The 72,089-nt window shown below is 34.5% G+C and overlaps 1 protein-coding gene across 1 annotated transcript; it reads right to left on the bottom strand.

Annotated features, from left to right (window-relative positions):
• Positions 1-40,354: 40,354 nt before the first annotated feature.
• On the bottom strand, positions 40,355-70,842 carry LOC124366147 (MAU2 chromatid cohesion factor homolog). The gene is made up of 11 exons (XM_046822470.1): positions 70,612-70,842; positions 65,545-65,724; positions 64,075-64,197; positions 58,357-58,485; positions 57,178-57,286; positions 55,329-55,493; positions 52,698-52,945; positions 48,724-48,929; positions 46,109-46,311; positions 45,308-45,508; positions 40,355-44,392 (listed from the first exon to the last, which is right to left on the bottom strand). The coding sequence occupies exons 1-10, from the start codon at positions 70,834-70,836 to the stop codon at positions 45,315-45,317; spliced, it is 1,782 nt and encodes a 593-aa protein (XP_046678426.1). The 5' UTR covers positions 70,837-70,842; the 3' UTR covers positions 40,355-44,392; positions 45,308-45,314.
• Positions 70,843-72,089: the final 1,247 nt, after the last annotated feature.

The following is a 72,089-nucleotide window of genomic DNA, read 5'->3' as shown; positions in this document are numbered from 1 at the left end:
ATACGTACGTCCTACGTGATAGGGAATACACAGCGCGAGGATGTATACTTGACACGGAGTTGTATCCCCCAGTATAATGGTGTATACCCAGCGTGAATACGTACGTCCTACGTGATAGCGAATACACAGCGCGAGGATGTATACTTGACACGGAGTTGTATCCCCCAGTATAATGGTGTATACCCAGCGTGAATACGTACGTCCTACTTGATAGCGAATACACAGCGCGAGGATGTATACTTGACACGGAGTTGTATCCCCCAGTATAATGGTGTATACCCAGCGTGAATACGTACGTCCTACGTGATAGCGAATACACAGCGCGAGGATGTATACTTGACACGGAGTTGTATCCCCCAGTATAATGGTGTATACCCAGCGTGAATACGTACGTCCTACGTGATAGCGAATACACAGCGCGAGGATGTATACTTGACACGGAGTTGTATCCCCCAGTATAATGGTGTATACCCAGCGTGAATACGTACGTCCTACGTGATAGCGAATACACAGCGCGAGGATGTATACTTGACACGGAGTTGTATCCCCCAGTATAATGGTGTATACCCAGCGTGAAGACGTACGTCCTACTTGATAGCGAATACACAGCGCGAGGATGTATACTTGACACGGAGTTGTATCCCCCAGTATAATGGTGTATACCCAGCGTGAATACGTACGTCCTACGTGATAGGGAATACACAGCGCGAGGATGTATACTTGACACGGAGTTGTATCCCCCAGTATAATGGTGTATACCCAGCGTGAATACGTACGTCCTACGTGATAGCGAATACACAGCGCGAGGATGTATACTTGACACGGAGTTGTATCCCCCAGTATAATGGTGTATACCCAGCGTGAATACGTACGTCCTACGTGATAGCGAATACACAGCGCGAGGATGTATACTTGACACGGAGTTGTATCTCCCAGTATAATGGTGTATACCCAGCGTGAATACGCATGTCCTGCACGATGACAAATACTCAGCGCAAGGATGTATACCTGTCATTAATTTGTATGCCTAGTATGAGGTTATATCAGAGCGTGGGTTTCTCCATAGTCGTCCAACTACGCCAAACCTGCTTGTCTTTCAGGAATCTATTATGTCAGCCTCTGTTAATAATCACTAAGTATATTGTCTTTATCTTGGTTTCTCAAAGGTATTTGAAGGGGATCACCATCATTTACTAATTACCAAATTAGCTGGTTTTAGGCTTTACGGTTCTGTGCTTTGCTGGGTGGATATTTACCTACATTGACTTGATTTTTATATGAGATGTGGACTTCCCAGAGCCTTTTCAAGTCATTTAAGGTGTTCCCAAAGGATCACATTTGGGTCCCCTGCTCTTTAATATATTTCAGGTTGGCCGATGATTAAAAGATCTCCTCTACGGTTCGCAAAGTTGAGGATATAGATGTCCTCCAAAGTTCTCTGGCTAATATAGTGGAATAGTGTAGTTCTAACCAGTGCCGCATTTCCCTATAGGCCCACTAGGCCCAGGCCTAGGGCGCAAAATTTTAGGGGGCGCATAAATTTTAAAGTACACAAAAGAAAAAAGTTGCGGCGGCGGGTGGTGTTGGCGCTCGGCGGGGCGGGGCCAAGGTCAACTAGGTCCGGGGTGCGACGTTGACTCATTCATTGGTTCATTGCTTTTATTTATTCAAAACACTCCTATATATGTATATATATATATATATATATATATATATATATATATATATATACTATTGTAATTATCTTTCATCAAAATTACGTAATTAAGAAATTTACTGGATTTCTACGTCAGTTTAATCAGAGTCCTCTGGGGGGGGGGGGGCGCGCTCTTTGGTCTGTAGGCCTAGGGGCGCCGAATTTGTAAATGCGGCCCTGGTTCTAACTCTATGGACCTCAACTGGACAGTGAAGTGTCAAGTTATATCCTTCGGGAGTGGCGATATTACACTACTCTTCAACTACAATACAGATGGAACGTCCCTAAAGAGAGCGTTTAATATGAAGGATCTGGGAGTTATCATAATTCCTACACTCAGCCCACATGAAAACTTCACCCATGTTGTTTCCAGAGCAAGTTACCTCATGGGCTTCATTTTCCGTGCACTGATTTTTCTCTTTAGGTCCTTAGTTTTACCTGTGCTAGACCATGCTTCAACCATATGGTGCCCTTACCAAATTGGTTACATCAACATGCTCGATGAAAACCATGTACGTTTTACGGTGGGCTGTAGACTGGTTATGGGTATCTCGAGACCCTGTCGCTGTTTTAGAGTTGAGGCGCAGGGTCTCTGATCTCGGCCTGCTCTCTAAACTGGAGAACGGCCTCATTAACAGCCTTACGTTGCTGTACAGTATTCACTTTGCGGTCTTTGTAGTACGAGAGCCAAATCCATCTTTCGCTGAAGATGCCTGCCTACAAGCCACAGCTATAATAGCGGTCTGTAGAGATTGATGAGTGAGGGAAGTCTGGTGTTTTCTGAGCTGGACTTCTTCGGTGTTTCCCTTGCCTCATTCAAGTTCGTGCAGTGTTAGTGAAGTGAGATTCAATTCATATGGACCCTTTTTTTTAGTGTAAAGCTGTGCTTGGCCTGTGTTAAATCCAATACTTCTGCCACCATCAAAATTATTTTCTGTTGTGTGTGTTCTTTTAATACAATCAGTTAAGTTTTTATGACAAATTATCTAATTATTTGTTATTTGGTTCATATCGATCGGTATTTATTTTTTATACTAGCAGTTACCAATTACTAGCCACGCACGCAATTTCTTAATTATTCACCTATGGTTCGAGTGAAATTTCCGACGCCAATGTTGAGATTGTCTTCTTCTCACGATCAAGAAAATGTGTTATAAAGTGTTTATATCTATGGCCATGTAAAGTGTCAGAAAAATTGGTAAAATGGTTCTTGCGGCTTTGCCTGCAATTTCTGTGCAACATTTCGTGTATTTAATCGAATAGTTCCCACGATTTCAGTAACACTAGACCTGTTTTAGACAAATGTAGAGGAACGCGAAAGTCAAAGTTCATAACTTTCTTAGTGAAAGCACTTTTGATGTAATACGATAGGATCCTACGGGGGTATTTTCTTAAATGAAATTAATCATATATCGTTAAAATATCGTCATCAGGTACCTATTTTTCAGCGTTCACGATTAAGAAGATCATAGGTTAAGCAAAATTGCCACTAATTAATTACATTACAAACGCAAAATTAAAGTTTGCTATTTTTGCTTTAGAAACAATATATATATACCAATATAATTTTGTAATTAGGTTGGGTTGAAAACAATACAGTTTTATAAATTGTATGGATATAGATATAGTTATTAAAACACATTTCAACACTAAATTGACAGTTGTCATACATATTTAAAGATAATGCACGGTACAATAATGTTATTGCTTCCCAATCCATGTTCGCTGTATCATACTATTTCCTCGGTCCAGTCTAGGAATTATATCAATAATTATATAACTAATCAGTATCGTATACCTCTTCAGTGAGAAAAGGATGCGATGACCCCTCGAAGATTTGCTGTCATAAATATTGTCTCGTGTATTGCTTTGTGATTCCACTTTCTATAATCACGGACTCACTGCGCTCGCTTGTTTCCTCAAATTGTAGTAACGGAATGCAGTCACCACTCATGTACATGCGATCATTCATCAGAAGCGTGAAGAAGGATGCCTGACTGACCCCTAGCTTCCGAAACAAGTAGTTTTGATAAGACACACGGACCAAGCAACCGGGCAAGATGTCATCCGAAAGGGTTCCGGCCTGGGCCCTCCGTGGACCGTAGGGGGTTTAGTGGGTAGTCCGCAAGGGAGTCCCACACTCCGTGCGCAAATGCATTCCCCACACGTAATAGAGAAAAAAAAACTAGGTACTGTTCAGTCCCTCCATTTTTGTTCCTTTACTGTAAATATTTCGTCCCACAATGTCTAAGAAAGCCGGATTCAATACATTACATAATTTTTTTCTGTTTTTCATTAAGAAAAAACATTGGTTTACCTTGTTGCCACGATGTTGGAATAAAATTTGTTGTTACTATGAAACTTACTTTATGCTTTCACTCTATAAATGTAAACAAATTGAAAATATTGGTTTAATTCGTTAAAAATTTGGTCGTGCTATTACATTAAAATGTATACACGGACCAGTTGATTAAATTTAACAGGCTCTTTCATTTCATATTTCGCAAATTAAGAGACCAAGATGGTATTTTTAACTGTTTAAGAAACCGGGAGGGATTTTCAAAATAATAATAGGCATATATTCATCCGTGTACCCTAAGAATAACCATGTAAAATTTCAGTCCAATCGATTGCATAGTTTATGCATGAAAGCAAAGCAAAGAAACAGAGACATTTTCGCATTTATAGCATTATTAGGATTAGGATTGTTATACATTTATCAATTTGTTACTGGTTCTAATATCTATCTTGTTATCAGTGTATAGTTACCTTTTTATTATGTTGTAATTAATGGTGTTGCCGTGAAAGGAAATAAATAAATAAGAGACAAATATCAGTATTTTTGCTTATTGTTTTATATCTCTTTAGTGTCATGATAAGTTTTGAAAGTCAAATTGTGCGATATATCAGAGTTCTAAGAATCAAAAAGTAAAATTGAATAAGGTTGGGTCAAAACTGGACTTTTCAGGTAGTTTATAAAGTTATGTATTCATAATTCATATAACTATTCATGTTACGGTCAAGATCGGCACAAAACTGCGATTCGAGAAGTATGCGATAGTATATCAGCAATGCGCCGGAACATGATCTGAATATGGTGAGAAAGTAATTAAATGGTTATTTTTTACGGTAATTACTTCGTAGTTTCTTTAACCATTCAATACAACTTCTACAAATATTCGCCATTTATTTATGAAAAACTTGTATCTAGATCATTACGGGGTCCTCACTTCCTCCCCTACATAGACACAATTTAAAACTTTAGGATATCTTTAAATACTTTTATTTATGCGTACGCAATCGTCAACAGTTTTAAGTCTATTTACACGAGTTCATCCACACATTCACACAACCTCACACTCACAATTCTTACAATCATTCAGGTCACAATCGCATTGACCTCAGATTCAGCAATCTCAAATATCCCAGCGGCTTGACATGAATTCATCAACACAGTAGAAAGCCTTGGACTCCAAAAGGAGTTTGAGACGCGTTTTAAAATTGATTTTGATTATTGGAAATATCATCTTAACATCTTTAAATACTATTGTTTATGCTTACGGCTTTCCTCCAATGTTTTGAGAATATACAGGGCCGTTCCTAGAGTTATTGGCGCCCGGAGCAATTTTAGCGTCCAACAAAAACATACAAAGTCAGATTTATTTAGTTATCTAACATAAAACCCAGAGACAATGTCTGCTTCCTGCTTCAGGTGTCCTCACCCCACCCCCCTACGTGTAAAACGACCCTAGGAATATATAACATAACATAAATACAAATAAATCTTTTAATTATTACAGTAATTCCTAACTAATTCAACATTCGGAGGTAATAATTAATTACGCGTTTATCATATTGGCTCCACATAATAACAATGATTAAGATCCATATATTGAAGTCTTTAAATTATATCATACTTTTTGAATGTCTAAACTTATTCTGAGGTGTTTTGTATCATTTTACAATAGATTGAAAGGACGAAAATTGTGGGTATAGTACAAGTGATCAAACCTTTAAAAAATAGTACTTATGTTTGAAATATATTTGTATTTATCCTACAGAAATACAGTTATCCAAAAGCTGCGTTATAGTCCAATAAAGATGTGGTAAAAATGTATTAATGTACCTGTAAATTTTGCAGGCATATAAGAACATTTTATGTGAAATAAATCAACGTGTAAACGTTTCGGGAAAAGGGTTTTCAAGACCACATTACTCTAAAGCGTTTCCGTTGCTTAGTTTTCCATCTGTCGGTCTGTATGTTTTTCTAAATAAAAAACCTTATATCTTAAAAACTAATAAATTAAATTATACCAAATTTGGCTCAAATATTTCTAATAACTAGGCCAGTTAATGAAAATTTATAATGCAATTATCTGTACTATTTTAAAAATGGCGGCCATTAAAACTTTGAATATCTTAAAAAACTAACATTGTTTTCAAAACTTGCAAGAATAACACTTTTTGGAGGATTTTATCACAAATCTAATGACACCAAAAGTATTTAAATCTAATAATAAATAACTGATTTAGAGCAGATTTACTGTGACAAGACATGACCCAAATTAAGAGCTGCCGTTTATTCAGTTTTTGTATTGTTGGCTATTCACTGAGAAGCTCAAAATGGAGTACAATAACTGTGTAATATTTGGAGGAATATCTAGTGCACAAGTGCGCTTGTTCTCGTCTTTAAAACCATCGCCATGCAAACATTACTTGTTCCAGTCCGTGCTTACATGGAAATTTGTATATATTGACTAAAAAGTCAACCATTTCAAATAGAAAACTCAGTTTTACGTCGTATTATATGTAATATTCTTTATGAATTAAGCTAGCGAAGAAGGAAATGCCGAGGCGTATGTTTAACATACTGTAAATCTGCATGGCACAGGCATGTAAGGTTAGCATATAGATTACATTAGTGTATTAGGGCTTCGTTTGTGGACGGAGGTAAGATCGCCGAGCGTTGAAAGATCCCTCCCCCCCTCCCCGACTTTTTACTTACAATGTCTAGCCCTTCCTTATTCTAGTACAACAGTGGAGTCAGAAAAAATGTATATACATGTACAAAGATATACATATATATCTATATATGTCCCAAAAGTCCCACCCCCCCTTCTAACTTTTGAACAGAATTAAACAAACCAATATCCTTTGGGGGGTAGTTATGTAATGACAAGTGATGATTTTTGCGCTACATGAGAACTCGGCCCCTCAACCCAAAATGGGGGGTTGGGAGGTCAAGTCGAAATTTTTAAATGCAAACCCCCTCAAATGACACTTCAGTTTAAAGGTCTTTATAAAAGAAGAACAATGTTAGCTGTTGGATCACTTTAAAAAACGCACCCGGTATATGTGCCTGTGTGTGTGTGTGTGTGTGTGTGTGTGTGTGTGTGTGTGTGTGTGTGTGTGTGTGTGTGTGTGTGTGTGTGTGTGTGTGGGCGCGCGCGCGCTAATTAATCTCTTTATTTCATTACATGGATTTATTTCTTGTGATATGACTTTTTAATATTATTTTAGCGTTAATTATTTAATGTTAATTATTATGAAGTGTACTAGAATACTTGTATCTTTTATAATGATTAGATACCCAAATGCTACATTTGTTATCCCTTTCAATACAAAGATTTACTTGTCTTTCATTTTTTTGTGGAAATAAACGTGATTTTATTTGATTTGGATAGCCTGGATAGATGGTAGGTTTTATAGATTACACAGAAAATTCATAGAAGATATTTTATTGAGTAAAAAAGTCAATGATGTTTTTACACAGATTGACCATTTGATCGATTGGGCACCAGTGCAGGTCGTCGTCCCGTCGTTCTGAGACTTGGCGCAGAAGAATCAGGAGGAACATCTCCATTCTTGAAAGGTTGACCCTTTTCGTGGGGTTCTAGGAGATACTCTGGCTGAAGCTTCGAAACTAAAAAGGCTCTCCTGCTAGCGAACGAAAAAGTGATGTATCTTCCCAGAAACTTTTTTCTTCTTTTCGTCAGTCACTTGACAATCCTTCGGTGTCTTCTAGTTGAATCAAAGGCACTTACTTTAAGGAGATACTCTGGCTGATGTGTGTCGAAACTAAAAAGGCTCTCCTGCTGGGGAACGAAAAAGTGATGTATCTTCCCTGAAACTTCTTTCTTCTTTTCGTCAGTCACTTGACAATCCTTCGGTGTCTTCTAGTTGAATCAAAGGCACTTACTTTAAGGAGATACTCTGGCTGATGTGTGTAAAAACTAAAAAGGCTCTCCTGCTGGGGAACGAAAAAGTGATGTATCTTCCCTGAAACTTCTTTCTTCTTTTCGTCAGTCACTTGACAATCCTTCGGTGTCTTCTAGTTGAATCAAAGGCACTTACTTTAAGGAGATACTCTGGCTGATGTGTGTCGAAACTAAAAAGGCTCTCCTGCTGGGGAACGAAAAAGTGATGTATCTTCCCTGAAACTTCTTTCTTCTTTTCGTCAGTCACTTGACAATCCTTCGGTGTCTTCTAGTTGAATCAAAGACACTTACTTTAAGGAGATACTCTGGCTGATGTGTGTCGAAACTAAAAAGGCTCTCCTGCTGGGGAACGAAAAAGTGATGTATCTTCCCTGAAACTTCTTTCTTCTTTTCGTCAGTCACTTGACAATCCTTCGGTGTCTTCTAGTTGAATCAAAGGCACTTACTTTAAGGAGATACTCTGGCTGATGTGTGTCGAAACTAAAAAGGCTCTCCTGCTGGGGAACGAAAAAGTGATGTATCTTCCCTGAAACTTCTTTCTTCTTTTCGTCAGTCACTTGACAATCATTCGGTGTCTTCTAGTTGAATCAAAGACACTTACTTTAAGGAGATACTCTGGCTGATGTGTGTCGAAACTAAAAAGGCTCTCCTGCTGGGGAACGAAAAAGTGATGTATCTTCCCTGAAACTTCTTTCTTCTTTTCGTCAGTCACTTGACAATCATTCGGTGTCTTCTAGTTGAATCAAAGACACTTACTTTAAGGAGATACTCTGGCTGATGTGTGTCGAAACTAAAAAGGCTCTCCTGCTGGGGAACGAAAAAGTGATGTATCTTCCCTGAAACTTCTTTCTTCTTTTCGTCAGTCACTTGACAATCCTTCGGTGTCTTCTAGTTGAATCAAAGACAATTACTTTCGAAAGTAGTTTTTTGTGTTTGTAAATTCTCCTAAATCTCTTCGCAGAAAATCGACTAACTCGCGCCAAAGTCCAGCTAAAAGACAATCGTATCTTTGGAAATAAATTTTTTTAAAGACAACAAATATTTTATAATTAATCTTCATTAGTTTCTATGGATTTTGCTGATTGTAGAGTGAACACACAAAATTTGGGGTCCACAAGATGAAAAACCTAATAATGTCTTAATGCTATTGTAATTTTTAAGACCACTGCTTGAATAATTCACATATTAAGAGGGTTCTAAACACTGAGAAAAAATACCAGTGGAGTGTTAAACTTGCATTTCTTTGTTTTTGTTATAAACGAGGATGGATACACTGTTTTGCCTGGCTGTGTTACGTACTACTAACATTTAGTTTTGAAGCAGAAAGTAATGAAGTTTCAGAAAGCATTTTACCAATTTTACCGTATACAACAAAGCCTGAAATAGAAACTCAATCCTTCCAAGAACCTATTTCGGCGCCCTCCCACCGACCATTCTGCTACCCGGCCATTCTTTATTTATGATCCCCCCATCCTATTAACTTATTTTTTAATGTAATGTATTAACACCTTTAAGTGTTTTACGCATGTTTTTTTTTAATATAAATATGGTTCAATCGTTTAACTGAGGAATAGAGTAGTTTCTTGAAATGTGTCTAGTTATACACCGAAATATATCAAACCACGCCTTCTGACATTATTTGCTAGTAAATTTGCATTTACTCATCACATTAAAAAAGCAGTAGTGGAATTGAAGATAATCTATATAGAAGTAGCAATAGCTGTCGTTGTGTGGGACAAGCCGCAGTTTTCCTTACAATACCGATAATGGCCTCATGTGGTATTGCTTATGCTGGCATTCTGTTTATAAAACCTAGAAGTAGTACAGTGTTGTAAGGTAAGATACTGCATTTTCTTCCTGGTGTAAACAGCGCGTTCAAAGTTTGCCAAATCAGTGTAATATAAATACATTATTTCATTATTTTTACATGTAGATTTAATAAACTAGGTAGCTGATATTTGCTGCTAATGTTACTAACCACTATAAATAGTCAATGTGAAATTAAACCAATTAAACCAACTTCCTGATTTTTCTGCTGAATTTTTACTTTACTTTTAAAATCTTTGTACCACTACCATTTGGTAGGAGATAAAGCTTTTGAAGTGTGGTTTGCGGCATATTTCTTTGCTTGAACAGCACTTTAAAATGATGAGAATACCAAGCTATGCTTACATTAAAAAATTGGCTCCTCAGGGACCGTTCCATAGAAGAATAATAGGACACTGAATACATCTTAAAAACGGTGTTCGTGTACAGTAACCACGTGTGAAGGCTTGTAGCTTCATCTTATATGGTTAAAATAAAATTAGGCCTTTCTTGTTTAGGTCTAATCTTTTGAGGTCTAATTTTCTGCATGATGTTCTACTAACTATGACCTCTAAAATGGTATGCAATCGACCTATGCTTACATTTAAGATTTTCTACCGACTCCTAACGGGCCATCCCCCTGAGGTAGTGAAGAGCTACTGATCGCATCAAAAAGTTCAAATTTATGCCCTATGTCACTGTAACTGTAGAACATTAATTTATGTTTGTACGTTTACGAGTACAAAAGTTATTAAAAGACTTTTCAGCACCTATGTATATAACATAGTAAATTTACAATCAATTTAAATTAATATTAAAGTTTTAGTGTTGAAAAGAGTCAGTTTACTGTTTGATTACCAAATTTTCAGTTTTACGTGATTGATTTCAGTGATTATCAAGCCATTTTCTCTCTTTGTTATATTATTTGGTTGTGTATAATTGTGCATTCGGTACGAGTTTCAGTAAATTAATTAGAACTTATGTGAACTAATTAAGTAGCAGTGTTTTTTAATTTATGTTTACTAGACTTAACTAGTAAATTTATTTGAACGTGATAAATTAACCTCTTAACCTTAAATTGAAAGTTTTTACTACTTACTTTAACACTGAAATCTTAGTAAATACGGAATTGCGGTCACCAATTATTTTGATTTCAAAAATGTGTAGCGTATATTATCATTCAAAGTAGAGGAGATATTCCGGCCTTTTTACATTGATATAAAAGTACATTCGATATTCCTAATTATAGGGATAGACATTATTCTCTGTATCTACATTGCTGTGGGTCTGGGAAGTGTATAAGTAACTTAAAATGCATTATACATTCTGAACAATGCTTTTGGTCATGGTTCAACAAAAATCGGGTGAAGAGGTCTCTACAGCATATACCTACAGCACGATGCTAAATATGACCACCAAGAGTTTTATTTATTTATTTCAACGGTAAACCATTTTGTACAACATAACTTATAACAAAGGTGGCAGCTATCCATAACCAAGCATTTTACTTAATATTAATCAAAACAACAAAATCAAAACACAATCAGAGAAAAATAACAATAATAACTTAAAGGATTATGGTGAGTTAAAATAAGGTTTATAATGACTGTAATGATATCCATGGAATCTGAACAACAATAATTATTGCAAGTTAACAACAATAATAATACGTAAAGAGTCTGGGCGAGATAATAATAAAAGTAGCAGCTAAATAACAAAAATTATATAACAATAATACACGTACAGAATCTGAACACAATAATAAAAACAACGGAAACAGCTAACAACAAAAGTTATATAATAATAATGGCGAGTTACATTATGGTCTATAGTGAGATGATATTTATATAATCTGAACAACAGTAATAACACATATAAATCTGAACACAATAATAATAACAACAGAAACAGCTAAACAACAAAAATTATATAATAAAAATAATAATGGTGGGTTACTTTAGGGTCAATAGTGTTATGATATATATATAGGAATCTGGACAACAATAATAACACGTATATAATATGAACACAATAATAATAACAGTAAACAGCTAAACAACAACAACAAATTATGAAATAACACAGTTGCCCGTCATAGTAGCTTCCCCAAGCACGATCGAAATGACTGATAAGAGGATCCAAAAAATTCCACACCACCTGAAACCTCATTACCTCCTCTCATAAGTCTGGGAATACAGCTGTGGTAGCTGTAAAGAGAAGGAAGTGCCCTCTTGAAAAAGATGTCCCCGGAACGAGTGGATGTCGGAATTCGAAACTCGAGAAGAGAGAGAAGACGAGGGCAGACTAGAGCACCGTTAACCATCTTATGAAGAATCAAGATGTCCGCCATCCTTCTTCTAGTCGCCAAATGTGGAAGGCCAAGGGAGATCCTCAAACAGACAACAGGCGTCTCCAGGAACTGATAGCCAAGACGCAGTCCGATGAGCCTCAAGAATCTGATCTGCACCCGCTCAAGAGTATCAATGTGCCCTGTCAGGTAGGGACACCAAACAATAGATGAAAATTCTAGGATCGGACGCACTAAGGTTTTGAACAGTGTTGTCAATGTAGTTGGGGATTGAAAGTCTTTCAGTGTTCTGCATAGGAATCCCATTAGTGAATTGGCCTTGCTGCATATGCGTGAGATATGATTCCACGGACTGAGATCATGAGACATAACGACCCCAAAGTCCTTAAAACTGCAGACTTTATTTAGTGAGGAGCCGAAGAGAGTGTAGTTGAATACAGTGGGTGAGTCCAGCCGGGAGTACGTGAGTACAGCACTTTTATCAGCATTCAGGTCCAGCCCATTCCGCTGACACCAGGCCACGATATGATCTAAAGTATCCTGTAGTCGCTGACAGTCCTCAGGAGAGTTCACTTCGACAAATATCTTGATTTCATCAGCGAACATGAGACAACCCGTAGAGATAACTTCGCAAATATCATTAATGAAAAGACTTTTGAAAAGAGTTTTGTAGGAGTTTCAGTTTCATGCACGATACACACTGTATCATTTCCTGCAAGAGCATCTAACACCTTCCTCTTGCCCACACATAGAGGAACCCTGTATTGGGGATCTAAAAGAAGTGTAATCTCTACTACAGCATGGTCAAGTTTTTCCAGTCCTTATCGACTTCAGTCATTCTGATGGTAGAGGACTGTAGCTCTTGACGTTTTCCCAAGCTGATAAGGTGGTGTAATCGCCTTTGAGGTTGGAAAATGTTTTCGTAGCTTACATTCATAGCTCTTTAAAGCATCTTCAGGAGAAAATATTCAAGAAATGTCAATGTCTTAATTAATAAAATGTGATACACCTACGACCTTGCATTACTAGGCGCTGTAAGACGAATATCACCTACAGATAAGGTAACACAATAATCAATTAATTATAACCATATTTATCACAAGGAATTCTCGTTGAAGATCAAATAGGAAATAAACAAACGAGTGTTTTAATAAAATGTTAACTTCTTTCTACGTATTTTTATTATTTCATGAACGTGATTGGTATACAAGACAACGGTACAAGCCTTGGTTAACACGATATGTTGAATACAATCTTGATCTCGTAACCACTTTAGTTTTTACAGAGACAGTTGCTAAGTAATTATTTACATGAAGTTCTATTAAATAATTAACCAGTAAGAACATTAAAGTCTCATTTTACAAAATAATGCAATTCAGACGTTCCAGGTTGTCAAATTATTTCGTGTATACAAAACGATAATATTTAAAAAAAATATTGTATTTAATACAATTATTTTTATTTTTCATTTTTCAATGAATGAATGATGGTGGAGGAATTTGATACTCTGTTCGTGAAATCTTTTCGTGAGAAATACCATAAAAAAGTGGCAAGGCGGATATTTTAAACCTTTGCAAATGTCTTGTTATGTGTTACAAATTCCGTATATTATACAAACATAATTTATGTTTGTATAATATACAAACATAAATATAATATAATATAATCTCAAATTAGTTATTTTGGTGTGCAAAGGAAGGGGAAACATTTAAACATAGAAATTGTATTCCTTTTTTTTCTGTACATATAATCTTAACGATACTGGAGAAATTCCAATTTACTAGGCTATACTACCGGGTGAGTTTTTTAAAGTGATCCAACAGCTAACTTTTTAATTACACGACTTAGCACCACACTTTAAATTTGGAACTTGCTCAATTTTAAGTTTCACTCAGGAATACACTTTCAAATTTTTTGAAGATGGCCGCCATTTTCCAATATGGTGGCCAACTTTAAAATCTTTTATGGAATACCCTGTATTTTATGTTGTTTTTAGATTCTACTCTAAAAAATAAGAGATTTTTGCTTTTGAGTTTTTCAATATCTCTAATGGTTCAGGAGCTACGTGGACTGGAAATTTTCATCGTCAGTGGCATGAACTCTTAAAGCATGTTTAATCAATGTTAGTTTTATGTGTTGTTAGTGTTTTGTTATGTGTGTAGTTTGCATGTGTTTTGATATTAGACATATTTTACGCTGAGCATTAATCATTTTGCTTTGATATTCATTTAACTTTTCGTCTAAATGTTTAGTAAAAAAAAGATTTGAGATAAAAAAGATTTCAGAAGCAGCGACTTAGATAGATCGCAGTTAAACAAACACATTTAAAGAATACACATTTTATTGAACACATTTAAAAATTATATAAAAAATGATTATTGTAATAGCAATACCAAAACAAAGGACCAGTTCTAATAGCTTAGTAACTTTAAAAGTTCAAATCAAATGTTCGAAGTGCCGCCCTTCTGTCTCAATTCACTTTCTGAGTCGTTGCACATGCACTCTTTGTACCCTGATTAAAACGTCTTCGCCAATTAATTGAGCTGCACTCGTTGCGTATCCTTTCACGCATGTCTTCGGGAGTTGTAGGGGGCGTGCGGTACACCTTATCCTTTATGGCTTCCCACAAAAAAATCCAAGAAGGGATTTTGAAAAACTGATGATGAAAACTTCCAGTTCACATAGCTCCTGAACAATTAGAGATATTGAAAAACTCAAAAGCAAAAATGTCTTATTTTTTAGAGTAGAATCTAAAAACAACATAAAATACAGGGTGTTCCATAAAATATTTTAAAGTTCGCCATCATATTGGAAAATGGCGGCCATCTTTCAAAAAATTTGAAAGTGTATTCCTGAGTGAAACAATGGAGCAAGTTCCAAATTTAAAGTGTGGTGCTAAGTCGTGTAATTAAAAAGTTAGCTATTGGATCACTTTAAAAAACTCACTCGGTATATCTTCAATATCAAGAGTGAATAATCATTTGTGTACAAAATTCTTTATATTTAACCAATATGCATATAAAATATAATAAACGCAACAAAAACCATATGTAATAAAAATGACTCTGATGACAAAGTGTATTTAAACTTTCAGATTGTTCACGGAATACTATATTTACTAAAATATTCAGCAAGCTAATAATTATGTTTAGCATATGTTCCAATGTTTATAAACTAACCATCTGAATTCTTACTTAGTTTTTAGAACCCTCTGATGCGCTATTTCCAGATGATTAACTTTAATCATATGTGGATTTTAATTACTTTTATGTATTTTAAAGAAAAACATTGTCCTCCTCCGTAGACTAGTGGATATAGTCACGGCTCTCTGAGAGATCACGGGTTCAAATCCTGGGGAAGTCCATCATGACAAAAATAATAGTCCCAGTAAATTATACAAGCCAGCATAGCCTGAGAGCTGAGGCTTAAAAGAGAGAGAAACAAATATTCTTCAAATTTCTGTATTGGTCCATTGCATAACCCGAAATAGAATTAGATTTTACTTTACGTTCGCTGCAATCCATGTTCATTCTAATGTACAATGGTGTGTGTATTAAATAAAATGTGTACTTTGAAAAGCCTTCGAATCACTATATACGTAATAAAACGGTCTTCGGTGCAGAATGTTAAAAAAATTATGAAACTAGCTTAATTACTTCTTAAGGAAACTCTAAGATCTCTTCCACCTAAAAAAAGCTTTAAATTTATTTTCCCTGTTAGTACAGTTATAGATTTATAAAATGTACTTCAATTGTTAAGTCAAATTCCAATCAAATCTGGCACAGCAGTACTGCATTATACAACATTTTGTATCTGTAATCTATCGTAACAAATCTATTTAGTTGAGAAAAAATTCATTGATGTTCGTTAAAGAAAAACATCGTAAAAATACAGTTATAAGATATCCCTTTTGCGTAAATTATTGCACCTTGAAACTAGGCCATATAAATAAATAACTTTTATGTATCGTTTTAACCAAGAAACAAATTGTACCCCTCCAAGAAAGCACAACACTTTTCTAACATTAATGTTCAATTTATTTTCTCGACCCTACTCATCTTTTGGAGATTAATGTTTCATTTACTATAAAGTACTGTGATATGTTTTATAATGAGATATGGAAACTGCCTAAATTAATGAAGAAAATATTAAATAATTTCATTAAGGCGCTTGAAATAATTTTAAGGAATGCAAAATTAAATATTCTGTATATTTAACACTGTCACAGTTAACTTCAATATTTCCTTGTAGTCTCTAAAATAAAATGCCGTGTCCGGTAGTGCGATGAACATCGTGCACGATTATTTGTTACGGGAATTTGACAAGTTTGACCCTAAATTACGGCTAGAGCTATAGCGGTTAGTTATGTAAATCTCTCCTGCGTATGGGAATCTATCATTTTAAACAGGAATAGGTATTGTTGGATATCGAGCTCATCCTACAATTCCTCTCCTTTCCTATTTGTTAAGGATCCAACAGGTCCTACTTAAAATCTTTATACTTAATATCTCTTTGTTTGTGCCACAACTCTTGATAGAAAGGTCCTAGACACATGAAATTTGACACATAGATTTTTCTTAGTTCAAGGAAGAACTCTGTTCATTTTGGGGTCAATAGGTCAAAGGACAGCATAGTTTTTCACAAAAAAGGTCAAAGGGCTATGCGCCTAGTTGGTATGCAATGTACGCAGTACAGCAGACAGGTGGTGTTGTGGGCGCCGGAAAGAAGGCGCTCGTAATTGTTCCCTTACGTTATGTCGAGCCCTTCAATACACTGTTGTATCGGTTTATATCTTTACACATCCTTATTTTCAGTTGTGTGTATGATAATGTTACAACATTTCCAAACGTATCTAAGATCAATATCGATTATTTCGGGAAATTCCCGTCACCGCATTCATTCCCACTCTCCAAAGGTTTTGGAGAATCTTGAAGCTCTAAGAGGAACATTCTTGGACAACCTATTTCCAATCTTCCCTGAGGTCAGTGGGTTCTTTTAAACAACTTATTCCTTTTGTGACCAAAGACATTTGAAGTCTGTAAGGTTGGGTGGATTTCGTGCAGAGAAACGCGGAGGGGATTTGGACATTTAGATTTTTCCAAACGATACCTGGAAATCCAAGTAAGTGATTGTGCCTTTTGGACTTATTTAAAGGTATATTACACTTGTTTAATGGTGAGGTGACATCATGAGTTTGTGTACTGTGTACACGGGACGAGGTAGAAATGTGGAATATTGTTTTATCGGCTTGTTATTGTCGTTGACACTAGAATAGTGGTACGTGAAAGGCTTTTGCATTATCAAAATAAAGGCATACTGAAACTGACGCAATATGCTGAATATTTTATTTCAAATGCTTTAATAAAATTATTTCATATGCCTTAAGAATACATGAAATTATTTCGTATATTCTTCATTAATACAGCTTTGAGCTTATATACACGAGACTTCAATAATGAAACTTGTCAAATTCCCGTAACAATTAATCGTGCACGATGATTATACTACCGAACTCGGAATTTTATTTTAGAGACTGAGCCAATTATGTCATATGATTGGTTAATACTGTACTGAACACTTTCTCCTTCGCATCATTCACCACAAAAACCTCCCTCTATTAATATCGGGGGAAATAATAGTTCATTCACCTTCAATTACATTGTGACTCTATAGGTTGTGTTAACTGCCTATGTTAGCTAATGTTTTACTCCACCCACAAGCTGGTTTTTTCCACGATCTTGGTTCTTCTCATCTTAAGGATCTGAGTTTTCCAAATGTTTGTGGCCAAAGATATGGTAACTAGACTCTTCGGATCCCAACAGGCAAAGTAACTCTAGATATCAAGATACCACTATGGTTTTCTGGCATATTTATCATTGGAGACTATTCCTGTTTCAGCCTGTAAGACAACACTCCTTAACAGATGAAAATCTTCAGCCATAGTCTTCCGTAAACCTTAACAGATTATTCTGATACATTTCTCGGTCTCAAATGTTTCGTTAATTGTTATAGGCTGGTGTAGATTTACTGATTAATTATCTGATTGTTGCATTTTTGGCTATTGATTATTTTGTGTTAAGATATATTTTTTATTTGTATATTACTCACGTTTTTACTATATTGAATTATATTTCCTCACTTCACACACGCGCGCGCACACACACACACACACACACACACACACACACACACACACACACACACACACACACACACACACACACACACACACACACACACACAACTGTAATCATTTTTCGGAAATCCGGAAGCTCTACGAATTGTTAATTAGGTGAAAATCTATACTTGCTTCTCTAGGATTATTCATGATTTCTTACCTTGTACAAAGGCAAATTGACCGTATTTTATTGTTAAAATATTTTTAACTTAACATAATTAGTAATACTTCAAAGTAATTCAGTGCGTTTGTATAAAAAGGTCACAAACCAGTTAAAAGTAAAATCTAGGTTTAAAAATACCGGATTATGCCTTGGCGTCTAGTGATGTAGACATAATATAATGTATTAAGTACTCGTATGTATCATAGCCAACCGATGCTCCTGCACAAGCAGTTGAAGCTTTGTATTGATAATTAATAAATTTGTTTGTATAAACTTGGTTGAAACTTGAAATACCCCATATTCCATAATACAAATGTACTAGTATTGAATTCAGTTGAAGCTAAACGTTACAGCCTTAATTTATATAGTGTTTTAACCACTAGTGAAATTTCAACTACGATTCCCATTTTTTATTGAAGAGAAGTCCAAACATACAACGGCACTAGTCGATGATATGAGTACAGCAGTGTGCTGCGGTTCTTGCGTACATGGATTGAAGGCTGGCCACTTAGGCACTACGTGTTCCAGGCAATTTACGAATTTAAATTGTGTACAAAATATGGGTTTGGCGGAAATCTTTCCACAACTCAATTAAACTGTAAATTTAAATTTAAATAGTTGAAATTGGTGTTTATTTATTGAGCGACCTGAACCTCGGTAGTAATCTTAGAAACGTGATATTGGTGACATTGGTCTTCAAAAACAAAATTTATGTATTTTTCTCCTGTGTTTTAAATGTATTTTTTACAGAAAGAAGATATTAAAAAGAAGTAAAAGGTACAACATATTATGCACACTTTACTAATCTTATCCTACATATCGCTAAGGATACTCACAATTCCGACTGTTTGTAGAGTTACTACATGAAGCCAAGGATTGGTATCTAAATAATCGTAATTTATACATATTTAATGTAAATAATTAACTATACGAGAGAGCCTTTCTAAAATCATGTCAATTTCTATTCGTTTATGCAATAATTCTTAATAGAAGATCTTTGAAACTTGAAACATAGGTACATAGGTTTATTTTGACACAAAGAAGGCTATATTGATTTTGGTGGCTAAAGCTATTCCGTACGTTTATCTGCATGTCCGTACGTGCGATAACTCTTGATAGAAACGTCTTGGAGACTTGAAACTTGGTACATAGCTTATTTTTGGTCCCAGGAAGCCTATATTGATTTTGGGGTCGAAAGGCACTCCGTACGTTTATCTTTCTGTTCGTCTGAACGATCGCTCTTGATAGAAAGGTCTTCGAGACTTGAAACTTGGTACACAGCTTCCTTTTGGTCCCAGGAAGCCTATATTGATTTTGGGGTCGAAAGGCACTCCGTACGTTTATCTTTCTGTCCGTCTGAACGATCGCTCTTGATAGAAAGGTCTTCGAGACTTGAAACTTGGTACACAGCTTCCTTTTGGTCCCAGGAAGCCTATATTCTCCGTACGTTTATCTTTCTGTTCGTCTGAACGATCGCTCTTGATAGAAAGGTCTTCGAGACTTGAAACTTGGTACACAGCTTCCTTTTGGTCCCAGGAAGCCTATATTGATTTTGGGGTCGAAAGGCACTCCGTACGTTTATCTTTCTGTTCGTCTGAACGATCGCTCTTGATAGAAAGGTCTTCGAGACTTGAAACTTGGTACATAGCTTTTTTGGTCCCAGGAAGCCTATATTGATTTTAGGGTCGAAAGGCACTCTGTACGTTTATCTTTCTGTTCGTCTGAACGATCGCTCTTGATAGAAAGGTCTTCGAGACTTGAAACTTGGTACACAGCTTCCTTTTGGTCCAGGAAGCCTATATTGATTCGAAAGGCACTCTGTACGTTTATCTTTCTGGAACGAGCGCTCTTGATAGAAAGGTCTTCGACACTTGAAACTTGGTACACAGCTTCCTTTTGGTCCCAGGAAGCCTATATTGATTTTGGGGTCGAAAGGCACTCCGTACGTTTATCTTTAAAAATTAAAAGAAAAAAAGTAAGGATGTCTACCAAGCGAAGTTAGGACTAGGAAAGCCCTCTCTAACACTTAACCTGGGGACCAACGGCTTAAAGGTGACTTCCGAACCACCACCAATGGTCGGGCAGGCGGGCTGCTTGCAAGGACAGGAAGCGCTCAGCGGTCACCCATCCAAGCAGCAGCCACGCTCGACGTTGCTTGATCCGGTAATCTTGCGATAACCGTTGTACCCGCTACTTTGGCAAAATCTTTCGGTCCGTATGAACGATAACTCTTGATAGAAAGGTCTTCGAGACTTGAAACTTGGTACACAGTTTCCTTTTGGTCCCAGGAAGCCTATATTGATTTTAGGGTCGAAAGGCACTCTGTACGTTTATCTTTCTGTTCGTCTGAACGATCGCTCTTGATAGAAAGGTCTTCGAGACTTGAAACTTGGTACACAGCTTCCTTTTGGTCCCAGGAAGCCTATATTGATTTTGGGGTCGAAAGGCACTCTGTACGTTTATCTTTCTGTTCCTCTGAACGAGCGCTCTTGATAGAAAGGTCTTCGACACTTGAAACTTGGTACACAGCTTCCTTTTGGTCCCAGGAAGCCTATATTGATTTTGGGGTCGAAAGGCACTCCGTACGTTTATCTTTAAAAATTAAAAGAAAAAAAGTAAGGATGTCTTATTTTACCAAGCGAAGTTAGGACTAGGAAGCCCTCTCTAACACTTAACCTGGGGACCAACGGCTTAAAGGTGACTTCCGAACCACCACCAATGGTCGGGCAGGCGGGCTGCTTGCAAGGACAGGAGCGCTCAGCGGTCACCCATCCAAGCAGCAGCCACGCTCGACGTTGCTTGATCCGGTAATCTTGCGATAACCGTTGTACCCGCTACACAGCGCCATTGGCAAAATCTTTCGGTCCGTATGAACGATAACTCTTGATAGAAAGGTCTTCGAGACTTGAAACTTGGTACACAGTTTCCTTTTGGTCCCAGGAAGCCTATATTGATTTTAGGGTCGAAAGGCACTCTGTACGTTTATCTTTCTGTTCGTCTGAACGATCGCTCTTGATAGAAAGGTCTTCGACACTTGAAACTTGGTACACAGCTTCCTTTTGGTCCCAGGAAGCCTATATTGATTTTGGGGTCGAAAGGCACTCTGTACGTTTATCTTTCTGTTCCTCTGAACGAGCGCTCTTGATAGAAAGGTCTTCGACACTTGAAACTTGGTACACAGCTTCCTTTTGGTCCCAGGAAGCCTATATTGATTTTGGGGTCGAAAGGCACTCCGTACGTTTATCTTTAAAAATTAAAAGAAAAAAAAAGTAAGGATGTCTTATTTTACCAAGCGAAGTTAGGGCTAGGAAGCCCTCTCTAACACTTAACCTGGGGACCAACGGCTTAAAGGTGACTTCCGAACCACCACCAATGGTCGGGCAGGCGGGCTGCTTGCAAGGACAGGATCGCTCAGCGGTCACCCATCCAAGCAGCAGCCACGCTCGACGTTGCTTGATCCGGTAATCTTGCGATAACCGTTGTACCCGCTACACAGCGCCATTGGCAAAATCTTTCGGTCCGTATGAACGATAACTCTTGATAGAAAGGTCTTCGAGACTTGAAACTTGGTACACAGTTTCCTTTTGGTCCCAGGAAGCCTAAATTGATTTTGGGATCGACAGGCACTCCGTACGTTTATCTGTCTGTCCGACTGTACGATAACTCTTGAAAGAAATATCTTGGACACTTGAAACTCGGTACATAACTTCCTTTTGGTCCAAGGAAGACTATATTGATTTTGGGGTCTTAAGGCACTCCGTACGTTTATCTATCTGTCCGTCTGCGTTATAATTCTTGTTAGAAGAGCCTTAAGACGAAACTTGGTATATAGCATCATATTCTTCCAACGAAATCTGTATTGGTTTTAAGGTCAAAAGTTCAAGCCTGCCAGTCTATATGTACTACAACACTTGGCAGAAGGTCCTTTAAACTTATTATATTTCCTTTTGGGTCCAAGGAAGATCTACATTGATCTTGGAGTTAAGAATTCAAAGGGTAGACAGTCGGTTTTTGCAATAACTCATGGAAGAAAATTCTTATGAGCGTGATGTATACCTTTATCTTTGTCCAGGGAAGAACACTACTAATTTTGGGGTCGAAAAGTCAAAAGGCAGCCTATATGTAGTAGCTTTTTATACGTTTTATCAGTTCTTTCGATTCTCTATCGTTTCGGTTTATTTGCTAGTTCGAACGCAAAATCTACTTCCAAAACCGAGATTCGAACCTGCGTCGCTCGAGTGATAAGCTAAGACACTAATCATAGCTTCCACAGCTTCCAGGGATGACGAGCTTGCGTAATAAGACTGTGCACGTGAAAATGATAAATATTGTGTTTAGTATTCCAAAATACAAACTCAAATTTAATCTTTGAATTCGCTGACCCATAGTTCCCATGTGAATTAAACGCAATAGAATACGCCAAGCCAACAGTAATTTCTTATTATTAGAAATGTCGCTAAAAAAATACTTTCATAGCTAACACTGTGGAATGAAATCCACTTTATTGCCGCCAACATGCGGGACGTCAGATATCGTTTAAATGCATTGGTGTAAATAATGAATCCTCCCATCCCCTGTCAGTTTAGTCTGCCGGGCGAGGAAAGGTCAAAGGCCTCGGTCCTTAGTAGGAGCCTTGCAAGTGACGTCAGAAACACAAACTGCAAAATTCTTGCTTCGTCAAGTGACTTACTTGCTCCGTAATTTTAATTTATTTTGTCAAAGTTGGCTGACCGTTAACGAAGATTGTCGCTATGAGAGCTGAAAAATTTTAATTTTTTTCTTGTTTGTCGGCACAATGCCTCGTGCACGAACTCATCTATAGACTTGAAATATTACTTGCAGTTTCTTTTCTACATAGACAAGAATGAGTTCTTAAGTTCCATCGATGATGGCTGAACTTCAATGAAGCCTATCTATCGCTCAATAGGCTGGCACAAGTTAGTTTTTGTGTGTCAGGGGATGTAGAAATTCCGTTGTGCAAGAGTGTCTGTCTGTCTGCCCGTAGGACATAGCAAGAATTAAATGAGTTATATACTTGAAATTTGGCATATAACCTCAGCGAAGCCTGTCATGTGACACGTGATGTGGCGTACTCCTACCTTGTAGTAATTTCTAGCACTAGGAGCAAAAGTGATTGCTCTCTATGGCAATCGTGTTTTAGAAGCAAGGCGAAGCCGAGTTCTAAAATACGATTAAGCGCCTACAGACAGTTTTGCTCCGCGTGATGAAAAACGTTTTCGTCATACGGAAAACATTCAAACTTACACGTTTTATTTAATTTTTATTACGTAATTACTAAATAAAGTCCTACTGTTAATTTTACGTGTAAAAACTGTTTTTATTTACGTGTACTGAAACATTAACAAAGTTTGAGGTTGACGTACTGCAGAAACTTAAAAAAATTGTGTGAAAGCTGCTGATTTAGATCCTTAGTACAAAATATTTTAAAGAATATTGTTGAATTATCTCTCTTGATTTCGTAATGGCGGCTAAAAACGTGTAGATATTTGTATTTTTCTTTGTTTTTCTGTAACAACCAAACCAATTATTGCATCAAAACACAATAATTCCATGGTTTGTAATCGTAAAACAAAATGTTAAGCAATACCATACATAGTCATATTTTAAAATATCTTGACCACTCCAAAACATGTTATTTTCAGGACATAAACTAACTCAAAATTCTTAAATAGTAAAGTGTGTCATTGTATACACCGTAAAAATGTTCTTGTTAAACCAAACAAGTTTTCCAATTATAGTATTGTTCTATCACAAACTGTTTAAAAATATTCACAAACAGAACTTCCCTAAAATTTTAAGGTCACTTACTAATTGACTTATATAACGTTATAATGCAATGTTATGAAAAATTTGTCTTTTATGAATAAATATATCATACATACCCATGCGGCATTTCGGATACTAATGTATGTCTCTTTTGATGCAAGGGCCACTATATTAGGGAACGCGGATGTACTAATACGACCTACGGTTTCAATTACTCGTAATCAACCAACAGCCGTATGCATTTACTTATGTCTAGCAGGGCAACATAGTTGAACAGTACTTTTAGATGTCGTGGACCCTATCTTTGGAAGAAAAATACGAAGTCCTACCATTTCATAGACAATACAAAAGATTAAAAAAAACTATAGATTAAAACACCTCCAGATTGTGTGCTTGTACAATATAACGTACACACTATTTCTCGGCTCCTAGACGAATACTATATACAATGCACATCACTATAAAGTATCCACAGAAAGATGTTTTATCTTGGTATAATGTGCCATGTGATTATATTAACAAGCTGCGTTACGTCGGGTAGAAATGATTGTGAGCGTCCACGGTATGGATTATGACAATAAGCAATCCGTTTACTGCCGAGGCTCGCCGAGGAACACGTTTTTACCGAATAAGGACCGAAATACAGCAAGTAGTGTAAAATCTATGGCACAGTCCTATTACACTTAGCCTACGTAGTAGATATTGTAAATGCAACGTGTGTTGAAAAGTCGTTTGCCCATGTGGCTTCAATTGTAAGCTAGTAAAAAATCGAAATTCGGTCTTTTACGATGAGAACTATTTCAATAATGTGGATTCTATCGGCAAGTCATATAATGACCTACTCATTTTGTAGCTTAAATACAGACTATTGGGAATAAACTCTGTTTAAAAAATAATATTTTTACTAAAATAATTCGATTTTTAGGTTGCCTAGAGTTGTAATTTACTCAGCATTGAAGTGCTAACAATTAAATATAATAGTTTGTTATTCTATTAAATATATTATTGTTGCTCCAATTCCGTTACAAAAATAGTGACTGAATGGAAGCAAGATCTGGTTTAACCCTATGAAGGCTGTCAGTCTGTGTTAGGATTCGTTGTCGCAATTAATCAATTCCTGCGAATTTTGACATGAACGTTAAACGTAGATAGTGTGACCTGTGTGCAAGATGTATACATTTTAACTTAACATTAATCTAAAATCCTGTTTCTGTCAAAAAGTGTAAATTTTGTAAAAAGATATAACGACTTTGATTTCAATCTTCTGAATTTCTTTAACCATTACAGAAAACCCTTAGATGCCAGACAGAAAACAACGATAATCGAAGAAACGTCGCTGTTCTAAAGCTGAGAAAGACAAAGCTAAGGGAAAATGTTAATAACCGAAATGGTACCATTTTGACTACATTTTTCACATAGGAATAGTCTGCAGAGGTTCACTGTTCAGACAGCTGGGGCTTCGAACTGTCATACTTCGGTCTGGTTAGTTTTCAATTAAAGCCATTAAGAAACGCTACCCGACAACCATAAATTCGCCGGAATACGACACCTGATACCGACCCCCGTACCATTACGACGCCAACTCCGTCGTAAACCCGAAGAATTAAAAAGCGTGATATGGTGTTATGAGACAACAACAGATGGTTATAGACACCGATTGTAAATAATAATTAGGTGTTGTGGATGAGAGGTGGGGCGGGAAGGGGTGGCGAGGGGGGTTGCGGAGCAGCCCACGCCGTGACCCAAACTGGGCGTAGCAAGGGGTGGGGGTGGGGCATGAATGAACCCAGTGCTGCTCCACGCGGCCGATCGTCGCACTACAAGCAGCGCGCCAACTCAAACTCGTCTAACATCATTTCTCCCTACGACCGCGGAAAATTTTACTGGATCCGTTATTGTTTTAGCTGGCGACTTATTCCTGCATTTATAATTCAATTTTTTATTAATAATTTATTTGTTTCAATTCAAACTGTTGGATGTTTAAAACGCTAATTAATCTATGCTTATCAACATATATCAGCTTTATCACTTTGTGAAAGTAAAAACTACAAATCTATAAAACCTACACGAGATAGTAAATTGTGCGTCTTTGTTTATTTTCAAGTACGGAGAGTGTACTGAATCTGCAGAGCCATCTAAAATTCAGTGCCTACTCCTTTCGTTTATAGACAGTTTGAACAATAAAAATAAAAATTTAGGGGTCTCTGTAGGTTAAGAAGGTTTACTTTTTGGAGTTTTCAAAAAATGTTAGTGACGCCCCCCCCCCCACGGAGATCCCACCCTAACTGATAATTTTCAGATAGCAACACACCACATGTGACACATCGTTGGCAAGGAAATAAAAAAGAAACATTTTGGTGCAAACCGGAAGTCGCTATAAATTACCAAGATGGCGGCAGCTAAATGACGGAAATGGGGGTTTCAGCTAATTACAAACAGATTTACACGAAACTTGGTTTGTGAGGTTTTTCGTGTAAGAAACGCGTACATAATATTATTTTTTACAAATTACCGATTTATTTTCAAGACGGCGACTTCAAACAAGGGGAAATGGGAGTAACCCTTTGTCCCCAAATCATTTTTGACGGATTCGAATAAAAATTTGTATCTGGGACGTTTTCAAGTCGAGAAGCACGAATTTGAAATCTGTTTTCAAGAATACTAACATGTTTCCAATGTGGTGGCGTCAAAATTGGGGGAAATGAGGCGATGAGGCACGTGTGAAGGAAAAAACACGTCTTCTGCAAGCATAAAACAAACTGAAAAGCATCTCAAAAGTGACACTTTAAGTTACACAAAAATAAAATGGCTCAACTCAATAAGTGGGCCACGCCAGCCTGCAACGTCGCAGCCATAACATTAAACGCATTCCTTTCATTTGTACAGAAGGATACCGTTGACGCAATTATTTCATCGCTAATTCGTGGTGATTGCCATTGGCCTTTAAACAATCCGTCGCAAAAGAAACTTGCATATAAAAAACAACAACAAGAACATAAGTAAAAAATGTTAAAAATTGAAGAGAAAACAAAAGAATTTCTACTTTACAAAGTTTAGAAAAAAAAATATATTTCGTCAAAACCAACATTTCGTACTCTATAATCGTAGCCTATTATTTTTGACGCAGTTCAGCTATATAACGCGGAGGGGTTGTGTACACCACGGTCTTTAGATGCCCTCTCGAAAAGAAAATTCAATGGATTAAGGTGATCTTGCTGGCCAGATCTGATGAGGGAATAATACTTGATCCAGCAACATTCCAACATCTCTTGCGTAATGCCGCGGGGATTAAAATTCCTGTTCTGTTGGCACCAAGGATCAAAATCTTCCTCCGAGTTTTCAATAACTTCATTATTTTAGGTACAATTAATTCTTCAAGCATACTCGAGTAAAGCTCACTAGTTGGGAGTGACGATGGCCGAGCGGTCTAAAGGCGTTGAACTTTAAGTCTAAGTTAGAGACAGCGCAGGTTCTAATCCTGTCGTGACCCTTGCCTTTTTATTGCTTGGTATTACACTTGCTTTGATCTTTAATATCAGCCCATCGGTAGTACCATCGACCTTGTACTGTATTGACACTCCCCTTCATTTTGTTTGATAAGATCCTCGCATAGGCCAGTGACCCATGAAGACGGGCAGAATAAGGATTAAAAGGAAAAAATACACTGCCGTTGATAAAAAGTGGGTCGATAATGCGATACCCGAAGTTACCACACCACACGTTTATCCATTCAAGAAATTGTGGGTGACCAGAAACGACAGTTATGCCTGTTGAATTCAAATCTAATAATAAATGAGGATTCATCCCTAAAGCACATTTATTAACAAACACGGATCTGCAGTAATCAGCTTCTCCGCCTGCTCAAAAAATTATATATGGCGATCAAAATAGTCCTAGTTGAGCTCATGAATTAGTTTAATCTTGTATGGTATATATTTATACCGTTTCAGTAACCGCTGTGTACTTGTGGCTGAGACTACTGTTGCTCAGCTACTTCAACAATCGATTGGCGAGAATTTTCGATGAAGTCAGTCAATAAGTCGATTTCCTGGTCCTTTGGACAAACTGAACTAGGCGCATTTTTTGCACAGAACGTGTTTTTCCGATTAACTTATCAACATAACTATGCGAAATTGGGCTTACAGTAGTTAGCAGTACGTTAAATGTATGAGAGGTTGCGCGATACATCTATTTCACGCACCAAACAATTTCCTCGTTTGCGCAGACCGAAAACACGAAAAAAAAATATATATCGAGCAAACAAAACTTTTAGACGGTCCATGGTCAGGGCCGTAATCAGCTTTAGCGAGCCCAGGAAAAGTCCCGCCCCCATAAGCGTGTGGTGGGGTTCGGTCCGTGCCCTCTTGAGGGTCCGGGCCCCGGTAAAATTGTCCGAAAAGCCGGTCTGAGAACGTACCTGTCCATAGTTAATGCTACGAAAAATTGAACAGACTTTTTCCATAAAAGAAAGTAAGTCGGAAAGAAAAGGCTGTTTATGGCAGGTAATGCGAGCTAATTTAAGCGTGCATCTAATAGCAAAAGTTTTGAGCTGTAAGAATTACCACAGATTCTCAAAAGACAATCTTTCTAAAAGTGAATACAGTAAAAAATACTCGTAATGCTCACTCTGGAATATAAGCGAGTACTAGAGCAACAGCTAGCTACAAATGAGACGATACCACTACTTATTCTAGAGAGCCCCTAATCACTGAAATCCAAATGCTTATCATTATTGTACAGTTCAAAGCAATATCTACCAGGTTAAGTTAGTACCTGGCTGAGCCTGTGTTATGAAGATTACATCAAGGAATAACAGAGTGGAATAACCTACTTATTCTAGAGAGCCCCTAATCACTGAAATCCAAATGTTTATCATTATTGTACAGTTCAAAGCAATATCTACCAGGTTAAGTTAGTACCTGGCTGAGCCTGTGTTATGAAGATTACATCAAGGAATAACAGAGTGCGTTATCAGTAAGATAATTGAGGCAGCAGGTGCAGGACCCATTGAAACGCGTTTGTCCGAAGGTCGTTTTGTTATCACGTGTCTTAAGATAGTGAAGGAGTATTTTTTTGAATTGTTCTGTTGAATGAACACACGAGTACAGAATGTGTGTTTTGGTTAAATGATTCGTTTACATTTCTTTTAACGGAAGGAGGACAATATTATTTACTGTCAGTTTAATTTTGTATTTGTAATATCTTCTGAGTTTTTGGTCGTAAATTTCGCTTTTTATTTTCGTTTTCAATTTTCCACACAACGACACGAATCGTTTTGAGACCTGGTAGCCACGACCGCGCCACACAGAGAAGTGAAATCTGATCCCAACAATAATGCTATTCTAGTCATTATGTGGGGAATGAACAATACTTGGGCATTACATACACCGTGTTTCAGTAAATGTAAAATCAGCAAAATATGCGGGAAATAAATTTACTTTCGAATAAGGTAATTTATATATGCGATCCTGAAAGAATTTTGTTCCAACAGTGGCGATACCATAAATAACAAATCAATAAAACCAATGGCAGATTTTTATTTATACTTTAACGAAAAATAAATTTATTAAAACAATCAAAAATTCCTGGATACAGGAAGAAAATTAAAAAAAAAAAAAACGGAATTCACCTCTACGAACTGGGCAAAGACGTTCTTGTATAAAGAAAAATAACGCTGCCATTATTGACACAGCAACCTTGGAAACACGACGGTATTCTTAAAAGCAGATGTCAAATTCGTACTTCTTGACCTGGAAACCCCCCAGATCTCGTTTCATTCAAATACGCCGATATATTACCGGGCCGCCGAAAGAAAACCTCTTTCCTCCTTATTTCATGCCGCCGTTTTGAAAAACAGTGGGTAATTTATAAATCTGACATCAAATCCGCCAAAAAATGACCGGACCGCCAAAATGATTCTTTTTAATTCCCTTGTCACATAAGGTTGGGGGGAGGGAGTTACCATTTGTAAATGTAGAACTGCCACTAAAAAAAAATACACAAATTTGTACAGCAAAAGATGGATTGATACGTACATTCTCAAGAATGTACACCATTGGACTTTTTGTTTGCGGACAAATCATCAACAAAGAGTATACACCCAGTTCTCAAATTCTTTACAAAACATTAACATAAAACGTCTTAGTTACTTAATTGGTTGCTAACATTATGGCTGCTACACATTACCACTGTAGCAGGCTTCAGTACTGTTGCTAGCTGTACTGACAAAACGAGCAAATGTATTTTGAAAGTACTAAAAGGGAATGGAAAACTTTTATCTGCTATTGGATGCACAGCAAAAGCAGCAGTTCTACATCTAAAGCGTACTGCTCACCTAGTTTTAATTTTTTCCCAGCTTAATGGTATTTTATTGAACTACCATCTAAAGAAGCAAAATAACACTGTAAATGCTTTGTAATATTTTTTAAAAAGCTTCAACAATGCAAGAATGTCTTAAGCTAAGTAATGTTATAATTACTTACTTAAGAAACTATACAAGTTAGTAAACTTACTGTGGCTTAGATACACATTTTGGATGTGGGAAGATTAGTCACACTTAATTTAAGTTGCCTTGGAACAACTCTTTCAAATATTAACAGTTAATATTAATTTCCATTATTTTAAAATTAAACCATTACTTTTCCTGAAGCTTAAAAATCCTAAGACTCTCTGAAGCAATTAGGTATGTTGGTATTATCCAGAGGTCACTATTTTTTGAAGAGTTTTTCTTACCTTAGGATGTAAAGAAACTACATTAGAAAAAAAAGACTTTTTTGCTAACTGTGAAAATTATATGTCGTTATGACGATTGGTTTTTGTTTTTAGCCTTTTAAAAGAAACGATGTAGGCGACAAGGAAGTCTCAGATCATCCAATTTTTCCGATGTTAATCACAAAGGCACATGATCTGAGGTAGGGAAAGTACCGATCAGAAATACCCCTGGCCACCATTGCCGTGTTTTGGAACCCTGCACTTATGGAGATAAAAGAAAATCATCTATCGAGATACTTCCCAAACTCAAGCTCAGATCATATTAGCGCTGTTAACTTTTTAAATTTAGAGCCTAATAAATAATAGTAGATGGGATCAAATGGCCTCATTATCGCCGAGATTGCTTCCTTTTGCGAGACAGACAACAAGAACTGTCATGACATGTCATTTTAACAGTAAGTCAAATAAACTCTGTTCTTTCTAATAATGCAGGTCCTTCTGTAAGAAATAAACTTCTAAAAATATTTGCCTCCAGATAATACTAAAGTACCAGCTATTATTAGTAATAAGTATTGTCAGTAGTTCTTTGTTTGAAGTTTGTTTTTTAAAATGGAAGGACTGAAGGAAACTGGATTTTCCATACATTTGCCATTATTAAGTTATACAAGGAAATTAGTAACACTACGTTCAAAGATTTGTAATCTGACCTCTCCCTCAGATGATGTTTGAATTCCTAACGCATACACTACAATCTAGGTTACAATAAACAAATCATACCAGAACTTTGCGACACGAATAAGTCAGGTACAACATGCCACTAAACCAAGCTCTTAATAAAAACAAAACACTGATTATTACCACTGAAAACCAACCACAAAGAACTGACCAGAGACAAATCGTTAATGGCGATCGTCACGGCAGAAACAAGGTGGTGGCAAGAAAGGAAACAGGAGTGGGCCTTTTTCTATTATTGGTTCATTCTAGATAGCATACTAATTATAAATCATGCAATAAAAAAAATAAAAAAAACCCTAATTATAATCGGGCAATTTGTATCAAAAGATTAAAAAAAGTTTTCAATGAAGACTTTCTTCATCTTTTCTACTCACACTTGACATAGTTGAAGTATATTGTTAAATTTAGAATCAAATCAACTTATAGTAACTTGATTTTGTAAATTCAACACAAAGCAACTAGCCTACAGGGATGGTCACAAAACTGTGTAATTAATTCTGTGTCTTCTCCAGAAAAAAATCTGTCCATATCAACTAACTAAAAAGAGCTCATTACAGCACTTCGATTCCACTTATTAAAACAGTAAAGTCTAACTCTAAATACTTACTGGCAATCCATAGAAAAGACAAAGGTTTATTAAAACAACAGTATTAAAAATTTATTAACATCGATTTTATTCACAATATAATAAAATATACATACTATTTATTTTCTATGTATACAATGTACAATAGTTTGTGTTTTACTGGTAATTTTACAAACAAACACAAACCAACAACTTTTATAACTAACAACTGTTTTAAAGTTAGAACCGTTAAATTAAATTTTGAATTTTCAAATACACCTGAGATATATTAAACAATTTTAAAATTTCCTGACTTATTCACCTCAATAATGATGTCTATGCACATGCTTTAAATGTATACAGTGAAATCTGCTCTCCATAATAAATTTTAAGCAAGGCACAAAATTTTACCATCTAAACATTTAAAACAAGTGTTAATAAATATCTTAAAAACAATACAAATAAAAATGGTTGATAAGAATGTGATCAATGAATTAATAAAATGTTCTTACATGTATGTATAAAAGATTGGAAAATTGCCCAACTTTCAGAGTGATCCAAAATTATTGTTTACAATTGAATAAATCGATCAATACATAATAAAGTCTTGATAATGAGCGGATACATGATCATGAAAAGTCTGCCCCTGTTTTAATTTTTAATATTAGATATGTAATTTATTATTAGAAAAGGTCAAGACAATTTAAATAAACCCTTAATTGATTAATTTTTTGGGGGAATAAAACCTCTACAATATAAAACTGGCGATAGCAAATTGGTCTACTCAAATCCTGTCTGTATCCATGGCACTTTTTATCAGTACCACTAACCTTGAACTTTATCATCTCTCTTCATTATTCTGTTTGATAAGATCCACACAGGCCAGTGACCAACTCATGAGGATGTGAAACATAAAGCTAAAAAGATAAGCCAAACACAAAATTGATGATTTCTCGCATGTCAAAGAAGACAATCAGCATTGTTTTGATGCAAATGCACACCTTTTTTGGGTTTGGGAGAAGATTTTGTGAACCACCTTCCACTTTGAGATCTCAAAATGCATTCCTCTTCAAAGGCCTTTTGAAGCATTTGATAAGTTACCGTTGCATTCTTCCCAAACCCCACAAACACTACATCGCATACCGCAGTTCCAGTGAGCGCTTTATCACGCCGTGACACAATAAAAAAACCGACTTCGTGCAAAGACACGTCCTACCACTCTTACAGCTTGGAGTGAACTGAGACTGGGGGCGTTTGAAAGGGCAGGGCCCCTATCACATTATACGACAGATCCTAGCGCGCTGCGATAAACGGTCACGTCACAATAAAATAACATGCATTACTTTCATAATGCACCCTCTATATACGGTTAGAGAATTCATATTCATTCTAAATTAAACAATTTTGACATAAAATACAAATCTAACAGTGACCAATAAACCCTTAATTTTAAGATGTAACTCAATAATCTTTCCATTTAAATTTTTTAAATGCCTCCACTCCTATCCTCCTCACACTTCACAGGTGTTGAAACCTTGAAATTCTTCAAAAAGAAACTTCATAAAATGCTATAAACCTATAAAAATATTGTAAAATATTCATCCCAGAATTAAAAGAGAAAACGAAATGAATTTTTGATCACTCTGCACCAAACATAAAAATTAACATGTCAATTTCAACATAAGTTATCCCAAAGTTACATTTCATGGATCTAAGTTTTTTTTTTCGAACAGAACAGCTGTTGTAAAATGGGCCTACCATGCAGACTTTTGTATTTAAATCAGTATATTATCATCACTATTGTTTGTAATTTTTAACACATTCACTGATGCTGGCAAGTGGCTTATAAGGCATGCAGTGATACATCATTGCTTATCATTGCAAATTAATTTTTAGTTTTCAGTATAAACCAGCAAACATGAGACAGGATCACTCTGTATTATCTTTAATTTGCAGCATTCAATTATATAGTTAGTTTTTATATGAAAACGTTTCATAATACCCATACAAGACACAGTTTTTTATATGACTTGAACCAAGGACATAGCCAGCAAAGGGGTCCAAACCTCCCCCAAATATTTAATTACTTTTTTAGCAAACAATTATTATTATTTAAATCATTCAGTATTACTGACATGTACTGCTGAAAGATTTTTCTCATCATTGAAACTGGTCAAGAACTTTTGAAGGAACAAAATGGGGAATAAGTCGATTGACTACACTTGCTTTACTTTCTGCCCACTACAGGAAAATATCAGTCTTCTTGACCCCCCCCCCCTCCAAATTACTTTCTGGCCATGTTCTTGACTTGAACTTAATCAGCAACTATATTTAAAACCATGCGGTCACCTTAAAATAACATAACAAAACCTAATCTTTTAGTTTTTGTACACTTAACTAAAACAAACTACACAATTTTAACATGTTGGCAATTACTAGTTAATTGTTACTTTCCTTCCCAACAGTTAATATTGGAGAAGGATGTAAAAAGAAGTAAACTTCACTGCAATATGAAGCCTCTGTACTGTCCACTTAAACAATTACAAGAGCTGTCCAAAATGTAACCCCTGTGTTGAATACAAGCTAACAGAATTTTCCACACAAGTTTTACCCACATAAAATCACTTATCACAATGGTAGACTAACTTTTGTATTCAAACATAAAAATTGTTTAGAAACGTTTGGCTGCAGAAAACACAAAACAGCGCCAAATAATCAAAATGTAAATAACAGGACCATTAATCTTATTGGAGCCAGAACATTTTTTCATATATTAGTAAGACATGCTAGTGGTAATAAGAGGTATACCCAAAATTGCTACACCATTTTCAAACAAAAATAAACCAAACAACACTTTTCAACTTGTTTAAAAACTTTTATTAAATAACCTCTAAAAGAAAATATAGCTTCCAAAGTAGTCACTTTCATTTTTTTATGTAATTAGGTACTGGCTAATTTTGTGGTCCTTTTTCATCACTGCTTGTGTGATTCATCAAATGCCCTGCTTTATATTGAACAAAAACATGCAAATCCTAATATAAAACATGTGTGAAAATATAACAATTTCTACTTTAATTAAAGCGTCCGGTCCGGTTAACTGAGAGGTTGGCACGAGAGAGTTAACCCATTAACATGCTATGTATGAAAAGCATAACCTGCTAAAAATAGTGGTACCAAAATCTGACTACATAGTTGTGATAATGTCTACTAGATAGCAGCACAGAACAGGTTGTGAACTCATTCCTAATCTTATCCATGATACATGTTTCTGATTGGCATAACTGAGTAAAATATTACTTATACTTTTATTGCAACCAGTTGATGTTTTTTTTCCTCCCATTTAATTCTCAGTGTCTTAGCTATGCCGGCTTCGATGTTCACTGGTTTTTATTGTCAAAGTACATGATTGGACCTCCCCGGGACTTGAACCGGTGATCTCTCGGTTAGAGAGCCGAGACTATGACCATTAGTCTACGAAGGAGGACCAGCTGATGTTTGTTTTTGTTTTAATGATTTCGAGGACACTCACAGCTGTAGCTGGTGTAGTGTAAAATAATTGTTTCCATAGCTAATGCAGTCTTAACCCATTGCCTACCAATTAAAATTTAAATATTTTTACCCTTAAGTACCGAAAAAGTGTTCGTATTGCAATGGAAATCATTGTGTGGAATCATAATCAATATTATATTAAATACCAAATAAATCAACAACTGGATTTATACCAGATCTAACAATAAGAATAAAATTATGTGGACCATTCGCTTGCCTAGCCATTTTTAAGTTTGAAGGTTAGGCCTTGAATTTTAATTTTCCTAAATTTCTCATCAAAGTTACCATACTTTCATTGAACTTGTTCTCCACAAAGTTACTAAAACTTTTAGATAAGAATGGCGTCATTTCAGACGGCAACTAATCAAAACAATTAACAAACAACACAACACTCGATTTCAAGAAAGTCGACCAACTTAAAAATCAAACATGTTATATTTTAACAGACCATTGATATAATAGTATACACAGATGCCAAAATAAGCTATATCAGGAACATTTTTCGATTTCAAAATTATGAACTTAGCGTGACAGGCAATATATGTCAATTGTAGCCAATGGGTTAGTATTGTTAATCCACAATAGTTAATGTTACATTTACAATAGTAAAAATAATACTATTTCTCAAAAATGTTTTCAATATGACGTACTATACTTTACACATTCAAATGAACCTATATAATATTTATGAATGTATAAATATTATGTAATAGTAAACATAATGTATAATTAATTTAACTGTAATTTAGTGAAGTTTCATAACTATACCTCCTATAAAACTCAAGCTGGTGCAATTTATTTGTAAAAGCGGCCAAACCATGAATAAATATCAATTAGGAATTGCTAAAACGCCCTTAAAAATTAGCATACAATGGCGTACTTAATTTTATGACGATAGACGTTGTATTATATATTTTGTAACATATAACGATGGCAAATGTCCGAAATCATGATGCCAATGGGTTAAAACCGGTCAGTTTTATTAATGACCAGTTCTGCTAAATGAAATACAATGATCACAGCCAATGAGCCACACAAACTCTGAGATGGGTCATGACAACAATCACCCTCACTACTCCAACCACTAGATGAAAACAGAAGTTACTTTTTGTACAGCACTTGTAGTTTTAATAAAATAACATATTTTTGCCAACATGAAAAATCACATCATTTTGGTGTTGTAAACATTGCTGATTCAACTTATCGCAGTATAAATCGCAAAGCAAACAAAACATATAAAAAAATAATTTTTTAAGTAAAAATGCTAAATTTCAAACAATCATCTTACTTCCATCTTCCACACTTGATTTGTAAATAAACTATAAACACAATAACAAACAATAACTTGTCCATCGAGCTTAATTTTAAACTCAACATTTATCACCTCCAATATGAAAACTAAAGTAAATTACACTAATACAGATCATGCATGACAAACTTTGGCTTTTCAATGGATTTAAAAACAACAGTTTATTGATTAAATGAACTAAACATGTTTTTCTCCTCAAAGGTTTTTGTGTTTTTGGAAATGTACAGCATAACAATAAACATGTATTTTAGAACAATACAAATTTAATTCGATTGATTGGCGGGAAAAAATTAAAATAAGATGCCAAAAATTTTTTTTTAGATTTAAGTGTTTATATTTTCAAGTTCAGTTTCAAAAGAAAATTAATAATGGCTTTGATACAACTAATGGATTTGAGTTGATTTCACTCTTTATACCTTGTTGCTAACACAATAATTCCTGTATTATAAAAGCGAAAGAACTCAACAAGAACAAAAAATCTCGTTAGAAATTTAATAAGCAAAGTATAGAGTAATTATTCTAAAAACTTCCTTTAGTCGAATAAAGGCATACATTTATATAGTTGTGAGGAAATTTTGTATCCTATTGTTTAAGGACGAGACTACTCCCTACATTATTGCAATTGCAAGGCATTGTAATTGAGAAATTCTTATAAAACCGCTGTAAGTTTATTTGTTAAAATAAACTTCTGCTAAAGAAAATACAACACCCCACTCACCTAATGTCATGGATATAACAAAAAGGTTCTGAGGGCTACCACCAACTAAAGTTACACATTAATAAGCACTTGGTATCAGAGATTTGTAAATAAAAAACAAACTTAAATAGGATATTCTACAGGTCAGTCTATACTGAACATCGTTATTTGAACACTATATTTTATTGAATTTTATTATAAACATTAATTTCTTTATTACGGTGATCACCGTAATAAAATTATGAACAACTGTGCAGATAAAATGTTTAAAATTTACAAAACCCAAGAACCACCAAAAACAACTTGGTAAACAAACCGTTCTTTACACAAAACAGGCATACAAAGTTATTAATATGTACATAACTAATGATTTAACGTTTCACTTAAAAAGACGTACAATGTTGGGTTGTTTATATACAATAATTACAAAAATTGATTGCTTTCAGTCAACATTAAAACTACTAATAAATCTAAGAGATTTTGGAGAGGTACGATACCAGAAATTTTTTAAACTGATGATTCCCACATGGGTAAAAAGTTTGCTACAGAATCTATGTATAATCTTACAATCATTTCTGCGATCAAAATAAGAATGTTCTATAATGGATACTTACTTGTCAATGTAAAATATATTTTCCTTCTCATTTTCAATTAACACTTTGGGAGAAAACGTTACTTATGTTTATTTTTTTTACAACCATATATGAAAGTTTACAAAATTTAACGATCTTAATTATCTATATATATAAAAATGAAACTGTTCGTGTGTAACAGCATCACTCACAAACGGCTGGACGGATTCGCCTAATTTTTTTTTTAATTTGTTCGTCTTGATCTGTAGAAGGTTATAGGATACTTTTTATCCCTTTCCCGATTCAGGATTCCGCCCCACTGGTTACAGAAATACCCGTAAGAAATGCATTGCAGCAAACATATGTTATTAAGTGAAAGAGTCTTTTCAAATTTTTAATCAGCTGTTCTTTGTAAACATATATAATGCGACAAAAAATTGTTGTTATTTTTGACAGTAACTAAGTAAACATAAATATTTTTGACGTTTCTATGTAAACAAACATTTTTTGACATTTACAACGTGTCACAAATGTCAAATTTTTGATAAACGTGATTTGATATATTTTTTACAATTTCCAAGAACAGTGTTATTTTCCATCAGTAAAAGATTTAAAAAAATAGGCAAGTATTTTTGTTTTCTCATGTAAATATTCTTTGAAGAATGTTTTTCTCAACATTTTTTTTTACAGAATTCCTTTGAGCAGTTTTTTGACGAATTTTATTGGAAAATAACATAATGCTGCCAAGAAAAAAAAGTGCTTTAAGCCGTCACAGCGCACGTGCGATAGCAACAAAACGAATTCGTAATAATCAAAGCAACGACCAGCGCGCAAAGGTAAACGAATTGAATCGAATACGAACATCAGCATCAAGAATGATGCTGTCGCAAGAAGAAAGAGCCGCATGTGTCACTACTCTCTACTGCCACGCGAGCGGAGCCGCGGGTTTAGGCTAGTTTTCATATATTTTTATTATATATGTAAAACAAAACTATTTAGTCATTTGCGTAATGAAGTTCAAAGTTCAGACAAAATTTCAGCATCTCCCAAAATCCTTGAATCGATTCTTTTATGCTGATGGATGTTTTTTCCTAATGTATGAATAGTAATATATTTAAAATATTATACAATTTTAACAATAAGTAAAATACAAATGTATGAGGGCTATCCAGAAAATAGATTACGCTTCGTTTTGAAGCCGATAGGGGTGCACAATACTTATTTTACTGGCAAAATCTCAAAATTCAAACTATCCCAATTGTAATTTTACTTACGGTTTCATGTAAAGAATAACCTGTGGCACTAAAATACAATGTAGAAATGTATGGAGAGGTATTAGTATACATACAACATTTCCCCACCTGATGAAGAGGATAGATTCCAATCCTCAAAATGTTGTGTTATACCTTTTGTAACCATAACGATGGCAAATGTCTGAAATCCTGTTATACTATTAAAAACTGTTTTAAACATATTTACACATTAATTATAGTCATTTAAATGTGGTTACTTGTGTTTGAACAAATTATTCTTGTTAAATAAAACTTAAATACCAAGCAAGTATTACACCATTATTTTGGTGACTGAGGTATTTGCCAAAAGAGCCCCACTGTGGGGCTGGACCATTCTGATGTCAGCTTGTTTCTCTATTCAGTGGCTATCCAGCCATGCCAGTGAGAGGTTACTGTCGCTCTTTGTTGTTTTACAACAACAGTATAAAATGTGTGGCACAACTGAACATTCCACGAATGTGATGGTTTTTGTTTGCTAAGCGCAAAATTAACCAATTGAGATTTATCGCCAACTTCGTGAAGTTTATGGGAATGATGTGATTTGCATCAGTGGTGCATTAGGTTTAAAAATGGTCAAGCTAACGTGCACGATAACGACAGAAGTAAACGGCCAAGCATTGTGACCGATGTAATTGTCTCTTAACCCTTTAAGGAGTATGGATGTCATATGACGTCTTCTTTTGATAGGCTAAAATGAGTAATGGATGAAATAAAAAAATTACCAAAAGGAGTAAAAAATTTAAATCTTTAAAATCACTTAAATAAACTTTTATTTACATTTGATAGCTTAATAAAAAAGGACTACGCGTTCTACAAGTCAATATTTCAGTACTTTTTCAAAATCAAACGTCTTATTTCCTCACTACGGCAGACTCAATCGATATTGTCTGCCATTTGGACAACAGTAACAAACTAGATGGTTACTCAACAAATATGTCACTCTGAATATGGCCACAGTATGTAGTATTCAAGGAATGGCTAGCATAATGTGGCAGCATATTGTCTGCCATTTGGACAACAGTAACAAACTAGATGGTTACTCAACAAATATGTCACTCTGAATATGGCCACAGTATGTAGTATTCAAGGAATGGCTAGCATAATGTGGCAGCATATTGTCTGCCATTTGGACAACAGTAACAAACTAGATGGTTACTCAACAAATATGTCACTCTGAATATGGCCACAGTATGTAGTATTCAAGGAATGGCTAGCATAATGTGGCAGCATATTGTCTGCCATTTGGACAACAGTAACAAACTAGATGGTTACTCAACAAATATGTCACTCTGAATATGGCCACAGTATGTAGTATTCAAGGAATGGCTAGCATAATGTGGCAGCATATTGTCTGCCATTTGGACAACAGTAACAAACTAGATGGTTACTCAACAAATATGTCACTCTGAATATGGCCACAGTATGTAGTATTCAAGGAATGGCTAGCATAATGTGGCAGCATATTGTCTGCCATTTGGACAACAGTAACAAACTAGATGGTTACTCAACAAATATGTCACTCTGAATATGGCCACAGTATGTAGTATTCAAGGAATGGCTAGCATAATGTGGCAGCATATTGTCTGCCATTTGGACAACAGTAACAAACTAGATGGTTACTCAACAAATATGTCACTCTGAATATGGCCACAGTATGTAGTATTCAAGGAATGGCTAGCATAATGTGGCGGCATATTGTCTGCCATTTGGACAACAGTAACAAACTAGATGGTTACTCAACAAATATGTCACTCTGAATATGGCCACAGTATGTAGTATTCAAGGAATGGCTAGCATAATGTGGCGGCATATTGTCTGCCATTTGGACAACAGTAACAAACTAGATGGTTACTCAACAAATATGTCACTCTGAATATGGCCACAGTATGTAGTATTCAAGGAATGGCTAGCATAATGTGGCGGCATATTGTCTGCCATTTGGACAACAGTAACAAACTAGATGGTTACTCAACAAATATGTCACTCTGAATATGGCCACAGTATGTAGTATTCAAGGAATGGCTAGCATAATGTGGCAGCATATTGTCTGCCATTTGGACAACAGTAACAAACTAGATGGTTACTCAACAAATATGTCACTCTGAATATGGCCACAGTATGTAGTATTCAAGGAATGGCTAGCATAATGTGGCGGCATATTGTCTGCCATTTGGACAACAGTAACAAACTAGATGGTTACTCAACAAATATGTCACTCTGAATATGGCCACAGTATGTAGTATTCAAGGAATGGCTAGCATAATGTGGCAGCATATTGTCTGCCATTTGGACAACAGTAACAAACTAGATGGTTACTCAACAAATATGTCACTCTGAATATGGCCACAGTATGTAGTATTCAAGGAATGGCTAGCATAATGTGGCGGCATATTGTCTGCCATTTGGACAACAGTAACAAACTAGATGGTTACTCAACAAATATGTCACTCTGAATATGGCCACAGTATGTAGTATTCAAGGAATGGCTAGCATAATGTGGCGGCATATTGTCTGCCATTTGGACAACAGTAACAAACTAGATGGTTACTCAACAAATATGTCACTCTGAATATGGCCACAGTATGTAGTATTCAAGGAATGGCTAGCATAATGTGGCGGCATATTCGGACAGCAAAGCGATGAGCGCACGACGCGACCTTGAGTCAGGGCCTTCTACCGGGTGGCTACTGCGATCTGGTGATAAAATCTGATTACAAGTGAATGCGAGCACAAACATGGAAGTTAAGTAAGTTGCAAATAGATGGAATCACTTTAAAGACAAATATACTTAAAGAGAATCAGTAATAGCATAGCATTTACGATAATACAAAAATACAGAGGCTAAACGTCATATGACATCTGTACTCTTTTGGGCCACTATAAGAATATACGTCATATGACGTCCTTACTCATTATGTATAATTTACACGTACATCTTGAATCTTGAATCTAGTTTTCCTCAAATTTTAAGAAGTTTGTTAAACAAAATTGTTACACATAAGTTAGGTTACCCTAAATTTTGTGCAAAATGGCTATCGACCACATAAGACAAATTGGACTCGAGAAGTCCTGGATGCTTTTAAGTGGAAGGTGTTTCCACATCCGCATCAGTAGGGATTATTTGAAAAAATAACCTTCAAACAAAGAGTAGTATTTCATTTCTAAACTAATACGTGAAAACTTTTAAATCAAGTCAATTTAGTTTTTCTTTTTTATTGATACTTTTACATTTCTCTGACTTCAGTTATAGTTAGTTTAATTGAAATAGTAAAGTTCTGCAATAAAATTGTTTGAAATAAACATTAGATTTTTCTGGACATTTGCCATCATTCTAGATGGTTTCGGTATGGTTTTGATAAGTTCATCTACAATACACCAATAATAAAAAAAGGGCCCACTCCTGTTTCCTTTTTTTCCGCCATCATGTTTCTGTCATGACGATCACCATTTACTACTGGCCTCGGGTCAGTTCTATGTGGTTGGTTATTCAGTTATAATAATTAGCGTTTTGTTTTTATTAAGTGCGTGTTTTAGAGATAGTGTGCTCACAGTTGTGTGCAGATCATTGTGATCCTTGACATTTTTTGTGTCACAACGCTCATGTATGATTCGTTCATTTAACCTAGCTTGTAATTATGTGGTAGGTTAGTCATCCATCTGAGGACGAGATCAGATTGCAGATCTCGAAACGTAGTGTCACTGATCTTTTGTATCACTGAATGATGGCAAATGTCCAGAAAAATCCTGTTTCCTTCACAATCTTTCCATAACCAAAAACAAACTTTATATATACACTTGAGTAGTTTATAAAATAGTTGAAAGAAAAAACAATATTTTAATAGATTTCTACTTAAATACCTTATTTCCTGTCCCTTGGTAGCGTTTCTATTGTTGCCGCATAAAAAAAATTCGACACATTCATATGTCTGAAAAGTTTTATTTTGTTAAGGATAATTTAGAGATTTGGTGATCAATAGCAAACTTTTGGTCCTAGAAACAATCGTACATAATTATATTTTTCAATTCATGCATATATTAATAGAGTTTTTACATTTTATTATATGAAGTGCCTTCGTCATATGTAAAAGTAAATTACAACACAATAAAAAATATCTCTAATTAAAATAAAAGAGCATTGTCCAAACAAATAAAAAATTTTCCTCTGGGTGATTTTCAACTTCAAATACAACTAAGAGGCAAATTACAAATTTTTCACACTAAATATCTGATAAATTCATAACAATAACTGAAATTGTTGTAATTCTCATATAGAACTTAACTAACTTAAAACTTGTTTTTGAGCTAGAACATAAAAAACTAATTTTTTGATCACATATTTTAATATTATAAACTAAAAATGTTGGTATAGCAGTACTTTGTACATACAATATACCTTATCGGGAGTACTTCCCTACGTCATATCTAACTTGTACACAGTGACTACTACTAAGTTAAACAAACTTAAAAGCCCATTCTGATTGAGTTTGACCAGTTTCCATTATATCCACTGATAGAATGGAATTTGACTGCAAGGGGGTTTTTAACAGTGTTAATTTCACACCTTTAAAACTTGATCACACAAACTTAATTACTTTTTGTATAAACAAACCAATACTGATAAAGGTTGTCTGGTACCGTACCTACTCCACAATAGTTTACTAATAAATAAATAAGGACTCCAAGACATCTTCTGCAACCAACGAACCTGTCACACAGGTTCCTGTACAATAGACTATGATATCAAATAAAACTCTGCTGGTAAACTAGACTAGGGAATACGGAGGCCTCGTGTGCGCTGGACTCCTTCTGCAAAGCAAAATACTTTTTAGATTTTAACAATCAAAGGGACAGTGATTTTCTGGTAAACTAGACTAGGGAATACGGAAGTCTCGTGTGCGCTGGATTCCTTCTGCAATGCAAAGTACTTTTTAGATCATAACAATCAAAGGGATTAAGTCAATTATTTCATAAACCCGTTAGTTGCCAAAATTTTAGTTGAAAGAAACCTAAGAATTTGTTCTATTTGAAGGGTACTTGTTACTATTCTTTTAAAAAGGAATAGAAATTTATAGATAATATTTTTTTGGTACTTAAATAACAAAATCAATAATTAGAGGTGAATAAATTCCCAACCAATTCAATTCTGATTCCAATTATAAAACTGTTGAATCAATTCTAAAATCTGAATTCAATTCCAGTCCTCTTTTATTAGTATCTCTGAAATCCTAGAAATAGGCCCATTCAAAACATTTTCAATTCTGACTTAAATATGTTTTTTCATTTTAGTTGCTCAAATTAAAAATTATTGATTTATTCTAAAGTTAGTTTTTGATTCTAGAAATTCTTAGGAAATTAACAGCAACCAGGAATCAATTCCAAATATCACGATGCCTCCTGCACTTGCAACTTTCTCAGTGCAGCAATAATTTGATCTACATAACAAATCAATATATCCAAAATATCCAAAAATAGAATACTTTAATTATAAGTTGAGTTTGATTTACCAAAGAGAAAAACTTTTAAAAGATAATTAAAAAATGTTTACAGTTCTATGGCTATATATGGTATATTTGAGTATTTAATAACATTTTACATGACTTTGGAACAATTAAATTTGAAATCTAGAGTTATTATTCTCAGTTTACTTCTAAAATGTCAACAGCCGACCTCCCAATCCTGTAAGACACGACGCAATAACATCAAAATTCTACTGTGACTGACCTGCATCTCATATAAGCTGCGTGGAAGTGCTGGGCGGGTTGGTGGCCAGCAAGGGGAAACTGCCTTCCAACCAGAATATGAGATTGTGCTCAGCCATCTGTGAGGACTGGAAATGGTCCTTGAGCAGCATCTGGGAGAAGTTGCAATGCATCTGATATGCCTCGTTCTCTCGTGCCGGGTCCCCGCACATACGGTATAAATCTGCAGACACAAGCAGTTTCTAATTGATTTTGATATTAGATATGGTTTTGACTACTTCTTTAACACATATTAGTTCTATTTTTAGTTAATATTTGGTTGGTTACAAATTATAAAGACAATTTTTTCTATCAACAAGATCACAATGACTTAATGGGTTTTTCCTTGTAATGGCAAACATGTATCTTTAGAGTAAAGTTACTTGTTGTAATGGTTGATTTGAAAGGATAACAATTTGTCATTACATGGATAACAATTTCCCATTATGAAATATTTATAGATGGAAAATGTCTGTAACACTAATAATGAATTACAATAGATCCATTTTTCAAGAGGCATGACATCATATATTAGTTGTTAGTGATCAATATTTTAAATTTTACACAGTGAAACCTCAGTAGATCGACACAATGTGGACTATAAAGTTTTGGGATTCTCGAGTTATCCAAAACATTAAGATTAAACAAGAGGGAAGAGGGAAGACTATAAATTAGTACAAAATATCTTGCCTCTTATCAACCAGCGAAGGCAACAGAATCAACGTAAGATACTTTAAAATAGTGAATATGCTCCACACCATTGTTAAGCAGCTAAGGTACTGACCCTTGAGGATAGCGGAGGCCCACAGCTGGACATGGACGTCAGGGATCTTACTGGCTAGCTGCATGGCCGGAGTCACCATGTTCATACTCTCCTGGGAGTTGCCCAGAGACAGGAAGATGTGTCCTAGCAACACCAGTGTACAAGACGTTAACCTGTTTGAGTCCTCCGCATTTGCCATCTTTAGTGTCTCCCGTAAATACCTCCTGTAAACAAGTAGCAGTGGATATAGTTCTTTATCATGGTAAAATGTATTAGCATAGGATTTTTTATATATTTTAATAAGTACTATTTTTGGTAGGATTAATCACTCAATTTTAAATAAATAAATTATACCATAATTTCAAATTGAGACAAAATGTTACGTGGAATTTTCTTATTTCAACATGGATATGTTTTACTATACAAATGTCACTGCTTTTATACAGGGTCAGCGTTACAAGTTGAAGCAATTAAAAATATATATCTGACATTGTATTTGATCTAAAGTGATAATTCGTCCACCCAACTAATAAGAATATCAAATACTTTGTTCTCGACTAGGCTGTACTCAGCTAGACCTTCAGTCAATGCGCACAACAAGTGCACAACAGGAAGACAGTTCTTTCAATCTCACAACCAGTGCAATGGTGACTATTTAGCAGAAAACATTGTGTGTATTGTGGTTAGTGAAATTTGAATCTGTCCCAACGCACTTACAGTGTTAATGACACTGATCCACCTCAGATTAAGAGCATTAGATATGTTGGTACAAACAGTTTCAAGAAACTGGAGGTGTTAACATAAAAAAATCTCTCATTCACCATAGAACAAGTGATGAAGCATTCGAGCGTATACACCCAAGGTGAGTAAGTAGCCAAAAAAAAAAATTGCTAGATAAACTTTAGAACTCGGAATGATCAAAACAACAATACAAAATATGTTACTCAAGTGTTTATGCCTTCACACTAACAAAATGCAACTTTAACATGAAATTAAAGCTACGAATCAACTAATGAAATTACTGAGTATATTAGAGATTCTCCTGGTGTGGTTCGACTATGACCAATTGATTGGCCCTGTTTTCTTTACTGGAGTAACTATCACAGGAAAGCTTCTGCTGTCTAACATATCTGTTTGATTGCATTATTTGATCAGATATTTTAGGGTTTCAGTTTATTGTTTATTAAAATCACAGAATGTTGAAGTAGATATATTATCATTACTGACTGGACAGGTGAGATGAACTGCATTACTGTCATTTACAATAATTCCTCTGATGAATTTAATTTAATTTTCTAAATGAAAATAGTGCAAAGGCCTACACAGTAGAGCGTCAATAATCCGAAGGTCTGTTTGAAACATGTAAACTGTATTTTCACGGCGCTGTGAAAGGAGAATGACTTTGGGAGTGATTGTTTTGAACCATCCACACCCTCTCTTCACAGCGGGTGAGGATGAGTATTTTTAACCTGTCGGGATCGTATCACTGCCACCAGTCAGTTCAGTTGCTTCACTTGTTCAGTAGTGTAGTCATAGTTGAGTGTTGCGGTTTGTAGTGCTTAATATTCTTCGATAACATTCATTAAATAATACATAAATTGTTTATCTTTATTTATCCTACCATTTGTAGTATAACTAAGAATTTCTAGAATACAGTCGGAACAAGTAACAAGTCGGAAATTTGAACCTCCCTCAGCCTCAATTAGTTCAGATTTTTGATGCTCTATTGTATTTGCAATATTTTTATATTTCAAATTATTTGAAAAATCATAACCCACCAGTACTAAATAATTTTTAAAAGTCCCTTCCTTGAAATGCAAGTGGATTCGTACAGGACAATAAATTCTAAATTGTGGTTACGCACAACTTAACTTAGAAAATATTAAGGCAGAGGGAGGGAAGTACCTTTTGTCTAAATCCAACCACCTGCTCGTCAGTTCTGCATCTCCTACAGATCCATAACCAAACATATCCGTGGCGTGTATTACTGCTTTCTCGGTTGTCATGAGTGCATGTCTACTACGTATCTCATTATTATTCCTTATCGCGTGGTAGTGTTATGATTAGATTAAAATATTTATATTGTAGTGAAATGTAATAAAACTTTTCAGTTTTACAATGAAATTTAATTGAAATAAACAGTTTTGTAAATTTTTTAATTTTTATCACTGAATACGCTAATTTTAAGTGGAATACCTTGTTTTGTACTTTTTTTGTTTTTACCTTCTATAATTTAGTTATAATAAAAATTAGCTTTGAACTTAACGAAACAAAATGTTTTTACTTGTCTACATTGTTTTTTTTTATATGTTGACGTTATAGAAAAGTTAATGGATTTATTAATTGTGTGCGAAGGGTTAAAATTACAGTGTAAATAATAAATATCTAAAAAAGTACAAAAAGAGCTTAAGAGAGTTCAAAATAGGGTAAAACTTCCAAACGTATCAATATAAATCTCTTCAGACAGTGAGCCCGTCCCTATGATGAAAATTATAAATAAACAAAAATGGTAAACCTGTATGGTTAACAATTAGGTTCCTTACCGGCTGGATAAGGTGCACTTTACCTTACAAGCTGTACCTAAAAAAGATTAAAATAACGAAAGATAAAATAAAATAAGGATCTAATGTACTTACTTGGCCTCGTTGTACCGCGCCTGGAAGAAGCTCTGTAGTCCCTGCACATAGTAAGCTGCTGCACGCAAGCTATGCGAGTGGGACGGCAATGTGTCAGGGTTTATCCTCTCTAGCAGGTTGGCAAACTCCATCTCCCTCTTGCCACGCAGGTAGACAATCCCCAGATTAAGGTTGGCAAACGTCCACAGATCCCGTTCTTGTGACAGCTGCATGCCATATTAACATTAGACACCACCAACGGATTGCAAATAAACACAATTGCTGTACTTAGTCAAAACGGAAAATAGTAAATGCACCTGCAAGGAAAGGATAAATTATTGTTTTATATTTTTTTAAAGCAAACATTTTTACACAAACAAAAAACAGTATTCTTCATACTAATTAACTTTTTACATGGAATTCAGTTTTCTGTGTGGAAATTTGTATTAAATCCTTTTAACTCTACAACTGGCAGTCGCTTGATTATCAGTTGAAATTAATGTTTCTGTAGTGGCAGTCGCCTGAAAATCAGTCGATTTGACACATGCCCGTTTGACATTTGTTATAATCAATACACGAACTAAACTGCCATGATTCATATACCACTGGAATCAGAAATAGTTGCTGATTTGATCGATGTATTTTGTTTTGATTTGTTAGCAGCCATGATGTAACTATGACGTATTGAAAACGAGAGTTGTTTGTAAACAGTCGGCCATTGTTGTTGTATTGGTACCCGGTCGCGTTATTCTTGTCCATCTAAAACGTAAGTTTATTACATGAAATAAGTGTTTTTATGTAATAAGTGTGTTTATTTATGCGTATAAATTCTCGTAGATTGTGTTTTATCAGTTTATTTTGTGATGTTATGAAGAAATATATGTGAGAAAAAGATATTAGTGAGCCTTTGTAATCTAGGCTAAGTGCAGTGTTGTGATAGTTTTAGTTAGCTTTAGGATCATTTTCATATGCGATGATCATGATATAAAGCTTCTTTATTTATTTTTATAGGCTCTGCATAACCTAGAAATGTCTGAAAACTTAGCAGACAAATCCTCTGATCTGAGAGAACTCGCAGCTAATTAAAATTCAGACAGTGAACATGAGTCTGACGGGCAGACGATCTCCCTCCTCCAGAGTCTGTTACTATTCCCACATCTCTGTGGGTTAGGGCTTACCACGGTGAAAGTCCCAAAGACCCCAGTAAGGAGTTCACCATGAGAAACCCTGGCCCACGGGACTGCCTACCTGAACACAATTGCAAATTTTTTGTCCCAGATTCTTTTTCTATCTGTTATTGTAAGAGAAACTAACATTTATGCTAAGAAGGAAATCGAGAAGAAATAGACTCTCTTCTCACTCTCGACTTTCATCCTGGAAAAATGTTAGTATCTTAGAGGTGACCAAGTTTCTTGCAATCATGCTTCTCATGGGCATTTGCAGGAGGAAGAATGTGACGGATTACTGGTGAACAGATCCGGCATTGTTCTATACGATGATTGGGAATACCATGACTTTGCGCCGGTTTCAGGCTTTGAGTGCAATGATTCATTTGACCTCTAGGATATTCATTTAATAGCCAGGAACTTAATAAGACACAACCATTTTGAAGAAACCAATTTTAAAAAACTAGCCAAATAATTCTAGCAAACAAATATTTAACTTTATGCTTCACTAATGTTGTATTCAGTAGAAAAAAAACAATGTATTAATCCTTCAGCATGTTACATTCATTGCAATGGACATTGTCATATTGTTTAAATCCTAATGTGCTTTAATGATTCTTTCAATATCACGTTAAATAAAAATAATTCTTTTTAGGCATACAGTAACTCTTTTTAGATAAAAATATTGGGTTTACAAAACATCATTTTATATCTCTAATACTTATATAATATTTTTCAAATTTATACAAAGGGTTTCTAGACAGCCCGTTAAAAACATTTTCTGCATTTTTTTTTTGTCTGTCAGACCTTGCCATAAAACAGGAAGATCATTATAATACTTTAAACATCTGTGGTACCTCATAATTTTGGTTAGTTTATACTGTGATAATTCTAATTGATTATTATTTCTATTATCACGATTATGTGTCATACTTCTTAAAAGAATTTACAAACATTATTCTTAATTGTTTTTTTTTTCTAAAACCAAAACATAAAGTATATACAAATTTATAATAGTTAAAATCTTTGTTTTTGTAAAGAGAAGTCTACAATGGGCCAATGGTTTAGAACCAGTTAGTATTTGGTAACCAGTAGTGTAAAAAATCAGAATGTATGATCTATACATTATATCTATCAAAGAAATCTAAATATTTTACTAATTTGAAATAAAATTAAAAATATCATATACGATAACCGCACAAGGCACATACAGCATTTATTCAGCAATGTTTTTTTTATTTACCCAAATTAACCTGATGGATCATTGTTTTAATTAAACTAAGTCAGCAAACAACAAATCATTGTTTCTGATTTTCCATAGCACAAGGGCACATCTGTACGTAACTTAGTGTTCTTCATCTAAGATAAATCTGTATTAAAATGTCCTTTTAAGTACTTAATTTCAGCATTGTTAATCCCAGTGCATTCTTCAAGGACACAATATATTTATATATAGCGCATGTGAAAATATAAATATTTTATTTCATTTAAAGTAAATACAAGTATTTCAGCTAATTATTCAGCCCCCATACTGAAATGACAATCAAGGCATGTTTATTTATGATCATAGCTCGACTTTATTCCTTAACTATCCTCCACCCCGGCGTCACTAATTTTGACGTTTCGTATTTCCATAATATTTTATATAGTATGAGGTTATTTTGGCCAAATAACCAGATAATAGGTCACAAACTATAGATAAATACGAGTTTTATGTTGTTTTCCTACTATTTGATATATGAAACATATGTTGTTTGGGTACTTATCAGAAGACAACTATTTTTTGACAAGTTTTCATTATCAGGAAGAAAATAAATTACAGTATAAACAAGAAACGACTTTCTTTAACCAATTTTTAAATTTACAAATTATTACAACTATCAATGAAAACAAAAACTAAAAGAACAAGGTTTCACTATTCGAAAGTGACAGGTGATTCGTGAGTCGAGATGATTAAATGAAGAAGGAAAGTATTAGGAACGTAGAATGAGGTTTATTTTGGTCCCCGATAAAGAAAACTCATCCAAAATTAGTGGGCTGCGATAGTACCGAAGTATGTATACGATGATTTTGTCTTCCAGACACGCTAAGTAGCAGACGAGTATCGTTTCGCATAACAACCTTTTTTGTTGTTTATGTGCCGATAACCAAGCATTTGAGTAGATATAAACTAAAATAGTAACTTATACAGCGTTTTACCATATTTCTTTATAAAAGTAATGTAGTGATTTTAGTTGTGTCCAAGCAAAAAAACGTGAGTTTTCAGTATAAATATAATATGGTTATTTTGGTTTTGACAAAGTTGCTGTACAAAAGAAATGTAAGCAAGTATTTGTTTCTACATTTACTAATCATATTTATTTGTGTTATCTTGATGTTTTATTTAATGTATTGTGAAGACTAGACTAATACAATGTAATTTCTAAACTCTGACAAATGAAGTACAATTTATAAAATGTTGATACTGATCAGCATTTTCTTTATACATATAATGCTATATTTTCAAATTAGGTTCAAACTTAACTTTTTACAAAAAAGTGAAAACCTTTTTTTGGAAAAACTGCAATTTTTTTTATTTTTATAAAGCAAATTTTGTTTGTAACAATTTGTCTCATATTCTGCATTTAATTGGAAAAAAACAAGAACAAAACTATGAAAATCTATTGGCTAGATTTTATAACAGCTTTTTTACCAAATATGCAGAAATTAGCCCGGTACTTTATGCACATGACTTGGGAAACTGGCAACGACACTCTAAGGGTTTAAACTTATTTCAATGAGGAAATCACTGAAAATTGTGTGATTTTCTGACATGACAACTGGACTCACACTGAGCGCCGCCATGAACTGTGCCTCGGCAGCCTCCATACAATTCATACTCATAGCGTAGAGACCGAGCAGGGTGTGCAACTGTGGCCTGTGACTCTGCAGTAACCTGGGCTGGCTCTGACACAGTACACACGCCTGTGCCATCTCCTGCAGAGCCAAGGTCTTGTTCCCCATCACCAGTCGACACATGACGATGTGCTCCAGCAGCATCAGCTGGAACACGCTGAGGATCGGCTTGTTGTCCACGACTGCAACACAACGTCAACGGTTGTCATTATGTACACAAATGAGTTACACTGAGGCAATACGAAAGGGGATTAAATATAGAGAAGATTTATTCCTATTTCCTGTTCTGGCCAGTTTCTACTGATATTGAGAACAGGCAATAAAAACACCAAGTGCCTATAGTCACTACTTTTAATTTACTGAAAAAGTAAACGATTACTAATCATATTCACCTCTGTTTTCTTTTACAAATTCAAATTTTCTTATGTTAAAAATGTACAAGTATTCAAATTTTAGAACCAAATCAAACATGATTCAATACATCAAAAAAGTGAAATTAAAATATAAAGTCAAGTATCGCGCCACTACATGGCAGTGAAAGTATGTCGGCACTTACGCCGTTATTAACTCTAGAAGTGGTCAAAAACCTACTGCAGTGGTTCAGTGTTTTAGGATACCTTTTCTAAAGCGTATTTTAACGATAACCAAATATAACATATACATCACTGTTCTCAAAAAACAAACACAGAGAAACCTGTTTTATTGATTAATTATTTTTACTTTCAACATAATGTTTTAATGCTTCAAAAACTCGGTGAATAAGTTCTTTTGTTATTTATATTTATTTTGAAGTAGGCTGCATAAAAATAATCCAAAATATACATTTGACCCCAAATTTTATGCTATGTTCAGAAATGTATAGTTTATATGATTTAAACATTATATTATATACTTTAATAAAAATTGGGCATCTTGACGGATAATAATAAACGAACAATTAAAGACGATAGCTGTTGCTTTGTAAACAAATAGATGTAATACGGCACACGTGTTCTAGTGGAGAACTGTATTACTAACAACACATAGATGACAAATTACATAAAACACAATTATGACATAGAATTAGCAATTGCATAATACACTAAAATTTAAAACATCGATTCCGTAAAATAATATACCGCATTCTTCAAGAGTTTCGACATTCCATTACATTACAGGATCCACACTCAACTCAAAATGTTAAAATCCTGATATTTGGGAAGTTTGGTTCATCTTAACAACCATATAAATTTCATCACCATCATGTAATATTTAACACTTACATAATATGAAAGTATGTTAATGCACCAAATATGCGGCTTTGACACAAAGACAACAGCGTAATGCACCACATACGCAGTGCTTGCCATTTCTAGGGTTAAATTACACATTATTGTTTAACATAGAATGAATAAACGTAACAAAGCAATAATTTTTATTTGATTTTAAGTTTTTATTTTGATGAATTTATACAATACTTGTAATAAGTATATAAAACACAAATATATTTAGAGCTTTTTACTGTTTTGTTAATATCTTAAATACAGAAATTGAAAAATGTTATTATTATATAAATTATGTTACAGTGGAACCTCGATATAACAAACCTAAAAAAGAAATACAAAACATCGATATATCAAGAACTTTGATATAATGAGGTTTTTTTATATCAAGGCTGTTTGGGGCAAACTTTGATATGTTGAAGTTTAGAATTGTTGTGAGGTGACAACAGAAAACAAATGAGTGTATGTGATGGAGGTTTCAAGTCTTGATATGAAAAATACGGTTCTGTACTTCAGTACGTTGCAATGATAAACTGAAACTTCAATATATATACAGGTTAACAGTAAGCAAAATTAAGGATGAAATTCTAAATATTGAGGTTATATAAATTAAACCTTCGTAAAATTAGCATTGAAGAAGTAAACAGCAAAATAGAAATCCTTCTCTGAATTTGTTTGTGTAACTTTAATCTAATCAAACAAGAACACTCTCGACTGCAAACAAAACCTTGCCCTGTACTTGCTGATAGTACAATAATCAAACTATAAAATGAATCTCTATTTTCTTTGTAACATTGACACATATTTTAACCGTCATTAGTACTGTTATCGTTGTAAAGTAATATTTTATTACTTTAGTAGAATTACTTTAGTATAAGCTATTCAGATATCTAGTGCAGCACAGGAATATATTTCAATTCAAATGTTAGTCTATTTCAGACTTTCTAATTCACTTTGAAATATAAAATCAGTCTAAAAAAAAACAATTGTACATATTGTGATTCACATACATGTTTGGGAAAAAACAGAATCAACATCCAGGACACTATGTATGGAGTGTTCATTATTACATGAGCTAATTAATATTAAATAAGTGCCACAGTTGAGCTTGGGCTCATTCAATGTGATATCATTCATTTTTTTATTTACCTTACTGGCGACCTATGCAAGGACCAACACATATGATTAAACAACAACTGAAATAACAATTATCATCTTTGGTATTCCTACTGCATTTCTAATTTTGAATGTTTCATTAAAATTAAGAAAAAATGTTGACTTGTGCTAATAAACATGGACTCACTTTTAAGTTTTTCGATTTGCATTAGTGCCTTTTCCGTGTATTTCTGCGCCTTGTCCATGTAACCAGCCTGCATGCTGTGCATTACAGTGACCAGGTATACTAGTACATACAAATGCTCCTTGGGCATCCATATGAACATGTCTCCCACATTGGTTCCGCTCACAACTGCAAACAATCACAATCATTACAGTGCCAAGGTATCAGCATATACAAATGCTTCTTAATTAACCAAATGATCATGTCTTCCATATTTGTTCCACTTACCACTGAAAACAATCATAATCATTACAGAGGCCAGGTATATCAGCACATACAAATATTATTTGGATATCCAAAAAAACATGTCTCCCACATTGCTTCCTCTCATCACTGGAAACAACAATAATCATTACAGTGACCAGGTATATCGGCATATAGAATCATTGGCATCCAGATGAACTTGTCTCCCACATTGGTTCCACTCACAACTGCAAACAATCACAATCATTATATTGACCAGGTATACCAGCATATAGAAATGATCCTTGGTATCCAGATGAACATGTCTCAAACACTCGTTCTTCTCACCACTGGAAACAATCATCATCATTACAGTGATCAGGTTTACCAGCATATAGAAATGTTTCTTGGCCTCAAGATAAACATATCTCCCACATTGGTTCTGCTCACCACTGTAAAAAATCATAATCATTACAGTGACAAGGTATATCAAAATATACATGTGCTCCTTATGTATCCAAATGATCATGTCTCCCATATTGGTTACACTTACCACTGAAAACCATCATAATCATTACAGTGACCAGGTATATCACCACATATAGATGTTTCTGGGGCATCCAGATGAACATGTCTCCCATGTTTCTGTAGGTTCAGAAAGTTTCTACAAATCTAGGATTGAAGTTTTGTTCCCAAGGATTCTACGCAATCTCAAAGTTAATTTTGTTATCCTCCTACTGGCAATGTTATAATAAACAGTTAGTGGTATCCAGTTGAATAAGTATTAGGTTATTAATATTAAATTTAATAACATTTATTAGAGTATTTTATTTAGAAAATATATCACAATACGTTAACTAAGTATAGGAACACTTAAAAAAATGTTTAAATGATGAAAAATAAAAAAAGGTATCCAGATAAATTACCAACTACACTATTTACCATGATCTATTATGAAAATTATATTAGATTTTAACAATAAAGAAATGTTAACACCAAATAAAAATTTAATTTTAAACACTTAATATTTTATTTGATAGGTAACACAGTTGCCTCCTTCTCAAGCAAACATGACGAGACCATAGAACTATAACGAAAATTTCTGTTAAAGCGATAATTGTGAAAGAACAACATCAGAAAGAAAAAACTTTCCAGTTGTCATATACTATTTCTGGAACTCCAACTCGTAAAAGGCAGTAACAAAACACGAACCCGTTTGGAAACTGGAAGAGTTGGTTAATCTGAGGGGCTAGAGAGTCTACTGTACTGAGAAAGTTTGTAATTCTAAATGCAGGAATCCAAACTAAAAACTTAATTATGCAAAACTAGCTATATCTGCTTGCATTTGTCTAAACCAAGCTTTCTAATGACTCCGAAGGCATCAGCATTAGCAGCTGGTTCATGACAATGGTCTTAACTACTATCACTATAATGCAAAAGGTGCTATAAAGATGGAAACTTTCACTATTTCACCTTTTTTTGTTAATCACCTTCTGGACTCAAAAGGTCGATACAATACACGAATTATGCTAAGTTCATTCAAAGAGATTTATATTAGGAACGCCTTATTCAATAATTCAATACCAATTAAAAAAACCTTTGTCTAACAATCAAAAGCCAATATACTTACCATCATCCGATGGCCAGGAGGGCATCATGATGGTTTGTATACTTTGCTGCAGTTGCTTCAGACAAGGCTTCACACTCTTGACCTGTCCCGCCATCAGATAGTGACACACCTGCAGAAAAAACACGGCCTTAGTAAGGTGAAGATATGTACCATCCAAAAATGAAGGAGGTGGAGGAAGCACCTTACAGCATTTCAACCTTCTTTCTTTATAGAAGCTGGGAAAGTTCATAATACTAGCCGCGGTGAGACTGCCTACAACTTTAGGAATAATGTTACTGCTAAGCCGGGTGCCATTTGTACAATAACTAAGGTACCTGAAAAACTATTTATTTTTCATTTTGTTATGGTACTATAATAGCATATTTTGGCAGGAAATCCAACAAAGTGATACAATATTTATAGGAACTAGTAATTACAAATAATGTACAAATAAACTGTGCTGATGATGCAAGTTGACCGAAATATGAGATAATAGTATGAAAATACAAACTAATATAATTTAAACATTATTAGGAACCAATAAGAAATCTCTTTATATCCCAATCACTGATTTTGTGACACATAAAACCTCCAAAAATATCCTCAGAACATAGTATGGCTGTAACATTACTGGTACAGCCAAAACAGAGGAAAATACACTAGTAGGAAAGATTACACTAATTACCAATGGCTAAAATATAAATTGTGTAAATACATGTACAATCTTCATTCAACAACAAAAATTGCTTATGATAAATTCGTATTATTCACATTATGTTGTATACACAAATTTTTGCTAAGTTTACCTGGCTTTTTTTAACCACAGCAAATATTCAGTTCCGTGGTACAATGAACAGGACCATTTCTCAAGTCTTAAATAGGCACCTATAAAACTCTTACTGATGACATAATGCCTCAAATTCTTTCCAAAAGCCTAAAAAATATATAGAATTTTTCAATGCAAAGTTTTTTTATGCCATGCAATATTTTATGCTATTACAGTGCTGTTGTTGAGTTGTTTTAGTTAAAAAAAACACACTGCTAAGGTCACCATTAGTTTCCCACTCTAAGATATTCTGTAACCAGGTAGTTTATTGAAATGTTAACAAGCGCGTGTCAGTTAAGAGTAACCGACCAAATATATAAGTACCTATACAGTATACTTTATGAATCTGCTAAGACAGAGCATGACTCACTGACCTGAAGTACAAGGAAGTAGACCTTCAGGTACTCTTTCTGATGCTGACTGCCTGTCCAATTGTCAACGAGCAGGCCGGCTTGGTTTAACAACGGCAGCACTTCTAGGAACTTTTTGTCTATCAGCAGTAGCTAAACAAACCAATGTACCATTTCATTAATTTCATGGAACAGATATATCATAGTGGAGTAAACATTGAGCAAGTATCATTGTTGGAGCAACAGGTTTGGTTCCCTTTATTATTAATTAACCCCCGTTTACACATTATAAATTCCACTATAAGCCATATTAACATCATTTTCTTGCTTTGTATAATCAACACTTTCGTTTATACACACTTAGGTAATAATTAAGATTTTTTGAAAGAAATTCTGTTGATTATTGCCATAACAGATCTAATTTGGTATTCATAAATGTACTATGTGACAACTGAAAAGCAGTAAATATACAAACTTGGTTAAAAATATACAACTTGCAACAAAATAAAATATTTCTGTTCGATTGATAACATGGTCTTTATCATTACTAATTTTATAATTATAAAGAATGTGTAAATCATGTAGTATTCAAAGTCCAAATTTATCTATGTACATTTATTTTTTGCGTTCAAATTATAAATGTAAATTGTAGCCATTTGAATCTACATCAAAAATTTTCTAACATTCGTTCTTTTACAACAACTAACAAAATGAGCCTTTGGAAGTCCAGGTGTTTCTGAATATGGATTTTATATGGAATGGCTTGGTTGTATGGACAACTTGGTTGCACCAGAAAGGCAGCTTTCATTACTATGTTTCCAACAGCCCCACCAGTGTACGGTAGGTCCTAAGGTAGAGTAGGTCTAAACATGTGTGTGACAGTCAGGTAGTTAGATTAGGTAAATCTTTCTAAGTATTCTCAATACAATAATATTTTTGATTCTTATGGTTGGATACATGTTTTGTTAAAATTGCATTGTGGTAGGTTTAGTAGGATGCATTATAAACTTTTTAAATTAAGAGGTTATCTTCCTTTTAACCCTTTAAGGAGTATTGCGTCATATGTTGTCTTATTTTGATAGGCTAAAATGAGTAATGGATGAAATCCAAAAAATTACCAAAAGGAGTAAAAAATAAAAAAATTTTAAAATCTCTATAAAAACACATGTTTATTTACATTTGAAAACTTAATAAAAAAGGACTAAATGTTTCACAAGTCAATATTTCAGTACTTTTTCAAAATCAAATGTCTTATTTCCTCACTACGACATACTCGATAAGTCACTCTCACAAGATAAATATTTCCACAGTATGCAGTAATACAAGGTATGGCTAATATAATGTGGCGACATATTCTGACAGCAACACGACCTTAAGTCAGTGGCTTCTACCAGGTGGCTACTGCGATCTGGTGGTAAAATCAGATTACAAGTAAATGCGAGCACAAACATGGAAGTTAAGTGGTACTTTGGGATTATACCGATGACTCCCGCATGAAGAACACAAAAATATAAATTTATAGAAACAAACATGATAGAACGAAAAAAACAACTCTTTAATTACAAAATTACAAACTTACAAGCATTTCCTGGTATTGTGATCGGTATTGTTGTCGCTGTTATCTTATCTTTCTCGAGAATCCCGATTACGGCAGGCCGCACGGCATCACATGATTATTTAAGTTTTTTGCACGATACATAATTGAATGGCTCCCCGGAAAAACGTTACAAGCGCCAAAATTAGAGTATGTTGTTTTTTTATGGAAAAACGTTCCTTGTGCTTCTATCTGTCACGTGGTGACATCTACTGGCTGATTTTGTAACTACAACAGGGAATTATGGGTAGGGGAAGCTCGTGCTCCCTGGAAGAACGTTTCATATGCAGCGCGTGGGCGAACGAGATCATGTCTTCACCGGTGTCAGGTCTTGTTAAACACTTAAATAGAGGCAAAAAGCGAAAGTTAAAAGTAGATTTGTGGAAGAAAGAAGTTAAGAAGAGTCACAGGAATAGTGGGAAGGAGTATTTAAACTACAAGAATGAAGTAATACCTGCAAAGGTACCTATTACTGAGGTAAGTGGAAAAACGTTACTTGTGCTAGGCCTATAGTTGAACACTATTATAACCTTTGTAATCCAGACTGATTTACCAAGACGTAGATATTTAATTTTCATTTGTAATTCTTTTTACTTGTAAATTATGGTCTACTTGTTCTCAATTATTTTTATTGATACTCTCATGTTTGCTATTTACAAGTCTTTCTCAGAAATATTGTGATGCACACGATAGGCTCGTTCGTATTGGAAATTTAAAAATTCCTATTCCAAATAATTTTGCTATTTGATAGTAATCAAAAATTATATTTAACCATCCTGAACTAACATACTAGACCTGGCATTTAAAGAATACATTAAACCAGACTTAAATGTTATTACTGTTTACTGTATGGGCTGTTTGATTTCAGGATTTCACATGTTCCTGCTCACATGAGGGCTGCAAAATCATACAGTTTGCGGCAAAGCTGGAGCTCTTCAATTCATTTTACGAAAAGACATACTCGGAGCAGACCTGCTACTTGGCATCACTGATGGAAATTTCTGAACCTGCTCGGCGTAGAGTTGAAGAGGCAATTTCTCAGCGTCACTGTACTGTTAAGTACCGATTGAACATTGACAAAAAGAGCATTCAGGTATGTCAAAAACATATTTTATCCATATTTAATGTGACAAAGCGTAGAATTCAAATGATTGTTGAAAAGCTTAAGTCAGGACAAAACTTGAACGACTTGCGTGGTAAACACAGCAACCGCCCTCACAAAATAAAGGACGATGATATCACTTTGGCAAAACAACACATTGCTAGCTTTCCATCCCAAGAAAGCCATTATGGGAGAAATTCTAGCAAAAAACGTTGCCTAAACTCAGATCTTAACCTATCTAAAATGCACAAGCTGTTCTTACAAAAGTACCCTGAGTCTAAAGTAAATCTTCACAGATACAGAATGATTTTTAATGAGGATTTTAATCTTAGATTTGGTGTCCCAAGATCAGACACATGTACCGTATGCGACAAACTTTTTGTCCAGTTATCTGCAGCTGATGACGAACAAACCAGAAATCGCATTATGAGGGAAACACAGCTGTACCATTTAAAAGCAGAAAAAGCATACAAAACTCTGAATGAAGATGTAGACAATCCAAAACTTAATGACAACATCATTGTTTTATGCGTTGATCTTGAACAAGTGTTGTTTACGCCTAACCTCACGCACTCTGAAATTTATTATCAAAGGCAATATTCAAATTATAATTTTGCTATTCACAATATGGGCAATAACGAGGTAACAATGAACGTTTGGCACGAAACTATCGCTAAACGCGTCCCTGCTGAAATAAGTTCCTGAATTCTAAGATACATTTTGAAAACCTTCAACAAACTTGAACCTCACCAACAGCGCAGTCTTATTGTATGGTCAGATAGATGCACTGGACAAAACAACTGGAAAATGATAGCATTATATCATTACCTTGTTTGCACCAAGTATTTTACTGAGGTCAATCAAAAGTTTTTAATGACCGGGCACAGCTTTCTTCCCTGTGACAGGGATTTCGCCCTCATTGAAAGATGTAAAAAAACGGCAACCCTTCAAGTACCTCAACACGTGTGGACAATGATTGAAAACGCTCGTCCTTCAAAACCATTTCATGTTGTGGTCATGGAACAGGATGATTTTATTGATTTGTCTCCAGCTGAACAACAGTTGAATAAAAACTCAAAACTTATCAAAGTTAGCCAAGGGAGATGGATTCAGATCCGATCGGATGATCCAAGCCAAATTCGTTTGAGAAAAACCCACAATCTTCTAGAGACATGGACAACAGATGTCATCCTAAAAACACCCCGAGGACGACGTCCACCTCAACTTGAAACTTTGTATAAAGTGACTGACCCCCTTGAGTTCCCAAAAATGTATGGGGGTCCTTTGCCAATATCTAAAGGTAAAAAAGATGATTTGCTGGCTATGTTAGAATTGCTACCTGAAGAACACAGACAGTTCTACCAAGAAATCCCAAGTGAATAAACAATATTAGTTAAGACAAAAACTGTATATCTTGTACGATTTGTTTACAAGATACTGTGAGTGTTCAAGTTGTAAAAAACGTGATAATTAATTGTAAAATAAAGCTCTATTACTTTCAGTTTGAGATTTTTGGTACCTCAGTAGTCAAAAGTAAAGACTTCTTGCAGCTATTACAACTTAATTCTTCACAAAACGTTCCAAACGCCAGTATTCCCGAGTGTGATGTTTCAGTGGAAAAACGTTGCTTGTGCATATCAACTATGCCCAAGCAACGTTTTTCCACTACATTTGCGCTTAAAATGTCAAAAACTTAATATTTTAGACTTTTATTTGAACAAAATCCTAAACATATAGTTTTTACTAGACCCAAAGAGTACACCCTAAAAAAAAAGGAAAATAATCTCAAAAATTTAGTCAATTAAACGTTTTTTTTTAGTTTTTGTACAGTTTATATAAAACGGTGCTTGGAACGTTTTTCTGGGGAGCCCTTCAATTGCCTTTCCATTACAATTTAATTTATATTTCTGATCAGCCCCTCTAGAAAATGATATTTTACTGATAGGTACTATCTCGAGGGATGTTTTTCTTTCGTTGAAATCAGCGCGGGCTTCGGCAGCACCAAAGGCGGATGGCCGGAGGCACTTGCATTTTGGGTGGCAGAGTGTGATCAAGAATAAAAACAAGTTTTGAGTGTTTTTTTCAATAAAGAGTTTAGTTTTTGTTTGGTAATGTTTGTTTTTGTTGAATTTTTGTATTTGGAGAAATGCCTACGGGTAAAACACGGAAGTACAAAGCGATGCACCAGCTGAACGGGCAGCGAGACTGCAATCACGTTATCTACTAGACCGCTCGACTTTGACCTCTGTCTGAGGATGGGGAGGGGTTTGCGATAAGACAATTCCTGTTTTATATTGACGAAATATTGTTCTACACTAATCTAGTAATCAGTAGAAGCAAAATGTCAAATAACGATTCATGTCTGGGTGTGGTCGCTATAATCCCAAAGTACCAGTTAAGTATGTTGCCGATAGATAGAACCATTTTACAGACTAATCTACCTAAAGGCAATCAGTAATAAATCTTTTTACAACTCTATATATTTTCTTTATATTTATAACAATTTGGTTGCCAAGAGACTGCATGCATGTTTCTCTACAATGGCAAGCGACGTAAATCTAGGTGTTTCTGTTTTGAAAAATAAAAATTGTACGTTTTGATTTTTTTAGTTTTTCATATTTACTTTTTGGATAGTGAACATTACATCTTTTGACTGTTTTGAATTTTTTTGAAGAAATTTGGTATTTTTGGTTTTGCGCCAATCTCACTCAGTAGTCACTAGTTTTTGCACATGAATTTTTGTACAAGTTCTAATATATTTTACAGTCCAATATTCAAATTCTACATACTTTGGCAATAATAAAAATAATAAGTGTATACTTGCATAGACCATGTACATTTTATAGCAGTTTAGAAAAATCCTTGCAAATCTGCCAAAATGGGTCTGCCAGTATAGGAGTTACTACTCCTACTGGTTACTGGAGAGCTAATGTCAAAGGATTTGTATAATTTAAGTTTTACATTTCAAATAATTTGAAATGTTAAATCTTTCACAGTATTTACCACTGAAACAAGTTTTTCATCTTCATGTAATATTGTGACATACCATACATCGGCTCAACAGGAACAACACCCTCGTGTAGTGGGCCTGTGAGATGTGAGCATAGTCCACCCCCACTCCCAGCAGGCTGCTGGCCAACTCGTAGTCCTTCTCTGTTGCATGGATTTGCTGTAAAAACCATAAAATTAATTATTAAAAAAATAGGAATGATAGAATTAACAAGTTTAAAATATAAATAAATAATGTCTGGTTGACAAATGACCGGACTGATGTTTTAGCCATACAACTAAAAGAGTGCAGTCTTCAAGATGAAATGCTACACAGCGGAGTCACACGACATCTAAACTCTCCATTTCCGCCAGTAGGACCGCTTCCAACTACTCAGTTGGGTCATGACTTTTGTACGGGTTAGACGGTGTGCCTGTTGTATTATGCGATTTAAAGTTTACATTCAACTTATTTAAAATTGGGGTACTTTTGTATTTTCTGGAGTTCACTCTGTTCCTATTTACTATTATATAACCTTTACGAGCGCTCATGTATCTGAGCTTGAATTTGTATACTACCTCCAAGGATGTTTTTCTTTTTTCACCAGACATGTTAGGTGCCACTGATGGCTAGGGGCATTTCTGATTGGTTTTGATTTCCCACCTCAGATCACGTGCTAAATCGTCAAACATTATCTTGACGCCTGAGAAAATGACGATCTGCGCCATGATCTGAGGTAGGGAAAGCACCATTCGTAAATCCCCCAGACCAGGGCACCTTAGGCTAAAAAAAGAAATACATCCCTCGAGATAGTACTACCTAAATTCAAGCTCAAACCATGTAAGAGCTCATAAATTTTCAATTTTACTTTATCTATTTATAATACCTACGTATGTATCTACATAATTATATAGCCTAATAATAATAGATAGGGACAGAGTGATCTCCGGATAATACCTAAGTACCAACATTTATCTGAAAAATACCCTTTATGCAACACTTTTTAAATTAGATTTTAATGTTTTATTTGTTAAAATATTTTTTATTAGTCTCCTGAGTTTTAAGTTATCTAAATAACATAATAATAAAAAATCATATTTTTGCGTATTATATAGAATATTACAGCTAAAATTACCCACATCAAGTCAATGTCCACCGTTACAAACTGTAGCTCTTGTTGCTCAGTCTATGCAAATAAAAGAGAAGGTATTGTAACGATATGATCTCGGTAGCCATGTCTGACTGGATATTCTTTTTTAGTTCTGGTGAGGGCAACACAACCGTTGCAACAGGCAGTTGGTCACTAAACAAGTGCCTCCTATTTTTACACAACTTTTATGTACAAACTCAATGTGACTCTATTAGAGTTTACAATTAGAATAGCTTACGAAATACATCAACAATACAATTAACTTATATTAAACCTAAAACAGTCCAAGCCACTTTCATCTTATTTTTCAGTCAAGCATTTTATATAATGAGAATAAATAAAATAATTAAGAGTTAAATGTGAAAACTTATACTTACTGCTAGTTGAAAAATAAGTCTACAATGCCAGTATATACTATGTTGTGATAGTTCAATAGCTTTCCTTAAAATTGGTTTCGAAAGATTTGACTGATTCTGCTGCTCATACAATTCCGCAAGTACACTGGCAGCTTCGAACTTTACGTCATCAAAAGCATTTATCATCTGTGACAGCATCCACTGAAAAATATTCATTCACATTAACGTCAACAATTACTTTTGACATTTGCTAACTCAAGTGGCAATTTATATATCGCACATTTTACAAGACTGAACAATATATTTGGTGTAAAAAATATAATAGATAAAAATATACCTTATGTAATGAACTAAGAGTGGTATAAGAACAAACTGACATGATAAGTAGCTATTTTATATCCCGTTCTCATTTTATTTCACCAGGCCCAAAAACACTTATTTATCCATTACATACTTGCCTCTGAAAAATGGTGTGAAGATGCACGCAAACGTATCTATAATAACTTGTCTAATGATTTTAAATAAGATAATACTTTGGACCTTTTTCAAAAAAACTTAATGTTTATTTGCTGGAAAATGGTTTATGAGAAAAATAGGAAAATTTACCTACCTTTCTGCATGCCAATCTATAACACTCATTGGTAAAAAAAATCAAGAAAAAAATGTTCAGTGCGTATAAACGGAAGTATTATATGTCATTATGCAATGTATATTGTGTACTTACAGCAGTATACATGTTTTATTAGAGTTGTTTTTTTTATGAGAGAAAGAGAGAAAAAAGGAAAGTTTTTACAATCTACATGCATGTATCTATAATAACTCATTTCTAGCCTACAACAATGATCTCAGGTTATAAAACTGGAAGTATTATATGTCATTATGTAATGTATATTGTGTACTTACAGCAGTATACATGTTTTATTAGAGCTGTTTTTTTTTTTTAGAGAGAAAGAGAGGAAAAAGGAAAGTTTTTACTTAATCTACATGCATGTATCTATCATAACTAATTTCTAGCCTACAACAATGATCTCAGGTTATAAAACTGGAAGTATTATGTTATTATGTAGTGTATATTGTTTACTTTTGTAAGTTGTCCCTTTTTGGAAGCTTAAAATACTTGTCCATGTATAAATATATACTTTAAATTCTTTCTCTCATGATTTTCAAAAACGTCACCAAAAATAACTAATTATAATTTTGTACCTCTTAAATTGTTTATTTTTGTTCCAGCTCCTTATTAGTTGTAACTAACTACATATTAATATAAATATTAAATTTATACTTAATTATATAATGTGCTAACCCGTAGGTTGTTTTATTTAGCATACAGTTTAGATTTCCAGGTTTATAGGTTTAGTTTCAATGTCTGTCTTCCACCATTTTCTCACTTCGATGGGTAGTGGGGAGTAGCTATCTGGTGGGGGAAATGGGGACAGAACTCCTAGGTTAACTCCACTGACAGTTTCATACCGGTCCTACACCAGCGTTATCAATGGCTGTGGCTGATGGCTTATCTTTTATATGAATGACCAGCAACTCTGGGCCAGTGCAGCATCAACTAACATGTCAATACCAAGCACTATGCAATTTTAGTGCATCTGGCATCCATGGATCGACCGTCAACGAGTTCCGTGAATTTTAATTAAAACAAATTATGTTTTTCGGAGTGTTTTGAACAAAGTTTGTGTTTTTTTGAGCAATTAGATACTCTAATTGATCTTTTAATTTAACATTGTTTTTAATTACGAGTGTGTGTGTTTGTTGTGTTGCTTTTAAATAGTGGAACGTTTAATGTTTTAAAAGTATGATAGAAATTTTAAGCCTAACTCAGTTAAAAGTGATGTAGCCTAAATGTTTGAAATCAGTATATGTTGGCTCTTTTTATACATTCCTGACTGGATCTACAAATTGATTATCTAATATGGTATTTATAACTACATTTTAAAATTTAAAACCACAGAGTCAGTATACATTTCACTAAATTTTAGCATTTTGTCTCATTCAATGAATGGACTGGTATTTGTTCTGCCACAAGGCTTAGTTTGATCATATTTCAAGAACTTCCTAAATAATTGGTGGTTGTGTGACTGTTGTTCGACGTGATTAGGCTAAGTTTTCCAGAAGAAAGTAGCTTACAATTACAGTAAACAAATCAGACAGTGGGTTGTTTTTAAATAGATTGTAAGTAAGAATAAAATTAATAGAAAGTTATGAATTTACAATATTATTTTCTTTGCTCTCTACAGTTATTACTTCCCAGCTTACACTGATGGCCAGAGGCATTGGTGTCAGCTAAATACACGTTTAAAAAAACAAAAACATCGTTCATTTGGGTCAAACCTCCTGAATTCAATAGGAGTCTATTACAGTATTGTTATTTTTGACAACCAATATGAAGTATATTTAAGCTCATAACAATATCCAAAAAACTAACATAAGTTTTAAAAATAAGCAAAACTAACGTAATCATAACTCAGTATATACGTACTAGGCCTATGTACTTACATACCACGTGATAACTTCCGATCACATAAAAATAGCTTTTCTTGACTTAAAAATAACACATGATTAAACAACGAACTTATACTCTCACTCTAAAAAAACACAATCACCAATTAAAAAGGAATTAGGCTAATTCATTTCTTAATATTTTAAATGCTCAAATAAATAACTTAAAAAACTAATTAAAACTGTATTACAATTAAAGTACTACCGCGATTGAGTAATAGACATCATTGATATTCAAGAAACAGTGAAGGTTATTGTACGAGATGGTTGATGGGTTTCACTAAAATGTTCTGGCTACAGAACACTCAGATAAGCCATTGGGAGCAGCTAACGCTAAAAATTATAAATAACGAGGAACACAGTAGACAAATATATAACCACAAATTTACATTTCAATTAATGAAAAAACAAAGTTATTTGTGATTTCCACCCCCTAAAACCATATATATATATATATTTGTACAGGAAAATGAGCAGAATACGTTACGTTTGATTAACTTGAATTTTCGATTAACTACTTCGGCCGTTAACCGCACTGATACCAAAAGTAGTTCTAGTTTTAACCCTAGAACTGTTAATCGACATAATTATGTCGGTTAATGCCGCTTTTGTGGTGTTAACCGTCAAAATTTTGTCGGTCAAACATTCCCTCGTATAATTACTTTTTATAATATACTCCGGTAACGTATCGATATAATTCATGCACCATTGGATTCGGGAAGAAAAATGCTAAGGAACAGATGAGTTTTATTCCTCTTTGTATTATGGTTATGACGTAGCAAGCTTGTTATTTTGAACGTAAAAGAAAACGCGACGCCGTTTGTTGTGACCGCCATATTGCCGCTCCCGTTCTGTATCACTTTCGTGCCGAGCTGTGGATATTTGTAAGTTTTAATAGTTTTACGCGTGTTTTAGTGTCGTATTTAATGTGTAGTGTGTTGTTTGATGTCGTAGTAGTGTAAACATATATATTTTAGAATAAATCAATTTCTATTTACTGAAATATGTTTGAGAAATTACCGGCTTTGTGTAGGCTATGGCAAAATGACTTGGCTAAAATTCATTTCACATAGTTTGTTATTGTTTTCACTTACTAAACGTTATTTATAGCACTCTTTTAGCTCTGAAGTAACTATTTATTTTTGGTAAATAGATAGTTTTCACAATAATATATTGCCTGTAATTTCTTTGGTTATATATAATAACTGTTTGGGTTATTCTATATTTTTTCAATATCTTTAGTTATATTTATAGTTTTCTAACTACATAATATTTCCTATTACTTATAAACCATAAATTTATAAATTTTGATATAGTACAAGCTTTAGAAACTATTTTATATTTTGCTGAATGAAAATTTTTCGCAAAATTTTTGAATAATGGCAAAATTTATCTTTTTTACTTTTCAAAAAATAATTTATGGTAATTATTTCATTACTACTGTATATTCTATTTTATTCTAAGTAATAAAATATGCAAAATAACATGTATTCATAGATAAATGTATTAGCAAAACTTGTTTTACCAAAGTCTTACGTGTACACCCGATTTTCAGAATTTATACGCATCGCTGCTTTTTGTTCTATAGCTTTATGATGCTTTCATAAATGTGTATAATGTTTATGTTTTTCTGAAACTAGATAAAATTTGACACAGAATGGCTATCTCACTTATAAATATTTCTCACTATAACTTCATTTCCTAGGTATGGTCCCCCCAAATTTAAGAAATATTTTTCGTAAATTTTATATTTGATTAAAAAAAGTGTTTATTAGAAAATTTTTGATGGTTAATTTTACAATATAGTGCAATTCTACGTTTAATTCTGAACACAAAAATATATACTCTTATTTATATTGCTTTTATTTTATATTTTTAATAATTTTTTTAAAAAAACCTTGCGCGAAGCTCCAAAACAGCCCGACACTACAGGATGAAATGACCGCCAGTTCTAGGGTTAATGTTCTATACCTAATGTACTTGTAATTTTTCGCACTTAACCTTATATTGTTTTGTTCAGTAGGGCAATTGCAATAGATTAACACAAAACTCATAGTTTCAAATTTGTTCAATCAAATTTACTTTTGGCTTTCCTTAGTACTTATAGGGACATTCACTGTAGGGACACTTACATAATATTGTTGTTTCAGACCTTAATTTGGTTGACTTGAGTATTAATAATGTTTTTAACTACCACTAACAGTAATATTAGTTTACTATCTCATATGCTAGGCCAACTAGGAAACTTATTAGTTTCATGAAGTTTATTTTAAAGCATTTATGAACATTTAAGCATGTTACACATCAAATTAATGAACATGGCTAATTTGAAAGTAGTATTTTGTTAATAATGTCCCTTCCATTGATAAGATATCAGTATAACAACATAAGACTCATCCATCTCTTGCACTAATTTAGAGGTTGGGGTTTGCTGCAAATAACCTAATATTAAGGTTGTTTCATGCCTAAATTTACCAAAATATACAAATGAACACTTATAGAATGAATCACTATAACTTCACACGCTAATAAAATAAACTACTAATCCTTATTTAACGAACACTTTCACTTAGAACTTACTGCTTGTTCTAAATGAGTCCTTGCCAAGTCTACATTTTTTGTATGGGTTAAAAGAATGTTTCCTAGTTGTAAATGTGTTCTAGCTTCTACTCTTGGCGGAGGTTTAAAGTGAAACACTGCTTGTAAACACTGAATGCACAATTTTATGTTGGGAGGACTTGATGTTCTAAAATTTTCAGCTAACCCTAACAGAGATAAATACCAAGCATCTTGAGACGAAGCCATTTTCTAAGTTTACTAACAACAAAACGAAGGTATAAGGTTTGCCAACATAACGCCACACCAACTGTAACAAAACTTTCATGAAAATTTCAACAGTTTCAGTAGTTTTGTGGGATAAGGAAGGTATATTCAATATTATGTATACTTTTTAACACACTATTTATAATTTGGAATTATGATAGCTATCTTAATTGGCTATCTGTTTACACATTCACTTATTAAATATGTGAAATTATTCCGAATATTTTATTAATATTAACTGTAATTCAAGACTTTGCACGCAATGGTGAATAACAAGGACGTCATACGCATATCTTTATACATTGAATAGCACTTATGAGACAATTTATGGCCATAGGAAAATATTTTAATTCTAATTTCCGTGCAAAATCCCATTATTTTATACTGAGTACCTCAAAATATTTTACTAGCATTTTAACTATCTTAAGCCAGAGTGATGAATCGTAGTCATGATCTGTTTTCTTTCTTAATGAGAGCACATGTAAATGAAGTAGTCCTACGATAATTTTAACTGAAGTATGCATAGTTAAGGAACATATTATTTTGAGCTTTTGTACGAAATTGCAACATAATCATAGTATCAACATAGTATCATGCATAGTATCAGGACGTCATACGCATATCTTTAATACATTGAATAGCACTTATGAGACAATTTATGGCCATAGGAAAATATTTTAATTCTAATTTCCGTGCAAAATCCCATTATTTTATACTGAATACCTCAAAATATTTTACTAGCATTTTAACTATCTTAAGCCAGAGTGATGAATCGTAGTCATGATCTGTTTTCTTTCTTAATGAGAGCACATGTAAATGAAGTAGTCCTACGATAATTTTAAACTGAAGTATGCATAGTTAAGGAACATATTATTTTGAGCTTTTGTACGAAATTGCAACATAATCATAGTACCAACATAGTATCATGCGTGAAAAAAAAATAAAAATACAATCACATATATTACTGGTTTGCTTCACAGGTCCTTCAATACTTTCTCATCTCTAAATAAATTACACTTTGTAATTCAATTTTCAGTGGTCAGAGGCTCGCTTGTTTCCTCAAATTATAGTCATGTAGAAAATGGCTTATTAAGTTGTTATTTTATATCCCTCAATTTTTTCTCCTTCAGCTACTGTAAATATGCCGAGACAAAATGTAAAGAAATCCAATATCGTGCACGTTTCGTGTACATAATAACCATTTTGATTATTACTTGAATTTTACAGCATTGTTA

Source organism: Homalodisca vitripennis, chromosome 7 (assembly GCF_021130785.1).
Source record: "Homalodisca vitripennis isolate AUS2020 chromosome 7, UT_GWSS_2.1, whole genome shotgun sequence".
NCBI lineage: Eukaryota > Metazoa > Arthropoda > Insecta > Hemiptera > Cicadellidae > Homalodisca > Homalodisca vitripennis.
Note: the sequence above shows the minus strand (reverse complement) of the source record. Positions and strands in the feature narration are given on the sequence as shown.

Coding starts and splice junctions, on each gene's coding strand:
- LOC124366147 (XM_046822470.1), bottom strand. CDS start 70,836: ATGGCTTCGTCTCAAGATGCTTGGTATTTATCTCTGTTAGGGTTAGCT. Junction 52,946..55,328: donor GCAAATCGAAAAACTTAAAA/GTGAGTCCATGT, acceptor GTTGTGTTGCAG/TCGTGGACAACAAGCCGATC. Junction 46,312..48,723: donor GCGCGGTACAACGAGGCCAA/GTAAGTACATTA, acceptor ACTTGTTTACAG/GAGGTATTTACGGGAGACAC.